Genomic DNA, 72,089 nt, shown 5'->3' with positions numbered 1-72,089 from the left:
AGAAATACCGCCACTACCTACTCGGAGGACACTTTAAGATGTATACTGATCACTCTGTGCTAAAGTACCTAGTGAATAAGCCTATGTTGGGGGGGCACATTTGTAGGTGGTTGTTATTGTTTCAGGAACATGATTTTGAAGTCATCGTAAAGCCAGGGTGTCTAAACGCAGGCCCAGATCACCTGTGCCAAATTGAGAATGGTGAAGAACCCACGAACCTGGAGGAGGGACTACCTGATGCACAACTCTATGCAGTGTGTGTCGCGGATGGCCACTTTGATGATATAATCCACTTCTTAACCATAGGACCGTACCACAAGGGTATTCGGTTCAATAGAAGAAATGAACTGGTGATACGCTCAACAGACTTTACTGTTATTGTTGGACACCTCTACAAAATGGGCAATGATGAAATATTACACAGATATGTACTAGAATTTGAGCGAGGACAGATCCTTGCCGAAGCACATCGGGGGGTTGCAGGAGGACATTATGCAGGATGCACCACAGCACAAAATATTCTTCATGTAGGACTCTGGTGTCCAACCCTACATCAAAACTCAAAAGCGTACTATCGGGCTTGCGACGTATGTCAACAGATAGGGAAACCATTGCAGAGGGATGAGATGCCACTCAAGCCATAGATGACACTACAACCGTTCGAGAAATGGGCAATCGACTTTGTGGGGCATATCACACCTACCGGAAAGACAAGGGTGCGCTATATCATCACTGCAATAGAGTACTTGACTCGATGGGCAGAAGCACAGCCAGTTAAGGACTGTATGGCCACTACAACTGCGAAATTTTTGTTTGAGAATTTGTTAACACGGCTTGGATGTCCAAAAATTCTAATGAATGACTACGGAACGCACTTCATGAATGAGACTATTAGCACGCTCACTGAGGAGTTCTAGATATCATCAACAAAGCACACCGTACTATCCACAGGCAAATGGGACCGTTGAAGCTTTCAACAAAATCTTGGAGACCGAGTTGACAAAGGTATGTAATGCGTAGCAGAATGATTGGGATTTGCACATACTTGCTATGCTATGGGAATATCGAACAACGTGTAAGAAGTTGATGGGTCAAATGCCTTTCCGATTAGTCTATGGAAAAGAAGCCATCATGCCAATGGAATACTTGTACCCAGTTTGCGCATGGCAGCAATGACTGGCATGGCAGACTGCACGGCTTTGGAAGAGAGGATCACACAACTGGAAGAACTTGAGGAGGAATGGTTTCTGGTAGGATTCCATCAGCAGGTACATGAGTAGCGGGAAAAAGCTTGGCATGATCGCCATATCAAGATGTGCATGTTCAAAGAAAATGATATAGTATGATTCTACGATAGCAAGTTCGAGAAATTCCCTGGAAAAATCCAAATGCATTGGTTGGGACCCTATGTAGTACAAGAAGTCATAGATGGGGGCACAGTCCAGCTTGCCAAGCTGAATGGAGAATTTTTCCCAGGCAGAGTAAATGGCAGACGCCTGAAGCTCTACATGGGTGGGCCGACTGCATGACTAACTGACTAAAGGATAGTCTCACCACTCCAGGCAGTTGAAAGAGAGCGCGGTATGTTAAAGCAGTCTGTGGGGAATCTGCGCGACAATCAGGGGGCATGTAGAATTGGTATGTCACTAGGGTCGCGGTTGCACAGAAGGGGTTGCGTTGCTGCATGGACAAGTAGAAAGGTGACCATTGCTGACACTATTCATGACAAGATGTCTAAGATGTACGAGCCAGATCTGGAATGATCTGCTGCAGGCTTAACGTTATGACACAAAAAAAGGAGGGAACCAACGAATTTGAATTTTGAAACGCTTATAAATCACAGGGGAGCATCCACCTAACGATCTGCGATTTTGAGGAAATTAAGCTATTGTGTCTCCCCGCCAAGATGGAGCTCTTCATGATTTACGCTCAAGGAGTAATCCCAAGGGTTGTGATATGGCCAATGGAGATACAAGACTTTTTGGATAGTATGGTGTCGACGGTCGTGAGCACCGTGCAGAGTTCAGCACCAACAGTAGGGGATGTGCCAGAAATTCTTAGACACGAAGCAAAACTAGTTCGGATGTCGCTGCCTAACCCATGGGCTGGCTGGCGAACCATAAAAGATAAGGGAAAGACTATAAATATGGAGACAAAATGGAATTGTAGTTAATAGTTCATCTCTAAGGCACCTTGAATATTGGGATCTCGTGGATAACAACAATCGTCTTGCAAAATTGCAACACAAGCTGTAGCAGACAATGCCTATAAGAGACCAGAAATTGGAAACTTGCTGCATTGGCACGAAGAATTCCTGTATGCGGCACCCTAGCTTGAGCTAAAATCCTATAAGGGGGTGCTCTATGTTAACCGAGCAGAGAATAATGAGCATCATCAGTTGCGCGAATTAGTGGAGGCAATAGAGTAGGAGCTAGAAGAAGAGTTGTAGGAGACAAAGAGGGAGCAATAGAATGAAGTGCATCACTCACAGGGATGGTGGATCACGAAGCCTAGGCAACGTGTATTGCCGCATCAACAAGTGACTTGGGACGAGTCACGCTAATTGTGTTGGGGGCGTGTTGGGTAGCGGAGGCCCCGCGTAACGGTTTTGGGGCTTAAAGCCTAGAAGTTAGGGTAATAATATTGTAAAGCTCCGAAATACGCAGAGCGCGAAATGTAATAGGTTGAGTCAAGGGGTTGTCCGCCCAAAAATAATATAGAATAATAGAAATTAAGTTAGTCTGCCCATGGTCCGTGGACCATGGGAATGTATAAATAAAGTGAGGCTCTGAGGGTAGAAGACAATTTTTGTTCTGGACTAGATCTGATGTATTATGGGTTTGTAATCAGAGTTCTGCGTCTGTAAGTTCGATTCAAGGGTGTTAGTGGGTAGATAGAGGCTCCGCAACTGTGTGCGCAGAGACCTGATAGAGTCCACAGTTGTGTGCATGGACCCCTACAACTGTGTGCGTAGGGCAGAAAGAAGATTGTACTAGAAAGAAGATATTAATAAAGATAAGTTAATTCTGAAATATCGCAGATCTGCTATATTTGGTTTATGCATCTATTATATGAGTTTATATCTTTTTATAATCTTGCACAATGGGTTTTATTATTAAATGTTTGCTTAAAGATTGTAACAAGAAGATCAGATCTGTAGTAATTTCATTAATAAGAAGGTACACCCGTGCAGAAGCTCGATAATAGTACAGAGTGGCGCGAGGCCACAGAATGATTCGCGACCCCTCCAAACCACATCGAAACATCCCAAGGGTGTGGAAACCTGGTTCCAGCACCCTCCCCTGCTACCTCGGGTGAGACCTCAGTCCGTGCTCCACGGGCTATTGCCGAAAGGGCCAGTAGTTGCAGGATTTGTTTGGCTAATAACTCTTCTGAACCTATGTCAGGGCCCAATAAGCCAACACTAAGATATATATATGTGTATATATATATATAGATTGCTTCCTTCACTACTTTTACCTCAACCCACTTAGTCAAATAGTCAATACACACAATTATGTACCTATTTTATCTAGATGGAGGATCAATAGGGCCTATGAGTTCCTTCCCCACTTCTCAAACCCCACTTCTCAAATGGATAAAAAGTCACTGGAGGCTGTAGAGGCATCTCATCCTTCAGAGTAGGTTTCCCTATCCTCCTGCATGTCTCACATTATGTTGTGTATCTTTGGGCATATTTGTGAAGGTTTGGACAATAGTATCATGCTTGTAGGATCTTATATGATTTCATCTTAATAGAAAAATGGCCTCCATAGGGTCCATCATGACATGGTGAGAGGATGTAAAAAACCTCATCCTCCTTCACACATTTTCTCAAGATTTGATCAGGCCCCAACTTGAAGAGGTCACTCGAAATCCATGTGTAAGAGGAACTTTTTCTTATGATTTTGATTTTCTTCCTTGAAGATAATTGAGGAGGAAGCTGACCAACCCCTAAGAAATTGGTTATGTTAACAAACCATGTAGATAAGAGTGACATGAAAAATAAATTCTCGTTACGGAGCCTATCATCCATTGTTTCTTCATCTTCTGCAGACAAGGTTAGCCTTGAAAGAAAATAGGCAACAATGTTTTCCTTTCTAGTTTTAACAACAATAGTTAGATCAATTTTTTACAGTAACAGTAACCACTTGATTATGCGAGCATCCACATTTGGTTTGTTCATTAAATATTTGATTGCCATGTGATCAATATGTACAAAGACCTGATAGCTAGCAATGTAAGGCCTAACTTTGTTCAAAGAATGTACAACAAGTAAGATATATATATATATATATATTTATATTTATTATATATTATATATTATTATTTATATTTTTGTTTTTTGTTTTGTTTTGTTTTGTTTTTGTTTTTGTTTTTGCTTTTTTGTTTTTGTTTTGTTTTGTTTTTTTGTCTTTTTTGTTTTTGTTTTTGTTTTTTTGTTTTTTTTTTTTGTTTTTGTTATTTTTTTTTTGTTTTTTGTTATTTTTTTCGTTTTTTGTTTTTGTTTTTGTTTTTGTTTTTGTTTTTGTTTTGTTTTTTTTTTTTTTTATGTTTTGTTTTTATTTATGTTTTTGTTTTGTGTTTGTTTTGTTTTGTTTATGTTTTGTGTTTGTTTTGTTTTTGTTTTTGTTTTTTGTTTTTGTTTTTGTTTTGTTTTTTTAGTTACGCCGTAAGGCGTTTCCTTGTGAAGCGAACTCCCCTACTACCCACCTGTCCTCGCTGTACACCATTCGATCTTTAGTTAGACGATTGAATTATAATCATCTGTTGATTTACATGTGCTAGTTGTGACTAGCTAGAAACTTGCGTAAACTAGACATTGGCGGTTGTAACTGGCAGTGCTCGTTTCTTAATAGAATGTGATGGAGCACTAAGTTATGAAACTGATTTCAAGCTGGATCAGTGGCAAGATTATCAGTAGCTGAAACCCTCAAACTGAGCACTCCTGCTCGAAAAATTGAAATGTGTGGGATGAAAAGACTACCACGAGGGTGTTCTTTTGGCATTACGATCTTCTTTCTTGATTTTCTTGGTATTGGACATCGACATCTCTGGTATTTTCAGAGATGGTTGCCTTCACCGTACTTGTTACTTTACTGATGTTCTTTGTTGCATTCTTGGTAATGAATCTCTTTGCACCTTATGCCAATGCATAGGCTCTCGCCCCTGATCTTATGTCTGACAGTAAGATCCTACCTTTCCATTTTATTTAAACAATGTGGGTCTTTATGGGATATATGAATACTTGATCGGAAAATGATAAGGGAAAACAACCCTCAGAAAATTCGTGGGAAAATCTTGCAGCATCGGCAGAGCAAAACAATATCACAGGTACTATTCGATTCTACTCAATGGCATTTTAAAGAAAATTTGTTTCCCAAATTTAGTAGCCAAAGGATAACTCCACACCTATTAGATTTTGGAATCTGCAGTCACCTGTAAGTTTGATATTTGATGCGCATATGTATAAAATTCAATTTCGTTATAATTGAATTTGAGTATCTAAACTCATTGTTCAATTATTAACTCACCCCTTATCACACTCTAATAGAGGGAGAGCTTCTTGGTTTAGGATTTGATTTATCATAATCATAATAAATTAAATCTTCTTGCCCTCTTCTGTTTTTAAATTACATCAAATATAAAGTTTTCCCCTCAAATCAGTGGCAGAATTTATGTTGAGCATGATTTTATTATGTAGAGCCCAACGAGAGTCCCCTTTCTCCCTTCTCACAAATTTCTGTGCGGGGAAAGTAAATGTTTACCATGTATCGACAGATAAAGTGCGTAGCATTCTTGCACAAGAACGATTTTATGCTTATCTTGTGGACTTTATTATATTTTATTGGAGTACTTGCAATATCAAATTTGCTGAGATTTTTTTTGTAATTTGTAAAGAAAGATTTGGATTGAAATATTTTTTGTGTTGTGGTGGTGGTGTAGACAAAGGCCATAATGCCAGTGGCTAGAAAAATAAATAGGAATCTCTCATCTTCTACTTTGACTCCCTTCACGCCTTCAACCCACATTTCTATATCTCTAGTCCTACACATTATTTTTATCTAGCTACAAAAAAACCCTTCACCTTAATTGGTGGTTTATTGGCAGTATTTTTAAAGTGACAAGTTTAGACGTTGGAAATTGTCATATGAAACACATCACCTGTAGCCAATGACAGGAGAACCCAAATTACTTAGATGATAAAAAGATGATAAAAAGCGATAAGAGGAACTGTAACTAAATAGTAGAAGCCAATCAAATTCACTTGAAAATGCTTTCCAATTAATAGAAAATGTAAATTTGAGAGCAGTTTACATTGTTTTTACAGTGGCACTTCCAACCACTCCAAAATCTTCTATTCAACGGTTTTTAGAGAAGACAAATGAGAGGCTCTATAGAGGAAAGGCTTTTTACTCTACCCGCTGCAAAATTGATTGATTAATGTTGAAACTCCATGTTGCCATATCAAAAATATCATATATCTCTAGTCCTACACATTCTTTTTATCTAGCTACAAAAAAAACCCTTCACCTTAATTGGTGGGTTATTGGCAGAATTTTTAAAGTGACAAGTTTTGACGTTGGAAATTGTCATATGAAATTAATTTTATTTGATTACGATAGCAGAATGTTAAATGGTTTGAATCAAGAAGGAAAGAAAGCAAGCTTTGATTGGGAACAAAAGCTTTGTGAACTAGGTAATATTTAATAATTAATTTAATAATAAGAAACAAATTTAAAAATTATAAATTTTTTATAATTTCCCATGTTTTTTATTTTGTTATCGACCATTAGTATTAATATGTGAAAAATTAACTATAAAATTTTTAAATTTAATAAAAAATAAAAAATTATCATTTATAAGTAAATATATATATATATATATATATATATATATTACTAATATTCATAATTACTTCTATGTACCATTATATGATTTTATTATAAAATAATTAATTTCATTTTTTTTCAATGTTATATAATATAATACTTTAACCAATCAATTTCTTTACTTATATTTATATATATGTATAAATATTAATTTGTATACATCATATCATATATATATATATTCATAGTTACTTCTATGTACCATTATATGATTTTATTATAATATAATTAATTTCATTTTTTTCAATGTTATTTAATATAATACTTTAACCAATCAATTTCTTTACTTATATTTTTATATATAAATAAACATTAATTTGTATACATCGAAAATAATTAATATATATATATATATATATATATAACTTAAAAAAAAAAAACATTATTTTACATATAATGTGGCTATCACTAATTGATCAGTGCTATAAAATAATGTATTAACACACAAAATATGATTCACCAGAAGAACCATTCATGGTTACTTCTATGTACCATTATCAGATTTTATTATAATATAATTAATTTCATTATTTTATTTTTTTCAATGTTATTTAATATAGTACCCTCACCAATGCTATTGTAGTGATATGTCTTTCTTTATTTATATTTATATATATAAATATTAATTCATATATATATATATATATATTTTTGCTTATGGCTTATGGTGAAATTTTTTTAATTTGTAAAATAAACTTTGTTATAATATCATAAATCAATATTATTCTAAAAAATCATAAGTCATCTTTAACTTTTTTTATTAATTAATTTAATTAAAAAAGTAAAAAATGGCACTTTCGATTAGTTATTATTACTACATATATTCTAATTTATAATGCATAGCTTAAATCCCTACTATCAACATAATAATTATCAAATATACCTATTCCAAAATAGAAATGAAATAATTAAATTACTTAAGATTATTTAAGTATATTGTATTTGTTTCCTTCCAAAACAACATGTAACCAAACTTTATATATATAGTCAAATGAGTTTAGTTTGGGTGGTTGTGCTTAATAGTTCTTATCTTCCCCATCCAAGTAGATATTTTTAAAAACTTGAGTTTAAGGTGTTTAATGTATATAATTTAAGTATCCCATGAGGTTTTTAGGGTGTTGAAAATTACAAATGTTTAAAATTGTACCACTAGGGCATTGAATCCATTTATGCATTCAAAACTAAAAATGTGTTTTAAACAATTGAAAATCACAAATTTGTTTAAAATTATACCCCTAGGGTGCTGAATCCATTTATGCATTCAAAAATGTGTTTTAAAAAATCATAAATTTGTTTAAGATTGTACCAATAATTCCATGAAAAAGACTTCTATAAGTTAGACTAGTCATATAACTTGAGCCTATAACATATTAAACCATTCATTTTTAGTCACTAGATTTGATTATGTTAAATAGCTTTTGAGAAAAGTGTCACCCATGGGGTTTTGCACTTTATATTTATTTAATCTATAAGTTTTTTACCATGGTTTTTTACTTTATATTTATCCAATTTACTAATTTTTGTTTGTTAACTTTCCCTTTATAAATTAAGATGACTGAGATAGTTGTTAGTTAGGTGAAATTATTTTTCATTCCACATTTTATATTTATATATATTTTAACTTAAATTAAAACACACACACACACACACATATAAATAAACTTTCTTACATTACACCTAACACATATATCCTATATTGGGCTATCTACACAAAAAATACAATTTATTATTTAAAAATTAGATCATAATATGATATAATTTTTTTTTATAAGTAGTGTGAGTCCTACGAAGATTTCACGTTTAATATTTTCCTTAAGAAACTATGATCGAGGGGGTCTAAATTTTCAAAATCACTTGGGATCAGGTCTAAGTTGTCAAAATCACCCTAGGACCACACCAATCTTTAACATAGTTGGATTTTTTTCCACATGATTTCAAAACAGTGACCATCACAATTCTATAAATTTATTGCAAGAATATTCTATTAATTGTAATGGTAATTTTACAGATTTATTGCATAAATATTCTATTCATTATTATAGAGTAATATGAGATGTTAATATTTTGGAAAGTGAAAATCATTTACTATATATAGTGATTGTTGTACATTTTTCTGAATTTCATTATAAATGCCAACCAATCTGGAAATAGATACACCGAAATGTGGAAATTATGATTATGATTATATAATTTTACATTTGTACAACCACATAAAGAATTCCACCCAAGACGAAAATCAGATATTGTTTGATATTTTGGAAAATGAAAATCATTAATTTTATTATATATAGTGATTGTTGCACATTTTCTCAATTTCATTATAAATGTGAATCAATAAATTTATTACAAGAATATTCTATTAATTGTTATCGTAATTTTATAAATTTATTGCATTAATAATATTCATTGTTATAAAGTAATGATGTTTGATATTTTGGTAAGTAGAACTCATTTACTATAAATAATGATTGTTGTACTTTTTTTGATTGGGATAGTTGTTAGCTAAGTGAAATTATTTTTCATTCCACATTATATATATATTTTAACTTAAATTAAAACAGATGAAGTCAACATACATACATACATACATACATACATATATAAACTTTCTTACATTACACCTAACACATATATCCCATATTATTTAAAAATTAGATCATAATATGATATAAAAAAAATTATAAGTAGCGTGAGTCCTAAAATGATTGCACATTTAATATTTTCCTTAAGAAACTATGATCGAGGGGGTCTAAGTTGTCAAAATCACCCCAGGATCTGGTCTAAGTTGTCAAAATCAACCCGGGATCGCAGGTCTAAGTTGTCAAAATCACACCGGGATGGCACGCCACACCAATCTTTAACATGGTTGGATTTTTTCCACATGATTTCAAAACAGTGACCATCACAATTCTGTAAATTTATTGCAAGAATATTCTATTAATTGTAATGATAATTTTACAAATTTACTGCATAAATATTCTGTTCATTATTATAGAGTAATATGAGATGTTGATATTTTGGAAAGTGGAAATCATTTACTATATATAGTGATTGTTGTACATTTTTTCGAATTTCATTATAAATGCCAACCAATCCGTAAATAGATACAGCGAAATGTGGAAATTATGATTATGATTATATAATTTTACATTTATACCGGTCGACCACATAAAGAATTCCACGCAAGATGGAAATAAGATATTGTTTGATGTTTTGGAAATTGAAATCCATTAATTTTATTATATATAGTGATTGTTGCACATTTTCTCAATTTCATTATAAATGTGAATCAATAAATTTATTGCAAGAATATTCTATTAATTGTTATCATAATTTTATAAATTTATTGCATTAATAATATTCATTATTATAAAGTAATGATGTTTAATATTTTGTTAAGTAGAACTCATTTAGTATAAATAATGATTGTTGTACTTTTTTTTTTTTTTTAATTTCATTATAAATTCCAACCAATCAGAAGAGATAGTTACACCTAGTATGGAAATGAAGATTTCAATCATATGATTTTACATTTATACCTTTCTTCCACATAGAGAATTGCAAACATTTACTATATAGTGATAGTTGTACCTTTTCCTGAATTTCATTATAAATGCTAATCAATCAAGAGATACTTACACCCAATATGGAAATGAACATTACAATCATATGATTTTACATTTATACCCTTCCACATATAGAATTTCACCAAAGATGGAAATGGGATATTGTTTGATATTTTGGAAAATGAAAATAATTAATTTTATTATATAGTGTGAGTGTTGCACCAATTTTCCACATCCTTGAGTTCAAAAGATGCATATTTTGGCTTCAACTTGATCTTTTTATAATCTATCCAAAATCATTGGATGCACATCACTATGATCCTATCCATAGAGTGATCAAAAATAGAATAATACAAATGTTTGTTAGAGTTTGAAATAGAGGAACAATGTAAATGGATTGGAATGAAACCCACGAGAACTATATCAATTGCAACAAAATCTTGAATCCCAAATAAAGTTGGCATATTCAAATAGGGTTTGGATAATTCCAACCATTCAAGTAAGAAAATACTTCAAACAAAAATGTTACTAATGCAAATACATATGGATGTTTAACTAAAAGACCAAAACAAGGTCTTCTAGTCAATAATGGCTAAGGATAGAGATCTTTACTATCTCTACTGTGCATTCTTTGGCAACTATGCTAAATAACCAAAAAGAGAGAGCTTGATACTCTGGATACTACCCCTTTTTAACTAAGATACAAAATTCTACTTACACCCTTTGGCAACATCTCATGACACTTTCATTGTCATTATGAAAGAGTAACACTTTAGTGCTACTCTTTCCTATACTACTGCCTTACAACATTTCCTTTGCAACATCTAGTGCAAATGCTAGTTATTGTATAGTTAAGCTCAACTTTGGACAAATTATTGCTAATGAAAAAAATGACAAGGAAATTTACCTTCAAGCTACCCCATTGCTCCCCCAACCACTTTATTTGATGTATTTGTATGGATATGGAAGGGAAATTTCCAAATTGGACCTCTAAGGACTGGTGCAATAACCAATTTCCCTTTGATTTCCTCAAATTCATTTTGACATAGGTTTTTCCAACAAAACTATGAATATTTTGTTAACAAAGAAAATAAAGACGGAGCAATTTTGCTAAAATCCTCAATGAATCATTTGTATACCCTACCAAACCTAGAAAACTCCTAAGATCTTTTAGTTTTTGATGAATGATAACCTTTTTAATGATGGCTATTGTATTAGGATCTACCTTAATTCTTTTTCCAGAAATAAAGTTCCCTAAAACAACCCCTAATTCATAAAAAATAGGCACTTTTTAGAGCTTGAGGAGAGATTCATCTCTGTGCACTTGTGTAAAACTTTGGATAGGTTAGAGAGAGCTTCTTGTAAACCATCCCTGTAGGGTGTACAATCATCAATATTTATTTCCACTAAATGATATACAAGGTCAGAGATAATACTAAATACAACCCTCTGGAATGTAGTAGGGGCATTACACAAGCAAAATGGAAGAACTCTGTAAGAAAAGGTTCCTCATGGGCATGTGAAAGTGGTTTTATCATGATCTTCAGGGCTGATATGGATATGATAATACCTACTAAATTCATCCAAAAATGAGAACAACTTTTTCCCTGCATGAACATCCAAAAATTGGTCAATAAAGGGGAAAGGAAATGATCCTTTATGGTGGCTTTATTGAGTTCTCCGTAATCATCATAAATTATCCATTTTAGATTATTTTTTGGGACAATAACTAAGGGATATATCCTTTCACTTTCCAATATTGGATAGATGAGTCCTACATCTTACAATTTCTACAATTCTTGTTTTATAATGTCTTTCAATGGATAGTTCCTTCATCTTTATGGATGCTAAATAGGTTTGTGGCCTTCGTTTATGTACATATGATGACTGCACATAGAAGGATGGAATATCCTCTTTTATTTATAATCCCATGCAAAGGCATCGATATTCTACCTCAAAATAGTGGGCACTTTATCCTCTTGATCAACTTGAAGAAGGGGGATAATTTTCAGAGTTTTGGAGGGGACAATTTCTATGTTTTTTACATTATTTTGGTATGAACCAACAATTATCAAATATTCCCACGAACTATCGTGAGAATAGCCAAGATTTCCTATAGATTCATCTTTCATGCCATAAATATTCATGGCAATGCAACAGGGTATTTATTTTGTAGAAAATTGACATTTAAATTATCTTCATCTAATTGTCTGCTACCAATGGTGGTTTATAATGTACAAATAGGGTAGGGTGATGATAGATAAAGGTAATATTCTTCTTCTTCTTCCTCTACCCAAATAGGAAAATCATGCTCAATGACGAGTTGAGTAGGGGGATATAATACAAGATGTTCTTAGAATGACCATTGATGATTGTCATATTTCCAACACTACAACTAATATAGGCATCAACAGTGGCCAACCAAGGTTTTCTTAAGATAAGAGGGTATCCATTAATTTTTTTTTTTAGCTAAAGGAAAAGGAAATATGTGGGATATTACCAAGAATTGATGGATAACATGACATCTTCAATGATGCCTTTAGGTGCTACTATGGATTTATCAACAAGATGTAACATTGTGGTGGTCTTCCTTAGGGATTCTTGGAGATTTCATTTAAGCATAATCTCCTTGGTCATGAAATTTATTTCAAATCCCAAGTTAATGAGAGTGTTACGAAATACAATATCATTGATGTGGACATGTGTTACTTGGATTCTAGGATCCAAATACTTTGGGATGATGACTTTCCCAAGCATAAGATATGCTAACTGCCCTATGACATTGATAGGAGGGGCATACTTTTTCCTCCTTCCTGGACTTATAAAACATTCCTCTTTGATAAAATTATTATATATAGGAAAATACTTGATGGCCTATAGGACATGAATCTTAACACATATTTTTCAATTCTCCCAGAAGTTCAATTTCTTCTAGGTGTGTGCTTTGTGATTGGTCAACCTTTCAGGATAAGGAGGTTTGTTGAGTTGAGGTGCATCATATTCATTCTTTTCTTCTATATTTTCTGTTGGAGAAGGTGGGTGAGCATCCAGAAGGACCTTCCCAGACCTAAGGTTGATATCTTTGATTTATACATCACAAGTTGGATAAGAGGTTTCTCCATTATAGACTAATTGAGCTTACTTGCTGTTAAGATTTTAGTTTGGTTGAGTAGGAATCTAGGGTTTTTTTGGAGGATTATTTTGGGATTTTTATGGTTGAGAAGGAGGGGGCATTAGGGTAGGTGGATGTGATTCCTTAGGCCTCCATACTGAAGGTGGATTTCCCCATTGAGGAGGCTGGTGCTGATATGGATGAAAATAGGGAATGACATTTTGGGGAGGATAAGGCCATGGAGTGCTAGGTGAATACCAAGGTTGAAAATGTGCATTATATTTTTTATTGAAAGAAGAGGGCTAGTTAATACATTGTTGATACTATTTAGGGCCTTGTAGCCTATTTTAATTGACAAAGCAAAGTTACTCCATGCTCCCTTTTTCTCCTTGGTACACAAAATTTTTTAAACCTTGAAAAGATAGACATTTGTCAGTGCAACAATTTTCTTCACACATAAAATATTTATCCATGACATCTAAGGGACATTCATTCCTAGGGTGTCTTTTGGTGCATCCAGGGAAAAATATAGCTAATGTACTTTCTACTTCTTCTTGTTTTCTCTTGATTTGTAGTATATACATCTGCATAGAAAAAGTGTGTAAGAACTTGGTTTGTAGGTCCTCTAACATACCTCCTATCTCATTCTTAGTAATTGTGGTGGAGGAAGAGGGACTTACCAAACCCTTGTTTGTTCTACCTCTTTTTCTAGCAGCTCTAGAATGCTTTTTAAATACTATTTTGATGTCATCATAACTGAGCTGATAAATATATCCATTGGATAACATGTTGAGTGTCTCCATTAATTCTTCTTTGACTCCTCGTAGCAAGACTAATTTCAAGGAATCTAGATATAGAGTGTAGTTGTTTGCTCTTCTATAACTTAACTAAAATATTTCCTTGAAATATTCTAAGGATTAATCTACTCCTTGGGTCATTAATGATCTAGATTTAAACAAGAACACAACAAATTACAAATATAACCATAAATATAGAGATGCAACAAAAATAATACTTCATTTCATTAATGTAAAGTACTGAAATATGCTTACAAACAGAAATGGAAATAAACTAGCTCGGGCGATGGTAGCTTATCTCTGAGGAGAGATGTGGTGGCTACATCCCTCTGAACTATGTTACAATGAGGCTCGAAGGCCTATTTATTGTTGAGAAACAATGGAAAACCCTAAACATCCAAAACCTAACACTAGGAGATGAAGTGCCAAACTATGGGCTCTGTTTGGGTAAATTGGTACATCAACTCCCCTGGGTCGTAACTTTGGCATACGATCTATGTTTGACACACACAATACCTTGTTAGAAAGCTCTATCCGAGGACTACAACTTTTTCATGACCAACATCAATCTAAGACCCATGTTGGTCTGATTTTTCCCAAAAAACGTCGTTTAGGGCCTCAAAATGGCTTCGAAAGTTCAGGACCTGAAAAACTACCCAAAATAGTAAGTTTTTCTACAAATAAGGAAACTGAAAAACTGAAAGAAACAATGGTGGGGGTCCAAATGGAATAGGCAAGTGGCCACCAATATCCACTTGGATTAATTAAATTATATATAATCCCTTGTGTCTCTTTCTCTATAATAGTCCTTGTACACAAAGTTGAAGGCTTGTTGCATTTATCCCCATGAAGTGATGCTACCCGCTTCTAGGCTTATGAACCAACGAAGGGTTATATCCTTGGCAATAGAAGGGAATAGTTTGAGCTTCTACTCATATGTTGTGTAATCATATGTCCTAAAAAATACAAAAGAAATTTAACATAAAAATGTTAGGGTCTTTAGTAGCTAAACCATAGAAGTGTGGGGGAGCAGATGGACTGATGTTTTTCATTTTGGCTTCTCCATTTGTTTCGTTCATAGGAAAAAATTCAGGTTTCTCATTTCTATCCATGGTATCAGTGGGTTTTGAAGGTACTTATCCTTTTACAAGTTCCTTAGAAATACTCGCTTGTTGTTGGCCTCCCAACAAATCCAATTTCATTTTATTCAGATCAAATGCCCCCCACATGTCTGTATGAGATTCCTAGTGTTAATCGATTGGATTGTTGACTTTGAACATAAATTATATTATTTCATATTGGTACATTTTTTGATAATGAAACATGTATTCAATTTTATGATTGTCAACTATAAATGATGTGGTAATATCATGTTTGAACTTTATGCTTACCAACTCCCTATCCCTTTAAATTAATGATTAACATTTGTATCATATAATGAACTACTTGTGATCGAAAATCTTGATATAAATGTTTGATGGGTCATTTATGATTTTCTGGCAATATCGAGTTCTATGGCGCACTGTGTATCCAACACCTGGACTGTGGTTATGAGTGGAATAGTCCTGAGGGCTAACTATAATCATTATTCATTAACACCCTCCATCAATCTCACCTTGGACAATTGGTACCTGAGTTGTAGTGTCATTTCGTACTTGTTTCATGCTCTTGACATCAACTATACCCATAATGTATTGAAACTCACAATTACCCAAAACCTAGGTTCGAGATACGATGTCAATTGATGTCGATTAGAAGCCAAATATAACTATTATTATGAAATATTTCGATATTTGCAGAGGTATTAGGTTTTTTCTTTGTTATAACACACCACCACATGTTATTCATCTCTTTTGTGTAAAACCACCTATGCATTGAGATATTCACCCTGTTTATGGCTCCCGTGGTGATGATAAAACCCCTAGGCCTAACAATTGTTGAAGCATATAAGGAATATATACCTTTGTTCTAGAAGGTAGGATGGTGGGATTTCAGTATGTCATCCTTTCACAACCATAATGTAGAGGTTTCTATGGATTTTTCTTAGTCCTTTAATGGCAAGAATGCTCGAGTTGGTGAGATTGAAGTCCTTGTAAATGGGGCCTTTTTATTCTGAGGTATCCACTTACCAACCAAGGATGAACATTGGTCCAAAAAATTCTTGCGAAGGACATACCATGGGACAAGTTTTGGTATCAAAGAATGCATCTTATAATATAAAAGGTATTCCCAAATACTTGCTCAAAAGTAAATGACACGTTTTGGTTATTACATTAGGCATTATATAACTTGAAAAGGCCACTATGGCCTGGTATTTTACTATCATATTCATCTCCTTATGGTGTTGCTTGGGAATCAACTGAATTTTTCCTATTATCTATTTAAAATCCTCATTAAAATGGAAAAAATCTACCAAAGAGGGTTTAAAAACCCCAATAGGAGCCTGTTTCACTATGACCTGATCTTAATTCTAGTTGAATTTTGGTTATTTCTTGGGAAGCATTCCTCCATAGAAATAAGTTTAATGAATTTTCGGCCAACAATAACCAGGAAATTACTCCATAGGTTGATAATATTCCTAGGGATTTTTATGAAGATTCTTCTCAAACCCAAGGCTCATGTTGGCTTGAGGGGGCCTGACCCGGGTTCAGAGTTAATTAGACAAACAAATCCCTACACTAATGGCCCTTTTGGCAACAGCCCATGTAGCGCAGACTGAGGTCTCACCTGAAGCAGTATGGGGGGATGATGGAACCAAGTTTCCGCACCCTTGAGATGTCTGAGGGGTCGATTTAGCCAACTATGGATACGTTCACGCACTGCCCTGACCTGCGAGACCTTTGTGATTTGTTATAATCAACTTCACGCAGCCCTAACTAGGGGCTGAGATGCTTTTGCACTGCTAAGGCAATGATCTGCGCCATTTCCCCAAGTTACACCTTGGATCTTAGTTATCTTCTTATAACTATTAGTTAACTTCATGTAAACATATACTTTATCTTATATTCACTTAATCAACACAATCATATGAGTTCGCACATCATATAAATAGCAGAAATGTAATTTATACCCAATACATTCAATGCAGAAAATAGTAAATAAATACACGGAATGGTATAAAACTTCTCTTTATTAATGCTTCAATCAGTTATAGACTCAAACTGCCCTACGCACTCAGATGCAGGTGTCCGCGCACTCAGCTGTGGACTACTAGGCCTCTGCGCACTCAGCTGCAGAGCCTTCTCCTACTCTACAACCCAAGACTCGACTCTACACTTAGATAAGACTCAATTCTTCATCCTTCATTCATCAATTGATTCCTTCATTTACAACTTAGAGCCTCGCTCTATTTATACAATCCCATGGTCCGCGGACCATGGGTAGATCTCTAAAGCCGACATTAAATTTACAAAAATGAGGGCGGACAACCCTATGACTCATTTACAAATTCACACTCCACGCCCACAAAATGCAGAGCCTTTACATCAGATTTAGTCAAAATCTGGGCTTTAAGCCCCAAAATTTACCTTGGGGGATCCCACACTCAACAGGCCCCCAACAAGTCCCCAACAAGCCCCCAACACAAACATCGTGACTCACCCTCGAGTCACTTTGTCGGTGCAGAGATCTTCATGTGGAGACCTCCCAACTCTGCTCGAACTACTGCAAGATCAGAAATGCATTGAGCAACTGCCTGCTGTACCTCCTTCATGGGTTGTTTAGAGACCGTGGTATCTGAACTGCTTCCTTACACCTGGTTATAGTCCCGTGCCTCCTTGCAGCTTCCTGGAGTGCTAAGATTGTGCTTCGGTCAGCTAGTCAAATAGTCGGGCCACCTGTGTATGGCTTCAACTGACTGCCATTCACTTTTCATGGGAAAGGTTCTCCATTTAACTTTACCAACTATGTTGCGCCTCCGTCTGTGACCTCCTTAATAACATATGGTCCTAGCCAATGCATTCTGAATTTTCCTGGGAATTTATCAAACTTACTATCATACAGTAACACCAAATCGTTCACCTTGAAGGTGCACAACTTAATATGTCAATCATGCCAGACCTTTTCACACTACTTTTGTACTTGTTGGTGAAAGCCAGCTAAAAATTGTTCTTCCTTGAGTTCCTCCAACTGTGCGAGCCTCTCCTCCAAGGCTCCACGGTCTATCATACCTGTGAGCATTACTATGCGTAGACTAGGCACAATTTATTCCATCGGCATTACGACTTCCACTCCATAGATTAGCCGGAAAGGTGTCTGCCCCGTTAGTTTCTTGCATGTCATCCTATAAGCCCATAATACTAGAGGTATGCACAAGTCCCAATCACTTCGCTACGCATTGCATACTTTGGTCAGCACAGTCTCCAGTACTTTGTTAAATGCTTCTACTCTCCCGTTAGCTTGTGGGTGATACGGTGTGCTTTTCTGATGATTGATCTGAAACTCTTCTATCAGCGTGCTAATCGTCTCGTTCAGGAAATGTGTGCCACGGTCACTCATTAAGATCTTCAGACATCCAAATCGTGTCTGTTAGAGTCAGTCTGGTCAGTCCTCCGTCAGAGATCAAAACTCTTTATGCATTTCATTTTTAGGTGTCCTGCTCCATTCACTCAGCTGCATTCCGGTAGGGGCATGCCATAATCTGACGGAAAAGGTCATGCTAGTCATTTCCCCTCATGTCTGGCACCTGTTGGCTTTGGTCTTTTGTCAATGATCACCAAAGTCCATGACAGTCAAGGTCTGGTCCCTTAATGGACAAAAGTCATTTTTGATCATTAGGTCAAGGGATTAATCAATTTGGTCTTTAAATATGTCCAGTAAAGCCATGCAGGCCGGAGTGATGCCCTTACAAAGTAATGATGCAGAGAGTTTCATCGTCATACTGATAAACTGCGACTATTCTTCAAAACTCTGTTTTGAGGAAAATTCAAACAGTGTCATTGGTGATAAAATTTCCAAAAAAATTCTTCAGTTCATTTCTTCAGGTGTAATCATGGTTTCCATGGCCAAATGCCCTGTCATGCAATCCCTACAAAGAGTGCCGAAAATTTAATCATTTGAGCTAAAATTTCAAAGGGAAAGTGAAAACCAGTGTTGCTTTAAATCAGGGAAAAAGTGTCAAAACATAACATTAGAAAAATGGGTTTTTGAAAAGCAAAGATTTAACCCATGACTTTCAAGTCTTTAAATATAATTTTCCACCAAAATTGAAGTCATTGTGCAAACCAAGTGCTTGGGGAAACATTTCAAACTGTTTGAGTGTGCATTGTGCGTTTTAGAGCAAGATTGGAGGCGATTTCAGGGCGCGGCGCATATAGACAGGGGTGTGGCGCACACAGAGGGCGCGGTGAACACAGAGCTAGCCCACAGTGTATTTTTCTAACTGGCATGGCGCACACCTAGGGCGCGGCACACTGGGTTTTGCGCACGGCGCACACAGACAAAGCGCTCAAAACCTTGCCAAACTTCCTCAAATCTTTTGTGAAGCCCACCACATTATAAGGTAGGCTCTATAACATCACTTGTTTATCAAAGTTCATAAATGATATGGTGGTTTTATGCCTATGATTGAATGCAACAAAAACTCATAAAACCAACCACAAGAAAATACCAAAAAGTCATTATTGCTAGGGTTGTATAAGTGTGGTGTTGATGCCAAGGTTCCATTTTCCTTCCTTACCATTTTTCGTTATCCCCCTATGCTATTGTTTCCTATTCCCACTACCCTAAAATACTACCAAACTCATATTCCTTATCCCTCCACTATTTTGTCAATACAAACACCAAACCCTACCTCATTAAAACCCCAAGAAACCTACCCTATCAAATGCCCAAACCCCCTACATATCCCTAAACACATTTCTCCCCATAACCCCTATTCCCATCACATTACTCCCCTCCTAATACTCCCTTTGTTTCATTGTCCCCCTTGGTGGTAGATATCACAAAAACAACACCCAGCTTCACCATCATCAAAGGGCAGCCTAAGTACAGTACATAAACAACAGTCATGGCATCTGAGGGTTCATCAAAGTATGAGGTGGAAACTCACAGTGATACAGCTTCAGGAGAACAGGCTCCCAGGAGACATCACAAGAGTGGCAAACATTCTAGGAATGAGCCAAACACCCTCACTGAATCGCAGGCACGCCCTCTTGCTATGTCATGTTTCCAGCACCTAGCATGTTTTGAATTTTGTCAAAGGGTGGCTAATGTTAGAGTTCATCATGAGTTGGCCCATCTTTTTGTGCTTCATCTACATGGAGGTCAGTCTATCTTGGCTGGGGTCACCTTCACATTGACACCCGAAACTATCTCAGTGGCAACAGGCATACCAAATGTTGGAGAACAGTGGCATAAGAAGAAGAAGGTGGGTAGGCAATACTATGAGCCTTACATTAAGGCTAGTTGTTTGAGGTAGCTTACAAGAGTCTTCCCATTCAGATATTTGAAAGATGAGTATGCTCCGCTCATGAAATTGATCATGAAGAACTTTAGTTGTGAGGGGAGGTTCTCTCGCCTATATGCCTATCACATCAGGTTGCTCATGCACTTTACCAGGGTGCAGATGATGAATCTCCCATTTTTCATTTGCAGGAACATAGAGAGGATAAACAATTTCATGCAACATAACACCCTTCAGCAGCAGCTTAACAGTGTTTATCACTTTGCTCTTATCTGGATTTTGGTGGATCATCAGTTGGGATTGCAGGGAATTTCTTGGGAGGAATTCATCTCCCGTGACTTCTTCAGCACTCCACAGGTAGTATCAGAGGCAGAGCATGAGATAGGTGGTCCTTCTCATCAGTATGAGCGCCACGAGACCGCTACTATGCCAGTATTCATCACCTATCAGAGAGGCAGTAGACATTTGTTTGCAGCAGCAAAGCGAGTGTTATCTCCACTCGGGGTGGAAGGGGCCTTGCTTCCTACATCGATGACACAAGAATAGGATAGAGGTAAGGAGCCAATGCATGATGAGGGGCCTTCAAGTGAGCCATCAAGTGAACGAGAGACAAAATTCGTTCTCCTTCATGATGATGAGACAGATACAGAACCGACAAATACAAAGCTTAGAGAGATCATCCAGGAGCAGCAATCAGAGATTGAGGCCTTATGCCTTGACTTGTAGAGGGCTAAGTGGAACATGAAATACTTGGAGCAGAGGAACAAATAGCTGGAGGACCAACAGGAGATTATGGAGCTACAAAACATTCATGAGCATCGCCAAGCTGCACAAAGGAGAAGAGTTGAGCTCACATCATTGGAGCAAGAGATCAATGAGGATCGGGAGGCCAATCTCGAGAGAGTTAACATGCACTTGGAGAGGCTGCTGGACAAGGCCGACAAGGACCATGCCTTACTGAGACACATGGCCTTCCATTACAGGGCACGAAATATGAGTGCAAAGGCCCGGATAAAGAGCTTGAAGGCAAAATTGAGCAAAGCAACAAAAGAGGCAAAAGAGGCAAAAGAGCAAGATCGGCTTCGAATCTTGGCTGAAGCTTCCTTGGCATAGCATAGCACTTCATAGAGGACCTCCAGCCCAAATTTCAAGAAATTTGGGGAAATTTTGGTCACATGACAAATTTTTGGGCAAAACATAGGTTTTTTCTCCCAGTGGCGCGGCGCTAAAAATTGGGAGCTCCAAATGAAGAATGGTTTGCATTTTTGGATTCAGCATGAAAAATCATGACTACTAGTGCTTGGAAAAGAAATTTTGGCAAGATCTGAGTAGGGAAAATTTTAAGAACCCCCCCTAAATTTATAAATATAACAAATGGGCGAATCTCCATGGTATATAGGAAAAATGGAAGGTGATTTTATCAATAATATAATATGTATATATAATTTTTTGACGAATCTCTCACCAGGCATGACGAATATTTTACTCAATTATAAAATCTTGTAAGATGTTGGCGAGTCTTTCACTAAATAATAAAACTTTGTAAAGTCCTAGTGAATCTTAGCATAGGCTACATGCTGGTTTAATTCCCCCATTTAAATAGGCTACATTCCAGGGGAATACCATGGGTCAATACCATGTGCCATTTTGGTGAATACCATGGGTCAATACCATGTGCCATTTTTATTTTTATTAGAATATTTTACTCAATTATAAAATCTTGTAAGATCTTGGCGAGTCTTTCACTAAATAATAAAACTTTGTAAAGTCCTAGTGAATCTTAGCATAGGCTACATGCTAGTTTAATTCCCCCATTTAAATAGGCTACATTCGAGGTCAATACCATGGGTCAATACCATGTTCCATTTTGGTGAATACCATGGGTCAATACCATGTGCCATTTTTATTTTTATTAATTCTAATATTAGGGTTAATAATGGTTTTTTGCATGGTATTAATAACAATCTAGTCCATGGTATTTGTCCCATAGTATTTTGGCCATAGGTTTTACCTAAATATAACCCATTTTTTGAGTGTTCTTAAATATAAGGTGACTTATGGAGTAAATATAAAAAAAATGTTTTATTTGTTTACCATACCTCTTGTTTATTTATATTTTTATTAATTTACCATACCTATTTTACAAATATGGTATTTGGCCCATAGGATTCACTTAAATAAAACCTCTTTTTTGAGCCTTCATAAATAGAATGAGGGTTATGGACTAAATATAAAAAGAGGTTTCATTTATTTACGATACGTCTAGTTTATTTATATTTTTATTTATTTACCATACCTTTTGAGTAAGTATAAAAAGACGTTTTATTTATTTACCATACCTCCACTTTACTTATATTTTTATTTGTTTACACCCTTACATGTATATAAGGTGACTTATGGAGTAAATATAAAAAATGTTTTATTTATTTACCATACCTCTCATTTATTTATATTTTTATTAATTTACCTTGCCTCTTTTATAAATATGGTATTTGGCCCATAGGATTCACTTAAATAAAACCTATTCTTGAAAATGGGCGAATGGATTCACTTAAATAAAACCTATTCTTGAAAATGGGCGAATGGAAGGTTGTAAGTCCTAATTTCAAGGGCTAAATTTACCTTTTTTACCCTCTCCCTTAAAATAAGGTGGGCTATTTGAGGTGATTTGTAAAAATGTACTATGATACAAAATATTCGCCCACTAAAAATTTAAAACCCCTTAATTTCGCCAAAGGGCGAACATTCGCCCCTAAAATTATCCTTGGATTTGAGTCTCTAGGAGGTCAAAAACACCCAAAAAATGACCTCTCTGCCCCTATTTTGACACATAGGAAGCCGTCTTGGGAGAATGAAGATTTGGAGGGGCAAATGAGCACCAAATTCAGAAATTCCACTTGGGTTAGAAAGTAGACAGGACAGGCTTTCCAACAAGCACACTTGGGAACATTTTTGACTCCCAAAAGTGCCTCAAAAAAGGCTTCAAAGTGGCGCAGCGTACACAGAAAATGGCGCGGCGCATACAGGAAAAAAAACCCAATTTTACCTCCGTTTCGTGAAATTTCGATTCGCGACTTCTCCAAGTGGGCCCACTCATCTACATTTCAGTCTTTTGGCACCTAAGATGGCATTTAAAGTATTTTCACTCCAGATTGGCTTCTATCAAAGTGGCAAAGGAAGGCAAATGGCCACCCAAGCCATTTGTCATGTTTGTAATGCTGCACCTGTAGCTAATGGTTGGCTTTCCACTTCCATTTTGTAATGATTCGAGTAACTCCCTAACCCCTGGGGATTCTATCTCTTCATGGAACATTCTATATATTGTATGCAAACTATTTGCAAAGGGTTGGATGGCTTGTAACTTCTAGGAGACTGTGGGAAAGAAACTCTGTTTCTTCACTGTATATTTTTGACAGAGAATTAATGAGAGGCAACGGCTCTGTTTCATGAGATTCATGTGGTTGTGAGTGTAGAAAATGTATCTCTTATGTTTCATATGTATTTTGTAATGTTCATAGTTCAATTCATATTCATTTTCAGTGAAATTTTCTGAGTTAGATAAGGTAGAATTCAATTTTATTTCTTTGCCTGTGGGAAAATTTCATGTTCAGTGTTCTTCTTCTGTTGAAAAGGATTCATGTACTTATGCCCTTTTCACTCTCCTAAGCAATCTCTCCATTCCACGTTATTTCGAACTAAATCGCTACACTTTCCACCTGTCTTGCCTCACGGAGTAATTTGTGCCTTTGTATTAAATTCTCTGTTCATTGTTGTCCGTTGGTCCCATAACATCCCAGAAGCTCAGTCATTCATAAAAATTGTTTCATGTATCCATATTCACTTACTAGCCTAAGATCAATATTTCATTGTAAGTCATCTCAGACCGTTTCGTTTATCTATTCACTGAGCGTGACTCAGAGAGAGCCCTCTCCTGTTCTGGTAGGGCTAGCTACCAGACTGAGCATGGTTTGTGGTTACCCTGAATTTTGCCTTCCTTCAGCCTAGGGCAGATTTAGGTGCTAACATAGTGGTGACCATACTGGGGAAACTGAAATCAAATCCCCTTACTTCTTAATAATTCTAAGCTTCTGGATGATAAGTTTAGGATTGGATAGGCTGAGTAAGTTGGTTGTGTCCTGTGATTTTTCTCAATAGCATGCTGGCTTCGAGACGATATACCAGAGCCAATCCAGACCCGGATCCTCCTCATATCTACGAAAACCCCAACTTGATTCCAAGACTCCTTCGTCAAGAGAGCTCTATAACTCCCGTGTTCAAATCCCATTCATGTCCTGACATTTTTGAGTATCTTGAAGAGCTTGAGTTTGACGAACGGTTTGAAATATCATTGTTCGAGACCAAATCCGAAAGGGTTGTTGACTATACTATCCCCAATCCACAGTTTCTTGTAGACCTAGAAACCGAAAGAGCTAACTGGTTAATTGATAATTATATTGCGACACAACCTCAAACTCCAATTGCTAGCCCCTTACAAACTGTGCACACTCCTCCAACACCTCCAAGGCCAAATCCACCAAGAGTGATGGCTGCCCATTTTGCACCCCTCGTTTTGCCTCAAGTTCTAGATGACATGCCCGCAGATTATCAAAGAAAAATCTCGTTTTTGATGGCACTCCTAATAGCATTACTGCTCAACAACATGTGGACAAAATGGCAGATTTCTATGAACTTCATGAGATCGATGCGGAGAATGTGGCAATGAGACTCTTTGTACAAACATTTGCGAGTGAAGTGAGGAAATGGTTCAAAGGTTTGCCGGCGGAAAGTATTGCTACCTTGGCTGACCTACAAAGACAATTTTTAAACCGATGGGAAGTGAAAAAGAATCCTCTTCAAATTCTGGCTGAATATGAGCAAATCAAACGAAGCGCTGGTGAGTCGGTCCAAGACTATTGCGTTAGATTCAGTTCAGTTTATAACAAAATTCCAGATCATCTAAGGCCACCTGTGGGACTAGCCATGGTGAAGTTCCCGGATGGTTTTGATGCTGACATGGCTTATCAATTAAGAGAGAGCGAACTAGCCACAATGGAAGACATGCAGAAAATCGCGGTCAGCGTTGAAGCAAATCTACTGTCCAAAAGAGCTAGAGCGAAAGCAGAAAAGAAGGTGACAGTCAAGGAAGAGTCTTCCTCGATGGATCAATTACTCAAGAAGGTAGAGCAGATGCTTGAAAGGGTGAAACTTGACAAACCAGAGCCACAAGTTAGAAATCCTAACTTTCGTGGTCAACAATAACCACAATATAGAATAAGACAGAGGGATCAACGAGGCCAAGAGTAGACAGCACAACAGCCAGTACAAACACCTTTGCAGCAAAATTTTGTCCATGGACCAGAGTCAGATGAGGACGGGAATATAATAGGTGAAGAAAACCACCTCTTTACTCCTGATGATTTGCCTATTTATCTCACTGAGGAGGAGGAGTATGTAGAAAGTTCGGCTGTACACAAATATGTAGATTTCATTCTAGCAAACGACACCATCTTGGAGGAAGAATTAGATGAGTACCAAAGAGGCTACATGAATGCTCTGTCCGCCCAGTAGCAGCGATATTCACTTAGAAATAGAGATGTGCCAGTCAAACCAATTCAGAAAAGGAAGGATGTTGAGGCATCAAAGAATGATTCATCAGTTACACAAAGGAAAGGAAAGGAGGCGGTTGGTTCGGAGAGGAGAAAATCACCATCAGCAAAACAATCACATCAACAAGTTGCATCGAAAGAAAAGGAAAAGAAAGAAATCCTAGTCAAAGAGGTAGAAAAGATTCCCGCTTTTAGTTTAGAGAACGAGATTTCTAAATTGAAAGTATCCATTCCCTTGACTGAAATAATGAGGAACAACAGTTATAGAGGGAAAGTATCTAAAATTTTTAATTTGGACCCAATGTCCAACATGGTGAATGTCAAAGACGATCAACCTGAAATGATTTTTGGGCTAGCATCGAATGGTGAGTCTCCTGATAGTGATGTGCCACCCTTTTATATCAGTTTAAGATTGCATGATTTTGTGTTACATAATGCCATGTTCGATTCTAGAGCTTCTCACAATCTCATGCCCAAGGCTATCACGGATAAACTTGGTCTGGACATCACCCGGCAATACCACGATCTCTATTCATTTGATTCCGGCAGAGTAAGATGTATAGGACTCATCAAATACTTGGTTGTGAGTCTGGATCAGCTCCCAATGAAGAATGTTTTGATGGATGTGGTTGTAACAGATATTCCTCCCAGGTTTGGCATGCTTCTTTCCAGGTCTTGGGTAGCGAAATTGAAAGGGACACTATAGCTGGATTTCTCCTATGCAACGATTCCGGTGTTTGGACAAATGAGGAAATTGTATCAGGAACAAAAAATGAAATACATGATCACAAGCAAGGAGAAACCAATAAATCATCCAATTAAATATGTACATATAGATTTAGAGTCTTTTGTTTTGTATTCAGATAGTTTTAATGATATAGATAGTCAGTTAGTTGAAGCAGATGATATTCCGGAAATAACAGAAAATTTCAGAGAAATTTTAAAGAAAGAAGGACAAGAACAACAGAACAATGTTGGGCAATCGGCTGAAAGTAATGGACAACAAGCAGACAAGGCACAACAAACAGATTTCTAGCACTTGCAAGAGGAGGAAGAAGGTTTGTGGACCATGGATTTCGATGGAGCAGTAGGAAATGATGGCACTGGAATTGGAATTTGGGTATGCAGTCCTCTCTCCGCCCCAAACAAAGTGCCTAGTAACGTGCGGGTATGCTCTTACAAGTTGGCTTTTGAGTGTTCAAACAATGAAGCCGAGTATGAAGCTCTGATTGCTAGCCTAAAGATTCTAAGAAAGCTGAATGCTAAGAGGATTTCAGTATATGGAAACTCCGAATTGGTAATTAAGTAGGTCGGAGGTGAGTATCAAGCAAAGCATCCTAGGATGCGGGCCTACCGTAATGCAGTTCTAGACATTCTAAAATTATTTTCAGAATACATCTTGACATGCGTGCCTCGTATACAAAATAACATTGCTGACGCTCTTGCCAAGGCAGAAAGTAGTTTGAAGATCCCAATGAACTCTAGCAATAAATTCGAAATCCATGTCAAGCATCGTCCAACTGTTCCAGACAATCAGAGATATTGGAAAGTGTTTCAAGATGATGAGGAAATTAATGATTTTCTGCAAAACAAAGGCAAGTTCAAAGAGACCTCAATCGATATAGAAAATGATGATGGTAAAGGGAATGGTACAGATGAGGTGCAGATCAATTAAATGGACGTGTTGCAGCTGAAGAATAACGTTATACCTAAAGGCTTGATACCTTTAGAATAACTTTTTGATCAAGATGATGTAGCCCACTGTTGTGGGGAAAAGTATCCGACTCGGATGACCCTATCCCTACTCTAAAGGTGACAGTCTTTAGCAACAACTGAAAGTAAAGCTTTGATGTTTTCCTTTATGAAAGTACAGAGAGAAGGAAGAAGAGATTAACCAACCTGGTGTCTTTCGCTTAGTCGATCCTTATCCTCTCTCTTTGTCTCTTGTTCCCAGCTCCTTGCTCTCTTTGCCGGTCCAGCTACACACAGATCCTGCACAAACAAGAGAGGAAACTACAAGATACAAGTACTCATAAATGATGCATGGATTAGAGTGAATCAAATATACATGTAAATACAATACATCAATGCAATACAAGTATATAGGAGAACATGCAAAACTTTATTGATAGAAGTAACAGGGTTCTGAGAAGGTTACAACCAATGATGGCTCCAATCCAGCAGCACCTCCCCAGCAGCAAGAAATCTCCTCTTCACCTCTAGTAAAACAATCACCCAATAGCTCTAACTGTAAACCAACAGCACCTCCTTGCTTTACACAAAATTCCAGCCTCCTTAGACCTCATAGAAGAGCTCTATATATAGGAGAGAAGAAGAAAGGATGAGTCAGCTTGAGACTGACATGAAGCTGCCTTGTGTCCTCTCCCTCTTCAGTTAATCTTCAGTTCTTGAGTCCACTTGGAGATCCTTGCTTACACATGGTGATCAAGTACCTCTTACTCATCACAGGGCGAATCTCATGAACCAAGTGTCAGTTTGGAAGCTTCCTGGGCAGTTGACACCTTGCAGAATGACTGTGCCACTTGGCCAATCTCGCCCAGCGCAGGTAGCCTTCATTAGATTTGACTTCCAGCGCAGGTACAAGGAGGAGCAGTTGCATTCCAGCGCAGATGCTCAGTGGAGCAGCTGACATGATCCAAAATTAGCCTGTTTTGAAGTGTTTTCAGGTGGAGAACTGATTGGAAGTGCTGTTGTTTGATGACCTTGTTCTTTTAGGGGTAAGAAACAACAAGTTTAGGGACTGAGGATCCCTGTAATTATTGACATTTCATGCTCCATGTCGCGAGGCACAAAAATGTCTATAACAGTTGCCCCCTAAAGTATGAGGCCGTTTATCGGGTGAAATGCTTTATCTAGAGGGTCCGAAGTTCATTCCAGTGCTGAGGAGGCGCCCTGTAATACAATACAATACAATACATTATTTTTCATTCTATTTTCATGATCTAGCTGAGGCGGGCATTCCCATGCTCAGCTTTTATAAATACATTTTGGTACATATGACAGACGATCGTCTGAAGGTAGACTGATAATTTTCTGCTGAAATTATCATCCTTTGAATAGGATGATCATCTGCTGCAATGATGTACATGGCAAATGCTTTTATATTTCCTGAATATATATCGCAGCCCGGATGGATGAAACTAGATCCGGGGTCTTCAAACTCGTTCGATCTTCACTCTAAGTACAAGTCGATCCATGTGAGAATTTTGCTGAAGTCGAACATGGAAAGACATCGCTTGATTACCGGTCAATAATGAAAACCGTTAACAAGCGCGAGAGGAATCACCAATAATGACGATGACCCTCAAGGTACTGCAGTACAATTCACGTGGCGTGAATAAAGGACTTGGCGTCGAACGCCACGCAAAATCTTCTGGTCGAAGGTCATTGATGTATACCTGTCGCCGGAAGTGAGAAACTTGCCATTGAGGCATGCAAGCTTCAAAGTACTGATGGGGGTGTTCCTAGATCAACTTCTTGGATAATGAGCTGAAGTCGACAAGAAGCGATCCGTCAAAGGAGGGCCTTAATGAATCCCACATCAATGACACGGAACGGAGCTAATGATTTTAGTGGAGGTGAAAACAAACTGTGACATATGATTCAGGGTGGCGATCATGAATGGACGAAGGATAATGTATGGCAGTGGATGGGACACGGTTGACACTTTCAGAATGACCCCTCTTGAACATATAACGACACTGATGCGATGGATCGGTAGCATTACCCCAAATGTGGATGGTTTGGCGAGGACCATGGTGATGAGACCGGTGAATGAAACAACCCAACCCGATGTGGTACGGAGGAAAAGTGTCATGTTCAAGAGTGACTTGCTACCATTAAACTTTGATGTTCTCCCAATTTTTCCCCAGTCATTTCTGACCAGTACCTCTTTATTTTTGTCAAGCTTGAGGAGGATAACATATGCTTGTTCTATAACCTGCCCTTCGGGCAAGCCCATCGCTATGATTTAACGAGCTTAGCGATAGGGAAACTCGTTCTCGTCTAAAGACAAGTTTGTCGCTATTTAATCATTTTAACGAGTCTAACGACAAAGAAAACTCGGTCCTTTTCATCTTTAGAGAGTCTGAAAAGGTACAGAAAGTTAACTCCATAATTCCTTTTTCGTCAGCTAATCCCTTAAGTCCGAAAAAGTATAAAACAATACAGAAGGGATGGCTGTTCGGTACTTTTAACGAGCCGAACAAGACAAGCGCTCGATCCTTTTGTGCAATAATCCCTCAGGTCCAAAAAGATTAAAATTTAGAGGAGGGATAGCGTTCCGGTCATTTAACGAGCTGGAAGGCCAAAACTCGGCAAACTTTTCATATTTTACGAGTCAGTGAAAAGAGCTCAAAGAAGACTCGTCTTTTGAGGAACGAGTGATAAACAGGGATAGCAGCAGATTCCAGGTACAAATTGGAATTTTCCAATCACGGCAGTGTCACAAGGATGGCTAGATGAAATCACTCTTCGCAGCTGTTTCTCAAAAGAGGTAAACACACAAATGGAAGTGAATGATCGGCCAAATGAACAGTGGAGGTGATGGATGAAAACACGATCAAGGTTCTTATGGCTGATGAATTTACAATCTCAAAAGGTTATTTACCGGGATAGGTTCATTTTTTCCATGAGCTTGAACTCTGGGGGAAACTTTTGCTCACACTTTTCTATTTTTTAACGAGCATAAATTCAGTCATAAAACTGCTCGAATTTTGCGTTTATTTTTTAACGAGCATGAACTATATGCTAAAACTGCTCGATATACCAGTCATAAAAAGAACGCCTCCTATGAGATAACTATTTTTTAAGGAGCTTTATCTCACAAAGCTATGCTCCAATTTTGGCAAATTTTACTTTTGCCCCACAGGCTTTCTTCATGCAAGGTCGGAAACGGCTAATCCTACGAGTTTAAAGGGTTAGACCTACAGGTTTAAAGGGAGGACCTAAAAATTTAAAAAAATAAATAGTCGTCCCTTGCTTGCATTCCAAAAGTTTGCATGCCCCCAGGTATAGGATAGAATCTCGAGGCTGCCCCTCCTCTCCCCTACCTCTGCTTTTCTTTGGGTGTTCACAGTTATTTGTCATCTTGCTAATCTAATGTTAACGATACTAGTCTTCTCGTTATTTTAAGGGGTCTTACGCAGTACTCAGGCTTCCCGTCGGCCCACTTTTATCAAACAGCTATTTGTGACAATAGAAGAACACTACTCAAAGATAAAACATTGGTATTATTGAGGGAGGCTTGCCTCTTTCTTATTATCCGAAGAGGGTTCTATTCGCTGCCGCAAATCAATCTCTTTCTTCGGCGGTGTCTATCATTGGGTTGTCCAAAATGGTTACCCTCTGTCACAACAATATAGTCCCCTTCTTTGTAGGCTGCCCCTGCTTATCCTTCAAAACATATGTTTTAATGGGCGAGGCTTGAATTCAAAGATGTTTACTACTTGTCGCAATAAGGGAATTCCTACTTGGGCATTGCCCACTTTTTTAGACAAAGGTGAATGACTCTTTTGTCAAACACATAACTTTAACAAAAGATTATTATTCCAGAACAACCCCACTTCCTTCCACGGACGGGGTACGGACTAGTCATATTCTTCTGCGGAAATTCTTCCTTACACCCGGGGTTTCTTCTGCCCGAAGCAGACCAGGGTGCATGCCCCCTGGGTCCTAGTCTTTCTTTCCGAATCACTCGCACTCATCGGGAAGGAGGACTGGGGGTGGAGGCGAATCTTGAGTGAACAGACCATTTAGGAATGGTATTTGACTATTTGCGATGCGAGATCCCGGAAACGAAAGTTGGTCTACGAGCTTGACCACCCTTCCTTCGTGTGGAAAACACATTACTCTAAAGAGTGAGGAGACTATCGCTCCCATGCAATAAATATAGTCGCGTCCAAGGAGTAGGTTATAATCCAAGGGTCCTTGGATGACCATCACGTTCATATTAACGGTCTTCCCTTTCAATGTAACAGGCACATTGGGGAGGATTCCTAATGGTCGACTGGTTCCTTTATCAAAACCCGAGAGATTTCTCAACTCAGGTAAAAGCGCTGGGGAACCCAGTGCTTTCCAAGCAACAGAGGAAAGGATACTCACAGACGCCCCTTCATCAATGATAGTACCAGCCATAATCATTCTATAGATCTGGACAATGATTCTGAATGGTATACTGGCTGGTAACCGGGGTCTGCCTAGTTGATTCCAATCAAAGGATACAACCAGGTTGCTTGGTGGTGGGACCGAATATACGGCCGGATATGACTCTGATGATGTTCCTTCCTGCGATAAAGGAATGGGCGCATTGCCTTGACGCTCATCGGAGTCGGTGCTGATGAAAAGAACCTGGATGGTGTCATCCTTATTCTCTTCAGTGAGGGTGTCGCATGAAGATGACTCTTCGGCGACGGTGTCATTTGAAGACGGGTCTTCAATGACGGAGTCATTGGACGATAGAACCTCTGAAGGAAGAACCGGGTCAACTGCCGTTTCGACCTTTAGACTTTCGTCTGGTCTGGATTCAGTAGGTTCATTCTCAATGACCGACACTTCAGCTGACCACTTGAGCGGGCCAGCTGGATTTTCAACTATTGAGGGATTAGGCACGAGTTTTTGGTATCCAGGAGGAAGTCGTAACGGTGAAACCGGGCGATCTTCCAAAACTCTCTTTGCCTCATCTAAGAATGGACATTTGTGGATGGCATGATTGCCTTCACACAATAGACAGGGTGATCTTGGTCCCCTTCTTCGTCCTTCACTCTCATTAGTTGACGGATTGCAATCAACATGACAACCAGAGGTTGATGCTACCGGATTGTGCAACCTCGGGGACCAGTCCCTTAGTATCCGGGGAATACAAGGACAATCACGATGGAAGTGGGTCCCTTTGCAAATGACACATGGCGATTTAGGCCCGGTCGGTGCAGTGTGTGGGTTTTTGTCAGCTTTCTTCTGCTTGCCCCCAGTTGCCTTCGCCAGAGGCTCCTTCTGCTTCTTTTCTCTCTTCTTCTTTTCCTTCTTCTCCTTGGGAGGCTGACTTTTGCCAGCTCTACCTTGCGAAGATGAAGGATCAGAGGAAGTATCATAAGAAGTGGAAGGCTGGTGGGTAGTTCTAGATTGTTCTGACTGTTGATTCGACTGCTCAGGATTAGTGGCGATCTGGACTACATTAGTTGAAAAGAGCCATACAGGTAGGCCAATTGTCAATCCTGGAAGTGACAATGTTGCCATATGAGGCGCACCAACATCTCCCCAAGAGGAGAAGGGATTTGGACTTCCGCCAAGGTTACCTCCTTGGTTGGTGGGCTCCATACTTTTCAACTGAAAGATCAACGTGGGAATAACAGGTGATTATGTTCCGCTTAAAATAAATTTTATTAACGACGCTTTTAGACACAAACTTGCTTTTTCATGTTTTAAGAGTCGAGAAAAAGCTAAAGATGACTCTAGTCGCCTTCGATGTTTTAACGAGCCCGAAGTGACAAATGCTCGGTTGGACTTTTTCAGTTATAGAGTTTGAAAAAGGCCAAAAGAAACTGCTCTGGAGATCTAGGCAGAGGGTGTGCCAAACCTTTCGCGAAACCACAGAATACGTTTTACGGTACGGGTGGTCGATCTTCGTGAATGCTGTGTTCACTGCATCGCGATCAGTAGGGCGGCCGACACGGTTTCCTAAGGATAAAGGATAAAAGCCTATAGGGGTCTCCCAATATACGCGACGGTACGCGGGAGCACAAGTCCGTGTTAGTGCCACCGACTCTCAGGAGGAATCACCCACCTTCGTAGAGATCGACAGTCACTATGTTTAACGACGCCGGAACACGTCTCTACCTAGACCTCTAGATGTTTGCGTTATGTTACAAAGCGTTGTTATGTAAATTGGGTTTATTTTAATGTTGATCTTGCTTAACAGTTTGCCTTTCAGGGTCGCCACGAGATGTATATATACAACTTCCTATATGCAATCTAAGATGAGAAGCAAATCTTTTCAATCTTTCAACTTTGAAAACCTTAATCTACTGAGGGAAAAGAAAGACACAACTTTTTCCACAGATCATAGAACACACACTAAAATGCACATTTTCCTAAATCGTCAAACACACAGTCAAATGCAAAATGCACAATGCATGTATTTCTTTTCGTTATCCTTAATGTTGATGTAAGACAGAAAGGAAACTGTTGTATAATTTTGAATCTAATTTCAAGTAGAAATAAACAAGCTTGTCCAAAATCAAAAAGACACCTTATGATCGACTTGTTTAAACACAGGAAATGTATAGATCCAAACCATAAAAATGAAAAACAAACAAACTCAAACAGCCATGAACAGTAATAAAACTAGCTCTTAAGATCACAAAGACACTTCTACAGTTCAGGATCTAAGAGGCCACAGCTATACTGGTTCGCTTTTCACAATGGGAAACTGTAACTGAAACAAGAAATACTGAAAGAACATTCACAGTTTCATCACACAACTGAGGCGGAATAATGTCAAGGAGAATGGTTTACAGCAAATACAATGACCAGCAAGCAATCAGCAAAAAATCAGTGAAAACAGGGCCAAGACACAATGGGAAAACTAAGCAAGACAATGGCTAACTGGACCAGCGCAGGCTCTGGTCTGTCAGTTTGACTCTCAGCGCAGTTCCCGAAGGGAGTACCTGCGCTGTAATGCAGACTGCCCGTGGACAGCCTGCTCTGGGACACGAGAGTTACGTCTACAAAGTTTTCCGGGTCATAAAAAGCTCAAAAATGCACTGTTTTTGCTGAAATAAAAAGCTATAGGTCAAGTACAGGCTAAGGGATGATCAAGAGGATGAAGATCTATCACAAAGAGTAAAGAGTCTTTTGTAGATAAGCTCTTCAAATCTTGAATTTGCTCAGCAAATGAGCAAGAGTAACAGTCCCTCTACTTCGCTTTTGATATAGTCAAAAGCTTTTCGATTTGGTACTCTTTTCTTCAAGAAATGAATAGCAAAATACTACAAACACCAACAAGATACTAGGCTCCCCAGCGGAGTCGCCAGTTTGTTGTGGGGAAAAGTATCCGACTCGGATGACCCTATCCCTACTCTAAAGGTGACAGTCTTTAGCAACAACTGAAAGTAAAGCTTTGATGTTTTCCTTTATGAAAGTACAGAGAGAAGGAAGAAGAGATTAACCAACCTGGTGTCTTTCGCTTAGTCGATCCTTATCCTCTCTCTTTGTCTCTTGTTCCCAGCTCCTTGCTCTCTTTGCCGGTCCAGCTACACACAGATCCTGCACAAACAAGAGAGGAAACTACAAGATACAAGTACTCATAAATGATGCATGGATTAGAGTGAATCAAATATACATGTAAATACAATACATCAATGCAATACAAGTATATAGGAGAACATGCAAAACTTTATTGATAGAAGTAACAGGGTTCTGAGAAGGTTACAACCAATGATGGCTCCAATCCAGCAGCATCCAGCAGCAAGAACTCTCCTCTTCACCTCTAGTAAAACAATCACCCAATAGCTCTAACTGTAAACCAACAGCACCTCCTTGCTTTACACAAAATTCCAGCCTCCTTAGACCTCATAGAAGAGCTCTATATATAGGAGAGAAGAAGAAAGGATGAGTCAGCTTGAGACTGACATGAAGCTGCCTTGTGTCCTCTCCCTCTTCAGTTAATCTTCAGTTCTTGAGTCCACTTGGAGATCCTTGCTTACACATGGTGATCAAGTACCTCTTACTCATCACAGGGCGAATCTCATGAACCAAGTGTCAGTTTGGAAGCTTCCTGGGCAGTTGACACCTTGCAGAATGACTGTGCCACTTGGCCAATCTCGCCCAGCGCAGGTAGCCTTCATTAGATTTGACTTCCAGCGCAGGTACAAGGAGGAGCAGTTGCATTCCAGCGCAGATGCTCAGTGGAGCAGCTGACATGATCCAAAATTAGCCTGTTTTGAAGTGTTTTCAGGTGGAGAACTGATTGGAAGTGCTGTTGTTTGATGACCTTGTTCTTTTAGGGGTAAGAACAACAAGTTTAGGGACTGAGGATCCCTGTAATTATTGACATTTCATGCTCCATGTCGCGAGGCACAAAAATGTCTATAACACCCGCAAGCCAACATTGCAGCCAACAGATAAGGGTGTAGAAGAGGTCAACATCGGAATAGATACTAATCCTAAGTTGGTGAAATTGTCCAAAGAATTGCCGCCAAAGATTAAGGACAAATACATCAGTTTGCTGGCTTCATTTGCAGATGTGTTTGCTTGGGACTATTCTGACTTAAAGACATATGATACCAATATAATTCAGCACACTATACCCATCAAGCCCAATCAAAAACCATTCAGACAGAAGTTGAGAAGGATAAATCCAAAGTTGCTGCCATCTATTGAAAAGGAGGCAAACAGGTTGTAAAAATCAGGGATCATTGTACCCATCAGATTTTTGGATTGGATCTCTAACTTGGTGCCCGTACGAAAGAAGACCGATGAGATCCACTTATGCATTGATTTTAGAAATCTCAACAAAGGTTCATTGAAGGACAACTATCCACTGCCCAAAATGGACCATATACTTCAGTGAGTAGTGGGAGCATCTCGTATGTCACTACTTGATGGTTATTCTGGATATAACCAAATTTCTATCCATGAAGATGACCGAGACAAGACAACATTCACCACTCCATGGGGAACCTTTCATTATGCCAAAATGCCTTTCGGTTTGAAGAATGCAGGTGGCACTTTTCAGCGTGCAATGGACTTGGCTTTTGCAAATGAGAAGGATGTCTTTTTGGTGGTGTACCTGGATGATTTGACAGTGTTTTCCAAATCTGATGAAGAGCACATGTACCATCTAAAAACTGTCTTCCAAAAGTGCAGAAAATATGGTTTGTCGCTGAATCCGAAGAAGAGTTTGTTCGCCATGGAGGAAGGAAAACTACTCGGGCACATTATCTCAAAAGATGGCATTCGTATTGACCCAGCACATGTGCAAGCAATTCAGCAAATCGATTTGCCCCAGAATAAAAAAGAGATACAATCATTCAATGGTAAGATGAATTTCCTACGTCGCTTTGTGCCTAATCTCGCTGAACACCTAAGAGAGATGACAAACATGCTTAAGAAGGACAGCCAAGTGAAATGGACGGAGGAGGCTGTAAAATCTTTCAATTTGGTCAAATTGGCTCTTTCTTCAGCCCCAGTTCTAGTCAGCCCGGACTACACTCAGGATTTCATATTGTTTTCATTTGCTTCGGAGCACACTATGGCAGCTGTATTATTGCAGAAAAGAGATAATCATGAAAGACCCATTGCATTCTTCAGCAGAGCTATAAGAGATGCAGCCTTAAAGTATAACATCATTGAGAAGCAAGCCCTGGCACTTGTGAAGGCATTGAAAGATTTCCGGGTATATATTCTACATTCTCATATTGTGGCCTATGTTCCTAACGCTGCTGTAAAAGATGTTTTAGTGCAGACCGATCCAGAAGGAAGACGAGGAAAATGGATTGCAACCTTGCTGGAATATGATGTGGAAATAAAGCCTACAAAGCTGGTTAAAGGACAGGGATTGGCGAAGTTAATGGCCGAATCAAACTTGCACGCCTTGGACATAAATTTGATCGCTGCTATGTCTGATGAGAATGAGGAAGGGTCTTCAATTCAGGTATCTAAAATGTTTTCTCTCTCTCCATGGTATTCAGATATCATATATGTGCTTAAAAATTTGTCACCACCGCCCGGCATGCCTAAAAACAAAGCGAGAACACTCAAATTGAAAGCTGCCAAGTTTTGCATTCTAAATTCTGCACTGTATTGGAAAGATCCCGGTGGCGTTCTTTTGAATTGTTTGGTGGAAGAAGAAGCACAGAAAGTTATGGAGGATTGCCACGGAGGAGAATGTGGTGGTCACCTTTTTTGGAAATCAACAACAAATAAAATTCTGAGAGCAGGGTACTATTGGCCGACATTGTTTGCTGATGTATATAAGATGGTCAAGCACTGTCATAAATGTCAGATTTTCGAAGGGAAGCAGAAGTTACAGCCTTTGCCACTTAAGCCTATCGAGGTGAGCGCTCCTTTCCAACAATGGGGGTTGGATTTCATTGGTGAAATTCATCCCGCTTCTTCCGGTCAGCATAGGTGGATCCTCACAGCGACAAATTATTTCATGAAATGGATCGAGGAAATCCCACCAGACAAGCTATAGATGCAGTAATAATTTCATTCCTTGAAAATAACATCTTGTCTCGTTTTGGTTGCCCAAATAATTTAATCACCGATAACGCAACAGCTTTCAAATAAAAAAGGATGGTAGAGTTTTGTCATAAATATCACATCATTTTGGGTCACTCAACTGCCTATCATCCGCAAGGCAATGGATTAGTGGAGTCTTCGAACAAATAATTGCTCAACATCATCAAGAAGCTACTGGAAATAAATAAGAAGAGCTGGCATAAGAGGTTGGTCCATGCACTTTGGGCAAATCGGGTCAGTCGGAAAAAATCCATTGATATGTCACCATTTGAGCTTGTTTATGGAGTTGATACAGTATTCCCTACCTCTCTTGCTGCCCCGATAGTCAGACTTCTTCAGGAGGCCGGCAGTGAAGAAGATCCCATGCAGAGAAGGTTGAATCAAATGGTCCACTTGCAGCAGAAAAGAGAAGAAGTTTTCAAGAACACATCCAAATTGTAGGAGAAGATCAAGAAAATTTATGACAGAAAAGCAAAGGCAGATAAATTTCAGTTGGATGATGTGGTGCTGAAGTGGGATGCAAGGAATGAGGAGAAAGGTAAGCACGGTAAGTTCGAGAATCTTTGGAAAGGTCCTTTCAATATTGCAGCATATAGGGGTCAAAATGCCTTTCTTCTGAAGGAAATGAACGACGAAGATTGTCTAGGAGGGCCGATCAATGGTCAGCTACTCAAGTGGTACCATTTCTGAGTTATTAACACTGCTTCCACTGTCATTGTAAATACCATTTTTATTTCAGTTTGGTTTGAGTTTGTCAAGTTTGTCTTCAAGTCATTTCAATGTCAAGTTTGAGTTAATTTTTTGGTCATTTTAGTTTCAAAAATGAGTCAGATTCCTATGTTGTTAGTCGAAAAAATGACTCCATAGCCCAATGGACGAAGGCATTGTCTAGCTCTTCCAGAGATCTGCTGTTCTTGGCACCTCCAAGGAGCTACCATCCCCCATTGGAGCCAATGTCAGAGTCGGTTTGGTCAGTCCTTCGTCAGAGATAAAAACTCTTTATGCATTTCATTTTTAGGTGTCCCACTCCATTCACTCAGCTGCGTTCCGCTAGGGGCATGCCATAATCTGATGGAAAAGGTCATGCTAGTCATTTACCCTCATGTCTGGCTCCTGCTGGCTTTGGTCTTTTGTCAATGATCACCAAAGTCCATGACAGTCAAGGTCTGGTCCTTTAGTGGACAAAAGTCATTTTTGATCATTAGGTCTAGAGATTAATCAATTTGGTCTTTAAATATGTCCAGTAATGCCATGCAGGCCAGAGTGATGCCCTTACAAAGTAATGATGCAGAGAGTTTCATTGTCATACTGATAAACTGCGACTGTTCTTCAAAACTCTGTTTTGAGGAAAAGTCAAACAGTGTCATTGGTGATAAAATTTCCAAAAAAAATCTTCAGTTGATTTCTTCAGGTGCAATCATGGTTTCCATGGCCAAATTCCCTATCATGCAATCCCTGCAAAGAGTGCCAAAAATTTCATCACTTGAGCTAAAATTTCAAAGGGAAAGTGAAAATCAGTGTTGCTTTAAATCAGGGAAAAAGTGTCAAAACATAACATTAGAAAAATGGGTTTTTGAAAAGAAAAGATTTAACCCATGACTTTCAAGTCTTTAAATATAATTTTCCACCAAAATCGAAATCATTGTGCAAACCAAGTGCTTAGGGAAACATTTCAAACTGTTTGAGGTGATTTCAGGGCGCGGCGCATATAGACAGGGGTGCGGCGCACACAGAGGGCACGACGCACATAGAGCCGACCCACAGTGTATTTTTCTAACTGGCGCGGCACACACGCAGGGCGCGGTGCACACAGAAAAAGCGCTCAGAACCTTGCCAAACTTCCTCAAATCTTTTGTGAAGCCCACCAAATTGCAAGGTACGCTCTATAACATCACTTGTTTATCAAAGTTCATAAATGATATGGTGGTTTTATGCCTATGATTGAATGCAACAAAAACTCATAAAACCAACCACAAGAAAATACCAAAAAGTCGTTGTTGCTAGGGTTGTATAAGTGTGGTAGTGATGCCAACGTTCCATTTTCCTTCCTTACCATTTTTCCTTATCCCCCTATGCTATTGTTTCCTATTCCCACTACCCTAAAATACTACCAAACTCATATTCCTTATCCCTCCACTATTTGGTCAATACAAACACCAAACCCTAACTCATTAAAACCCTAAAAAACCTACCCTATCAATACCTAAACCCCCTACATATCCCTAAACAAATTTCTCCCCATAACCCCTATTCCCATCACATTACTCCCCTCCTAATACTCCCTTTGTTTCATTGTTCCCCTTGGTGGCAGATATAAAAAAAACAACACCTAGCTTCACCATTGTTATCACCTAGAATTGCAGTCACATGTATTTAAGTTTTGTCCAAAGTTTCATTGTCAAAAATGAGTGTCAAATGATTGTTATCCTATGTTTACCACTTAGGGGTTATGTTTTTCAATGATATTAATGAGAATCATTTTCAAAACCGTTAGTCTTCCTTCATCGTGATTGAATAAGACATCTCTTATCTCGTATATGTCATGTGTACTTTTCGCATTTTCGCAGCGCAGTTTGATTGGTTGATTTTGCAGCGCAATGATGTTTTAGCCTTTTCGTAGCGTCAGCCATTTCGCAGCGCATGTCGCTAAATTATAACTGTCTGCGCTACGAAATCGCGGATTCGGGGATTTTCGCAGCGCAGATTCGTAAAATGTCATGTCCAGGGATGAGTCATTGTGTCCGTTCGGTTGTTGTCAGTTGGTGTACCCTCCAAGCACTTACGAGCCATCATTCCACCAATAGGTTCATAGTCATGCACATTAAGTTCATTTAAATGGTTTTGTCATATATGGTTGTGTCATGATGTTTGTTAATATTGCATGGAGTGGCCAGCTTATATGATAAGACATTTGAATTGAAAATGAACCCGAGTTTCTTCTTCAAGAGAGCCTGATTGCAAGCGAGCCTGCGTTCTAAAATTTGAATTTGCTTTTCGAGTTGAGGCTGGTGGTGTCTTGCTGTGCGAAAGATTTCAAAGCATAATGGAAAAGAAGGAGCATCGGTCTGGAAGGTGTCAAAGGGCAGAACCTGAAGGATTGGACCTTGCATTGAAGGATGAAGGTGTTAAAAGGGCCTTCAAGGACGCTGGTTGCTGGAGTTTCTGTGAAAAGCTGAAGGGAGGACACACTCAGGTAACAAAAGATTTTGCCTTGAATTCTACAGGCTTAAATTCCAAGGTATCTATGTTAGAATTCCCAGTATCTCCAGAGGCTATTGCTAGTGTGACTGAGATTCCCAAAGGGGGGCAGGAGTGGTTTAAAAATTTCAAATTTGATATGAGCCCCTGTAAAGAATTCTTGAAGGAAGCCTATGTGAATGAAGATTTAACCAAGGCTATGCCTAGAAGTTATGTTAAAGAACACTATGCTATGCTTCTTATCTGTATTCAAAAGTATTTAACTTGTGAGGGTAGATATAACAAAGTTTATTCCTATCATTTTAAGTTGTTGCTGCATTTTACGGGTAAAACATCTATATACATCCCATTTTACCTATTTCGAAGCCTCAGCAAGATGTGTGACAAGGTTCAATTGAGAAAGGATGATTGTGAGACCTCACTATTTCATCATGGTCTAGTCAAACTGTTAGTGCTGGATGCTCTGCAAAAAATTGGTAGGGATTGGAATTCTTTCCTCTATATGGCCGGTTTCCAGAATAAGATAGGCCTCACCCCACAGCCTGTTAGGGAAAGAGAAGAATCAATGGAAGAACCTACAATAGCTGATCTTAGGAAGGAGGCTAAGGAGAAAAAGAAAGTTAAATCTCGGTTAAACAAACCAGTCAAGCCCTTGGTTATTAAAGAGCCACCTCAGCCACCTCAGTCATCATCAAAGGAAAAGGTCAAGCACAAGAAAGATGTACATGGATCAGCTGTGTCCGAAAGAGCATCAAGAGTTAAAACAAGGGGTCAATTAAGCAAGGAGAAAGGTAAATCAGTAGCTGTTGAGGAAAGTCCAATTTCGAAAGCCAGCTTAAGTGATTTACTTGAGGCAATTGAATTTGAGCAGGAAGAACCAGTGCATCTTGAACCTATGCATATTGACTTGACTCAATCATCTCCTGAGAGCACTAAGAAATCAAAAGCTTCAAAGAGATTAAGGTTTGATGAGCCTAGTGAGGAGTTTATGTTCAAGCCAAGAAGGCCAGTTACAAGGAAACAAATTAGAGAAGCTGAGAAAGTGCATAAAGGAGAAGAAGCTGTAAAGAAGAAAGTGCATAAAGGAGAGAAAGCTGTAAAGTCACCCAGTACAGAGGTAATTGAAGTGCTGACCAAAACAGTGGAGGCAGTCAAGCATAAAGATAAGAACAGAAAAGTTATCATTACCCAAGGAGGAAATGTCATAGCTATAAAGAATCAAGCAAGAACAGCAAAAGATGAAGTTTCCCCAGCAGAGAATGTTACTAAGGAACGTGCAGTTAGGTATGCCAACTATCGAAGAGCTGTGTTAAAGGGTAGCAAAAGCCTAGTGAGGCAGGTAGATTCAGTGGCTGATATATATACATGGACGGTTCCAGCCCTCAAACAAGCTAAACATGTCAGAAAGATCAACCTGACCCTGAGAGCTAAAAACAAAGCTTTGAAGAAGGAGATTGCAAATTTGAAGACAAAGCTAGGTCAACTAGCTCACTGATTTGAGGAAAAGGTGATATTCTTAGTTTTGCTCAATTTTGTTTAAGCTCCCCTATTTTGAAGTCACCTAAGTCTTTGACACCTGTAGAAGAAGTTTGAAGAGTCACAAGTTCAAGCATAAGAGGCTTTAGTTCAAGTATACTCTGTTTTAGCAAAAACAGCAGTTTCGTAGCGCACTATGAAACTGCTGTAGGTGTTGTTTTATAAGAAAACAAAGAGTTTAATGATGAGGTCAACAAATTTTTGAAGGAAATGCCTCAAGAACATAATGGAGACCATAAAAGACTCTCCTAGCTATTCAGAGAATGACAGATGTACATTTTGGGAAAGGTGAAATATTTTGTTTTTAGCTAAAGCTTCGTTAAAGGTACTTTATGACCGAATTGTTAGGGTTCTGGCTAAGATTACCGGAGATTTTGGTTTGTACACCTGTTCAGTCCACAAGGCTTCCAGCTCATTGGGGAGTATGGTGATATGCATTGTTTTTGAAGAATTAAAGAGAGGGGAACATGTTCTTTAAGTAGTGAAGAATGATGGGAGACAAGGACCGTGAAAACAGGGCACTTATCTTAATTGATTAATGAGCCATCTACGCAGCCAGTATCCAAAGCCAGCTCGTTCAGTGTATTCTCCTCCAACATATCTCGGCCAAAACAGAAAATATACAGGTGTCAAGGATCAGAAAGTCATCATGCTACGAGGAGGACAGATTTGAGTTTTGATTTAATTAGGATCTTTTGTAATTACAGTTCAGCACTTATGTAATTAATGAATTAGTTAAACAACAGATAGGAGTAGTTAATAGCAGCCTTCGAGCTCGCTCTAGGTGGTTAATAGTGTATTCCTATATATGGATCAGACTTGGATGTAATTGGGGTTGGAGATTTTGATAAAGAACAAGTCTATTTTGGTTTATGTAAAAAAGCAGATTTCAGTAATACAAACAGCTGTTGTTTCTTCTCAAGATTCTCAATAGACCTTATTGTTCAAATGTATGGTGGTTTATTCTCTTAGTGTTCTTTTACAGTCTTGTTACAGCATAATCACTCAGAATTCATGTTTCATGCTCTGACTTCCTGTATGCTTTGCAAGCTGTGTTTTATGTAAAGTATGTTTGAACATCTGATGTAAAGAGCCTTGATTTCCATGAAAAGATAGTGTTTTTGTTTGCTGAGATGTGTGAGACTCCATAAGCCCAATGGAGATTAATTTGATATTTGTCCAACCAACTTATTTTTCATGTGTTGTTTAAAGAGTTAGCCATCTTTCCTTGTCATTAATCCATATTCACAATCTGTGAGAGAGCCCTCTCTGACTAAGGAGGCTAAGCCTTAGTCTAAAGCCTGGTTTGAAATAGTTACATAAGATCTTGCTAAGTGGCAGCCCTTAGTACCTGATTTTGTGATAACAACCATCATCAAAGGCAGCCTAAGTACAGTACATAAACAATAGTCATGGCATCTGAGGGTTCATCAGAGTATGAGGTGGAAACTCACAGTGATACAGCTTCAGGAGAATAGGCTCCTAGGAGACATCACAAGAGTGGCAAACATGTTAGGGATGAGCCAAACACCCTCACTGAATTACAGGCATGCCCTCTTGCTATGTCATGTTTCCAGCACCTAGAATGTTTTGAATTTTGTCAAAGGGTGGCTAATGTTAGAGTTCATCATGAGTTGGCCCGTCTTTTTGTGCTTCATCTACATGGAGGTCAGTCTATCTTGGTCAGGGTCACCTTCACATTGACACCTGAAACTATCTCAGTGGCAACAGGCATACCAATTGTTGGGGAACAGTGGCATAAGAAGAAGAAGGTGGATAGGCAATACTATGAGCCTTACATTAAGGCCAGTTGTTTGAGGCAGCTCACAAGAGTCTTCCCATTCAGATATTTGAAAGATGAGTATGCTCCGCTCATGAAATTGATCATGAAGTACTTCAGTTGTGAGGGGAGGTTCTCTCGCCTATATGCCTATCACACCAGGTTGCTCATGCACTTTACTAGGGTGCGGATGATGAACCTCCCATTTTTCATTTGCAGGAACATAGAGAGGATGAACAATTTCATGCAGCATAAGACCCCTCAGTAGCATCTTAACAGTGTTTATCACTTTGCTCTTATCCGGATTTTGGTGGATCATCAGTTGGGATTGTAGGGCATTGCTTGGGAGGACTTCATCTCCTGTGACTTCTTCAGCACTCCACAGGTAGTATCATAGGCAGAGCATGAGATAGGTGGTCCTTCTCATCAGTATGAGCACCATGAGACTGCTACTATGCCAGTATTCATCACCTATCAGAGAGGCAGTAGACATTTGTTTGCAGCAGCAAAGCGAGTGTTATCTCCACCTGGGATGGAAGGGACCTCGCTTCCTACATCGACAACACAGGAACAGGACAGAGGTAAGGAGCCAATGCATGATGAGGGGCCTTCAGGTGAACGAGAGACAAAATTCGTTCTCCTTCATGATGATGAGACATATACATAACCGACAAATGCAGAGCTTAGAGAGATCATCCAGGAGAAGCAATCAGATATTGAGGCCTTATCCCTTGACTTGTAGAGGGCCAAGTGGAACATGAAATACCTGGAGCAGAGGAACAAATAGCTGGAGGATCAGCAGGCGATTATGGAGCTACAAAACATTCGTGAGCATCGCCAAGCTGCATAAAGGAGAAGAGTTGAGCTCACATCATTGGAGCAAGAGATCAATGAGGATCGGGAGGCCAATCTCGAGAGAGTTAACATGCAATTGGAGAGGCTTCTAGACAAGGCCGATAAGGACCATGCCTTACTGAGACACATGTCTTCCATTACAGGGCACGAAATATGAGTGCAAAGGCCCGGATAAAGAGCTTGAAGGCAAAATTGAGCAAAGCAACAAAAGAGGCAAAAGAGGCAAAAGTGAAAGATCGGCTTCGAATCTTGGTTGAAGCTTCCTTGGCATAGCATAGCACTTCATAGAGGACCTCCAGCCCAAATTTCAAGAAATTTGGGGAAATTTTGGTCACATGACAAATTTTTGGGCAAAACACAGGTTTTTTCTCCTAGTGGCGCCGCGCTAAAAATTGGGAGCTCCAAATGAAGAATGGTTTGCATTTTTGGATTCAACATGAAAAATCACGACTACTGGTTCTTGGAAAAGAAATTTGGGCAAGATCTGAGTCTCCAGGAGGTCAAAAACACCCAAAAATGACCTCTCTGCCCCTATTTTGACACACAGGAAGCAATCTTGGGAGAATGAAGATTTGGAGGGGAAAATGAGCACCAAATTCAGAAATTCCACTTGGGTTAGAAAGCAGACAGGATAGGATTTCCAAAAAGCACACTTGGGCACATTTTGGACTCCTAAAAGTGCCTAAAAACAGGCTGCAAAGTGGCCCGGCGCACACAGAAAATGGCGCGTCGCATACAGGAAAAAAGCCCAATTTTAGCTCTGTTTCATGAAATTTCGATTCGCGACTTCTCCAAGTGGGCCCACTCATCTACATTTCAGTTTTTTGGCACCTAAGGTGACATTTAAAGTATTTTCACTCCAGATTGGCTTCTATCCAAGTGGCAAAGGAAGGTAAACGGTCACCCAAGCCATTTGTCATGTTTGTAACGCTGCACCTGTAGCTAATGGTTGGCTTTCCACTTCCATTTTGTAATGATCCGAGTAACTCCTCAACCCCTGGGCATTCTATCTCTTCATGGCACATTCTATATATTGTATGCAAACTATTTGCAAAGGGTTAGTTGGCTTGTAACTTTTGGGAGACTGTGGGAAAGAAACTCTGTTTCTTCACTGTATATTTTTGACAGAGAATTAATGAAAGGCAATGACTCTGTTTCATGAGATTCATGTGGTTGTGAGTGTAGAAAATGTGTCTCTTATGTTTCATATGTATTTTGCAATGTTCATAGTTCAATTCATATTCATTTCCAGTGATATTTTCCGAGTTAGATAAGGTAGAATTCAATTTTATTGCTCTGCCTGTGGGAAAATTTCATGTTCAATGTTATTCTTCTGTTGAAAAGGATTCATGTACTTATGCCCTTTTCACTCTCCTAAGAAAACTCTCCATTCCGCGTTATTTCGAATAAATCGATACACTTTCCACATGTCTTGCCTCACGGAGTAATTTGTGCCTTTGTATTAAATTCTCTATTCATTGCTGTCCTTTGGTCCCATAAAATCCCAGAAGCTCAGTCATTCATAAAAATTGTTTCGTGTATCCATATTCACTTACTAGCCTAAGATCAATATTTCACTGTAAGTCATCTCAGACCGTTTTGTTTATCTATTCACTGAGCGTGACTCGGAGAGAGCCCTCTCCTGTTCTGGTAGGGCTAGCTACCAGACTGAGCGTGGTTTGTGGTTACCCTGAATTTTGCCTTCCTTTAGCCTAGGGCAGATTTAGGTGATAACAGTGTCAATACGTGTTCAAATAGAAACTTCGTGGCCGTCGTGGCTGTGCAATCTTTTACCGGCTGCGCTTCTACCCAATGAGTTAGGTACTCTGTCGCAGTGATAATATATCTCATGCCCATTTTTCCTTGAGGTTTGATAGGTCCTACGAAGTGGATTTCTGACTTTTCAAAGGGTTGTAGCATCATTTTTAGATTCAAAGGCATCTCGTCCCTCTGCGATGGTTTACCTGTTCTTTGACATACATCACAAGCCTTGTAATGTGCTTTTGAATCCTAATGAAGGGTCGACCACCACAACCTTGCGCGAAGAATCTTCTGCACGGTCGCTCTCCCTGCATAATGTCATCCCGCAGCACCCCCATGAGCATCTGCGAGGATATTTCTTCGTTCAAATTTAGGTACATACCTTCACAATATCTCATCATTCCCCATCTTATATAGGTGCCCCGCAATGACAGAGAAATTTGCTGCGCGCACCACTAGTTCCTTCTTCTTTTGGACGGAGTACTCTTTTGGTGCAGTTCCAATCGTGAGAAAGTGGATTATATCTTCCAAATGTCCATCCGCTACGTGGACATAAAAGAGTTGTGTGTCAAGTAATCCTTCCTCCAAACAAGTAGGTTCCTCTCCTGTCTCAATGTGTGACAGGTGATCTGGTCCTGCGTTCAACCATCTAGGTTTCAAAACAACTTCAAAATCATATTCTGGGAACAATAAAAGCCATATGCATATGCACCCCCCCAACACAGGCTTATTGACCAAGTATTTCAGTGCGGAATGATTTGTATACTTTTTGAAGTGTCCCCCTAGCAAGTAGTGCCAATATTTCTAGAGCACATACACCATAACCAGTCCCTCATGTTTAGTGGTGGAATAATTCTTTTCTGCTTTAGATAACCTACAACTTGCGAACACTATGGGGTGGTCCAAGCCCTCTTCACCCTCCTGTGTTAATACTGCCCCCAACACTATACTTGATGTGTCAAGATGGACATGAAACTGTTCCTCCTAGTTTGGGAAGACCAGAATCGGTGTAGTGACCATCTTTTCTTTCAATACATCCAAACTTTTCTCACAGTCATCGTTCCAGCAGAACGTGACATCTTTTTTCAACAAATTTTCCATTGGCGCGGTGATCTGGGCATAGCTTTTGATGAACTTGCTATAGTACCCCGTATGTCCCAAAGTAGCGCACAACTGTTTCACAGTTCTTGGCGCTTCCAAACTCAGAATTACTACAATCTTCGCGAGATCTACCATAAGTCCCTGTCTACATACCACATGTCCCAATAGGTTCCCAAAAGGTTCCCAAAAGGAAGGAGGAACATACACTTCTTAAGGTTAAGCATGATTTGGTATCTTTGGCAGGTATCCAGCATCAAGTGTAGGCTTGCTACATGGTGCTTAACCAGCCCAAATACAGTTCAATCATCAAAATAAACCTCCAAGAACTTGTGAATATATTCCTTGAATGCTGCAACAACCACGCGTGAAAAGATGGTTGGCGCGTTTTTCAACCCAAATGGCATGACTGTGTATTGAAAGCAACCCCACTCAATCACGAGGGTTGTCTTGCTCCTCTCTTTCGACACGATTTTGATCTAGTGGTACCTGAGAACCCATCAGTGAAAGAATATGCTTCCTACCCACTGACATTGTCCAACACCTCATCTGTGAACGAAGTTGGGAATGGATCATGCACACAAGCGTCATTCAATTTTCTAAGATCCACACATATTTGTATCTCATCCTTCTACTTATTTTCCTGCACGACCATTGGACTTACCCAATTGGATTCTTCCACCAGCTCAATGATTCCTTCTATGAGCATTTTGTCTAGTTCTATGCAGACCTTCTCCTTGTATTTCCAATTTAAGCAGTAAGGCCTCTACTTAAATGGCTTTGCGTCAAGTTTTAACGTGATCCTCATCATTCCTAAATCTCCGATGATTCCCTTTAACTCCATAAACTTGGTCGGGAATAGGTCGTGGTACATGCAGAGTAACTCAGTGACCTTATCCACCATTGCGTCGTCCCAGTAGTTTCCAAGTGCTGCAAACTTAGGTTCAGCCTTCGTGCCAATGTTTGCCTGCTTCGTTTTTATCGGTGCGGTTATGTCAGGGTTCTCAATCTGTGGTCCTTGAACTTCGCGATGGCCTTATGTTTTTGGAATGTTAATTTTTCACGAATCTTCCTCTTGTTCTTCAACAATTACATTATAGCATTCCAACACGCAGCTCAACTGAGTATCCCATTCAGGCTGAATCGATTCTACCAGCTCCTGTGGTATCCTGAAGATAACTGCTTTTACCTCTTGTAGCACTTCATCAACAGTGTCCCACCATCTATCCTCAAAACCGAAGGTCATCATGAACCATTCATGCAGGATATCCCATTCACTTGCCCCATGGTGGAGCTTCGTCTCTATATACCAATTCATGGGTATAACATCTAGGGTATGACAGAACAGGTGCACCCACTCAGATTGTGGCTTTTCTCCATAGACCTTCATCCACTTGGCCAGGTGTGCGCGTGGATCATCCCGTCCATCATACTTATTTGTTAGTCGCATCTTAGGCTTCTCGAACCATGTGCGCATCATCCTTCTACATTCATGTTAGTCCTCAAAGCTTCCTTTGTGCATACCCCACCATCTCATAGGCGTAGTGCATAATACCAATTTCAAGTCCTGGAAACATTGCTTTTCAGGTACCTCCCTTTCAAATTTATCCAAGAAGGCATCTACCTCACTTAACCCATCATAAGTAGGCATATTTGTCACTTCTGTCGATATGTAGCGCAATGATCTTATCATCATATTTCAATTAAGTGTGGTTACCTCGTGTAACCGGTTCTTCCATCGCTTTATCTCCTCATCTGAATCTGATGTACAGGAGCTTTTGCACTCCCATGAGATTCATCCGTCCGCGGTGGGATTTACCCAATCTTTCTCTTGCTCGATTATTTTCTAGATGCACTCCAAATCATCGTCACTTACATAGTTGCACACTGGCTCTGTATAGCGCGATCCTTCAGTAGGGTCCAAGGGTATAACTACGCGTAGGGACTTCTTCTCAAAAATCATCTTTTGCTTCTTTACATTAATCACCCTGTTCATGTTAGTGGCCCAAACAATTCCTAAGAGTGCGGGGTAGGGATTGCTATCATCAACAATCTCTATCACTTCAAAGTCTGCTAATGCGCTCGCTCCCTCAATATCCATAGTGATTCCCTGAAATCTTCCCATAGGTATTATCTTCTACTAGTTCGCCATTTGCAGCTGAATAGGAGACCATTGCAATGTAGGCCTCCCCATGCATTCCCATGTCTACTTCGGCAGAACGTTCGCATCTAATCCTAAATCTAGAATTACTTGGTCCATCTCATGTTCTCCAATCTGCGTAGTTAGCCTCATTTCTCTTCCCATTCTCACCATATTCTTTCTAATCTTCCGAACTACGTGTGGTTCTTCTGGCGCGGTCCCAACACATCTGTTAATGAGTTCCTGTAGTCCCTTTACAGCCTTACTGTCGTGTGGTAGCTTCATGCATGTTTCCAGGAATGTTGTAAGCATAGATGGGTCCATTTCTGGCTCCAGTCTATCTTTGCTTCCTGAAGTTGAGGCATCAGCAAAGCTCTTCTTAGCTTCCATTAAGGTTTCCTTAGCATGCTCCAAATCAAACTCTGCTTCTTTCATCGGAGCCTTGCGAACCCAAGTACTGTCTTTAGGCTGTTTACCTTTGTCATCTCCCATTGCAATTCCACTTTGGAGCACAATGTTCATATTTGGATCTTCCTCGCACGGCTCAAACCTCATCATCTGTAGGTTTTGAGTCGGAGGAGGTTGTAGCGCTCCCTTGTCACGTATCCTAACTATCAGTGTAGGACAATATTTCATCTCATGATCAAACAAGGTACAATACAAACATAATGGACATGTTGGGTATGTACAATCATGGGCATAATGTCCTAGCCCTCCGAAATTGTAGCATATCAACTGTCCGCAACCTCTTCTAGGTAATCCTCCACCTCGGCCTCGTCTGCGCCCCTGAAATCCTATTCACGCCATTCCTGCATTCAGGTCTAGGGGCCGTGATTCGGCCTGAACTCTATAGGTGGGATTTCTATCCATCATTAACTCATAGCTTCTACAAGTGCACTCATCATGTCCTACTGATCTACAAAAGTTACAAAAAAATTGCTGCGAATTTTGAGTATACTTCTATAACAAATGGCATTTGTCCGTAGCGTGTTTCCCTCCTATTTGACAAATCGCACACCACAAAGTAGGCATCGCGCTAGGTCCTATTTGTGCCTATGGTCTTAATGGCATCGGTCCTCCTCCCGTGAGGTAATTCACGAACACTGGGCAGTGGTCCTTATCATGATCCTGACCCTTGAATTTTATGCACCACACTTCTTCATGCACTTCTGGTTGAGTTGTTCTATCCTGTTTCAGACTGTGCATCTCAAGGCATAAGTTTTTCAACTGTGTGTGGATCTACTGAACTACCAAGTTAGGATCTTACATTGGGGACTCATGCAGTCTCATTGCAATCTCCAAGGCTTCTACCTAAGTCGTTAACCTCTGCTGCGACAACGCATTCCTCAAATGCGGCGTTAGCGATGCTACAAACCATTCGTGGTGCTGTCCATCTGTCAAGGTCATATTAGCTTCGCGAATTGTACACTTCAGCCTCTGATCCAACGTGCAAGGAGTCTCACCTAGTAGCATTGTGATCTCTTTGAACCCAATGATCAATTTCACTTTGACTTCGGCCTGCTAAATTCCTTATTTAGTGCAGTTTGGATATCTGTGATCCCTGCATTTGGATTGTCACTAGAATGCTTAATATACCAGGTCAGTGCGCAATCCTATAGGGTGCTAACCACTGTCGCTTTCTTTATATTGTCATCTATTGCTCCCTGTGCTTCCCATATGGATCTTATCGTGAACCAAAACTGGTTCGGATCCTCATTTCCTACTCCCTTGAACACATGCAACTTTATCGTGCTTGCCATATTGACTCGTGGTGGTGGCGGAGGTGGTACAGGTGAATATGGAGGTGAAGGCGGTGAAGTTGGCGGCGGTGTGGGTGGGGGTGGTATGCGCGGGATCCTTTGCCTTATCAGATGGATCACACTTCATGGAGAGACCTTCGCGAGCTCTTCCTCGTCCCTTCGTGGAGGTGAAATCAAAGGGCTATTCTCTGGTCCCTTACTTCCTTCGTTTCTGTAGGTTTTTCCACTTTGCGTAGCTCTGAACATCAAGGTAATGGCATAACCATGTTTTCACACAATAGAATTTTAATCCAAGTACCCAGAGACTTTACGTACTTACCTCATGGTCCTTTGAGAAAGCGTCGCTCTGCTTTGCTATAGATGGATGAAGTATCTACCGCGAACTCAGTAATGAATCCTCCTATAATCTGATCGAGCCAGTGATCAACAACGCATGTGATCTTATCCTCTTATTTTTCCAATCTATGCACCAACTCCGGGGTCCACATAATAGGATTGTCGAGTTTCCACCTTCCTTGGCTATCTGCTAGCTTCACGATCCACTCGTATAGCTTAGTAGGGAAAGATGCGAAGAAGATTTCATGGATTTCTATGTACAGGTAGTAGTCTAACCAGTATTCTTTTGTCAGTTGCATATTCCTATTTTCCTGCGCCGTGAACTCATGAATTATCCTATCCAACCAACCTTCAATTTCATTCTTAGTTGGATTCCAATGATATGACATCAGACATCTCTATACAGATTCCGGTCCCGACAATAGAACCATTTGTTGGATTGAGGGGGCTTGACCTAGGTTCAAAGTTAATTGGCCAAACAAATCCCTACACTACTGGCAGCAGTATGGGGGGATGCCGGAACCAAGTTTCCGCACCCTTGAGATGTCTAAAGGGTCGATTTAGTCCAGCTGTGGATACCTTCGTGCACTGCCCTGACCTGCGAGGCCTTCATGATCTGTTATAATTTCCTTCACGCATCCCTAACCAGGTGCTGAGATGCTTTCACGCTATTAAGGCAACGATATGCGCTATTTCCCTAAGTTACACCTTAGATCTTACTTATCTTCTTATAGCTATTAGTTAACTTCACGTAAATAGATACTTTATCTTATATTCAGTTAATCAACACAATCATATGAGTTCACGCATCATATAAATAGTAGAAATGTAATTTATACCCAATACATTCAATGCATAAAACAATAAATAAATACACGGAATGGTATAAAAATTCTCTTTATTAATGCTTCAATTAGTTACTGACTCAACCTGCACTGCGCACTCAGCTGCAAGGGTCTGCACACTCAGCTGCAAGGGTCCGCACACTCAGCTGTGGACTACTAGGCCTTTGCACACTCAGCTGTAGAGCCTTCTCCTACTCTACAACCCAAGACTCAACTCTACACTTAGATAAGACTCAATTATTCATCCTTCATTCATCAATTGATTCCTTCATTTACAACTTAGAGCCTTGCTCTATTTATACAATCCCATGGTATGCGGACCATGGGTAGATCTCTAAAGCCGACATTACATTTACAAAAATGAGGGTGAACAACCATATGACTCATTTACAAGTTCGTGCTCTGCGCCCACAAAACGTGGAGCCTTTACATCAGCTTTAGTTAAAATCTGGGCTTTACACCCCAAAACTTCCCTTGGGGGATCCCGCGCCCAACACCTCATAAGTTCATTCATAAAATCCCTAACGAACCTTCTGGGTTGAACCTGCCAAATAACACAGATGATGAGTTGTAGTCCTAGATTTTATGTGCATTAGAAGAAATTCAACTGAAAGGTTTAACGTTGGTATGTGGGGAAAAAATTCTAGCCCTATACTACCCGAGAGTTCAAATCATGAGCCTAGCTAGTCTTTGCATCATGTCCAACATTACCTTGTCACAATGAAACAATTAAACATGAGGAAAATTTAATTGAATATAATTGAGTCAAAATCAAACAATTGGCATGAAAGATATCTAGGGAAAAGAGAAATAAATCTATAGTGTTTGGGTTCTACCATTGTTCAGATTGATATTCCTAAACAACCAAGGCCTGAAAAGAAAGTGCTCTACCCAAATATGATAGATATTTAAGGCATTCAATTTTTGGTAAGTCACTGATACCGTGACTAGGTTTAAATACCACTGTCAACCTTAAAATGAATCCCATCAATGTTTACAAAGATGGTTATGGTAGGATATATATAGTGCTATAGTACCTTATCTTAAGCATAAAATAAATTAACTACAATAGGAAAACCAACAACTTAAGCTTCAAATTCAATCTATGGCTTGACAACATGATAAGCAAATCACTGAATTGAAAGAAAAATTATAGTTGGATGAAAAGTAAGTAATAATTAAGTCTTCAGGGGTTAATGTTATCATCACTTCTGATTTACAAAGTTTCTCTAGGGTTAAGTAGTTAATTTTTAAATATTTTTATTTAAATTTTCATATCTTTATGAAGATACAAATACTTGTTAATTTGTTTTCTTTTATTATTAGTAGTTATAGAATCTAAGATTCTATAGCCACTCCTTTAGATAGATATTGCTGGTTAATTTAATGTGTTTTATATGCTAGATGTGTCCAATGCACATATGTAACTAGGGTTTGGTTTCCATATATGATTAGTCTAACCCATTCATGTAGTATCTCTTTCTAATATGATATCTTTTGTTATTATTGGTTGTTAGTACTTGTTTATTCTTAACAAAACTTTGATATGACCGATATGGTCAAACCTATTAAATAAACTAAGATTCCTGGTTTTGGGAAACCATATTATTATTTTAGATATTTGAGAATTTTATATTTTCGTACTTCTATCCAATATAAATAAGGTATGAAATATTGAGAAAAGGGGGATGGAAAGATTTCTATTTTGATGAACATATGGTAGTGAAATATTGTGTTGAAACACTTTTGTAAGTTTTTTTTGTTTTTAATGATTTTAATGCCAAGACAATAGTTGTTTATATTTCAAGTATCGCGTTATCATATATTTTATACTTTGAGATTTCTTTGACTTTGTTTCAAGAATATTTGGAGGTGGTACTACCCTTAAGTTCCTTAACTTTGTATTAGGAATTAATGGTTCAATATTAATTTATCTTTCCAACCTTTTTCATTAATTTTTTTCCCTGAAATAGAGATTAGATTAGTTCCTAACAACTATTACTTAAAGGGAATTAGCTTACATATATGCAATATGTGCATGTTGGTTTATGAAATGTCTTTCATAAATTAGTGTTGTCTCATATACATATCTTTTGCAAAAAGAGTTAACCTTATGCTTGTTTCGCTTCTTGAATGATATGTTATAATATTTCATTTGCATGGAATATATTTCTTTGTTCATAGTTTATGAACGATTATTTTCGCTTCTTGAATGATATGTTATAATATTTCATTTGCATGGAATATATTTCTTTGTTCATAGTTTATGAACGATTATTCCATCATAATGAAGTGAAATAAGTCATTTTATTTGTTTTAAAAGCTCTTGGCTAAGATAATTAGCTAGGAATTCTGTACCTATTTTATTATGAAATAAGTTATTTTATTTGTTTTAAAAGCTCTTGGCTAAGATAATTAGCTAGGAATTCTGTACCTATTTTATTTTTGCTTTTTAATGTGAATCAAATATAAGCAATCTAAATTTTTTGTTTTATATTGATTAGAGGATTAATAAGTTAACTGCGTTTTACCTTGTTACCTCTCATTTTATTGTTTACATTCGAAATCATATTTTCTTTTGGTAGTTTAGAATAATTATTTTTATTTAGAATTTAACTTTTCTAAAAATTCTTTTACAACCTATATCATATATCATTTCCCAGCAATTTATGTTTACTTCTAGTGATTTTATTTTGTACATTTGTATATTGTTGTAAATGTTATCATAGGACCTAAACGAGAGATTTAATTATTTATTTCTCATTAGGGAAGGAAATTATTTGGATAACAATACCATTAAACCCTTCAAGGACAACCATACCAAATGGCTTGGGTTAATTTAAAGAACCTCAGAGCAGGTTGTTCCCTCTTGTTGACATATGGTTGATTATGTCCGTCAACAAATGGTGCTAAAAGGATGGCCTAATTAGACTTTAAAGGATAAAGGGAGCCACAATATACCTCCGAGCACTCACTCCCCAATTTTCATCCGCAGTCATTCAATTCCTCCTACGAGTGAAATTGATTCCACCTCTCAACCTAATCTTCTTTTCGCATCACCTTCTCACTATGTTCACACTGCCAACAAACTCTCTACTCTTGCTCATTCCTAAGTTCAATTTGAGATTGCAATCTGATTCATAAGTCCTAGGAGGTACTATAAAAAAATCAAATCAGGTTAGAAAGAGCTAGGACTATTGAGGAAGAAATTTCTATTGCCTTGCCTCACACATTGATTTATAGCTAGACAACCCTTTAGTGTTTGATCCATAGTTGAAAGATTCCCAAACTGCCAGTATATTCAACAAAATATTGCGTGATATTTTGACTAGCCAAGTTGACCTAATTAGGAGACTGACCCTAATCAACAAGACGATCCTAATAAAAAAGAGACAAAATTACCTGCTAGTGAACCTCTACCACCTACAAAAGAACACCCTAAACTAGCATAAGGAGGATCCAGTCCACCATCTTCATCACCTAGTTCATCTTCCTCATCTTCTAGTGAGGATTCTTCCAAAGAAGAAAGCTATAGTAATTATTCATCAACTCAATCAAGAATGTCACAAAATTCCCAAGGTCCACACACATGGAAAATAACTAAGGAAATAACCTAGGAAATAAATTTGCCATACCTTGGCTTGAACTCAATGTAGTTTTTATACCAAGTTTCCAACATTCCTTGCCTAAAAATCCTAAAATGTTTTTTCCAATATTTGACCCCAATACTAAGAAACCTGCAAATCACCATATCAAAAAATTCATGTTAGCTATTAGGCTAAGAATTGTGCAACATAAACATGTTGTTTTCCAATTATTTCCCTATAACTTTGAGGGTAAATCATCCAATTGGTACTTTTCCCAGCAAACTCAAATTATTACGTCCTGGAGTCAATTTGAATTTTTTTTTTTTTTTAAATTGGTGAAGAAAAACCCCTCAAGTCCTGGTAATGGAACTGCCCAATATGAAAATGGACCAAAAGAAAGGATCAAAGATTTTAATGTGAGGTTCCTTGCTTAAAGAATAAGATCCCTGCTGAATCCATGCCTGCTAAAAATATCATTGTGGAATATTATGTTAAAGCCTTAACTGTTACCATTGCCATGCGGGTCAAAGAGCTCAAAAGGAAACACTTCAAGAATCCTTTGACAAATCTATTTCTGTTGAGAAAGATATTCTCAATCTTAAGAACAATCTTGATATTGAAGATGATCATGCTTCTTCCTCTCGAGAAAAACCTAAGCCACCATGTAAGCCACCTACTGCCAAGAAAGAAAAAGAATCCTTGGACCTTGAAAGTTTGCAAAATTTCCATAACAAATTTTCCAATGAAATGATTGATCTTAAAAATAATTTAGGCAAAGGGCCATCTAATAGAGGGAATTTTAAACCCACTTTTAAGAATAATTTTCCACCCAAACCAACCCCTCTTAGTGAAGGATTCAATGTTGAAGGTTGGGAAACATTCTTTAGGCTTTAATGTCGGAAATTGACTCATCTTCTAATGATAAAATCAATGAACATGATGAAAATGAAGGTGAAGAAGGAGAAGATTTGGATAATGATAAAAACCAACCTCCTCCCGCCATCAACCATTTTTCATATGTAACTCATAACTTGACTGAGCATGATTTTAAAACTATTTTTGTAAATCAAAATCCTTATAACACCCACAACAAAAGAAAATCTGATGATCATAATTCCTCCACCTTAACGAAATCTAAGAATACGAAGAAAGCAAGTAGAAACACCTAATTTTTTTGTTGTTGTGGTTTTGGAATATGATCCCATAGAAGATATTAAAAATTTGAAAACCAATATTTCAATTTGATCCCATAGAAGATATTAAAAATTTGAAAGCCAATATTTCAATTTATGAGATACTAAAATTTCCTCCCATACAATAGAAAATTTAGCAGAATTTGGCTGAAATTTTAGGTAAGAAAAATATTGCTCCTAATGAGGAAACAACTAATTTTGACAAACCTACAACATGTCCAATCTCTATTATGAAGCACTCTTTATATAATCATTCCACACAAACAAAGAAACCTAATTTTCCATCCTTCTTGTTGACTTTTCAAATTTATAATAAAAATGTGCATAATTGTATGGTTGAATCTAGAGCTTCCTCCAATGTCATGCCCCTCTTTGTTTGTAAGAAACTTAATGTATATATCAAGCCATTTGAAATTAAAATAATTCAACTTGTTTGTACCAATATTAAAATTGTGGGATAGCTAATTGATGTGCTCATTATACTGTCTTCTGATCATAGGGTTCTTTAGGTGATAAATATTGTTGTTATAAACATATCTGAAGCTTATGGTATATTTCTAAGTAGCGATTGGTCACAAAATTTGAATGGTTGCTTCACTACAGATTGGTACCATTTATGGCCACCTTAGAAAGGTCAACATAACAAAATAAAGACCAATAGGGAGCACTATATGCAACAAAATGTTATTGGCCTAAATGATCCTAATGAACATATCTTAGTAAATGACTCTTTGTTGGGAAATTTTAACATTGAATCATTTTTTGGGAACACTTTTGCTGATATTTCTCCTTATTCAAATATACAACAACAATATGAACTCACATCTTGTACCACATTGATAACACTATATAATACTTTAATTGATATTAATGATGTTAGAAATGATACAAATGATGAACTATGGGCTTTATATATGATGAATCTAAATCAAAAGAAGGTGCCGATGCTGGTTTTTTTTTTCTTGATCCTAAGGGAAATAATATTTTTATTGCATGTAGATTAGAATTTGATTGTACAGATATTATTTTTGAGTATGAAGCTCTTATTCAAGGACTCAAGAAGGGTATTAATCTCAAAGTAAAATTGTTAACTATTTTTAGCAATTCTAAAATTATAATTAAGCAAGTACGAAATTTCAACCATTGTGTTTCTCATCTCACTTAAAATATTATCAAACTGAGGCATGGAATTTTTTGTATAGCTTTTTAGATTTCAATATCGATCCCATTCCTAGATCTAGTAATTGGGAAGAATATTTGTTAGAAAATGTTGTATCTAGATTAATACCTGCTGAAGGCTTTGGACTGGGTTCATTTTCTATTGAGTTAATTTTTAGACCATCTATTCTTGACAATGTTACTAATTGGCGTGTTTTTGATGATGACCACTAGATTATTAACTTTCTTAACATGGAAGACAATTTTAAATATGTAGTAATAGATGAGATTACCCATGAATACAATCTCAAGAAATTTTCAGAAATACACAACAATCGGTTAGTGGATGATACTTTCAATTTGGTAAAATCTATCCCAAAATTTGTTGTTAGATTAGAGAAGTTTTAAGATATCTATGAAAAGTTTAAAGGGGTTGTGAATTGTAAAAAAAATAGTTACCCTATACAGTATGAAACCATTAATCTAGGAACTAAATCCAATCCACAAAACATATATTTAGGAAATATTTGTACTGAAAAAGAAAGATCATATTTCATCCGAATGTTCAACAAATACAAAGATGTATTCGCTTGGACATACAACGATTTAAAGAGTTTTGGCCCTAGTGTAATGCAATATGATATTCTAATGAAACCCCAAACAAAACATTTTCAATAGAAGCTTAGAAAAATGCATCCTAGCCTTGAACCCTCTATTAAAAGTGAGTTAAATAAACTTCTAGCTACTAGGATAATCTTCCTTGTTCGACACACTCAGTGGGTTGAAAATCTAGTTGATGCGAGAAAGAAAAATGGGGATATTTAACTTTGTGTTGATTTCCACAATCTTAATAAAGCCTTGGATAAAGACAACTATCTTGTTTCACACATGGAGCATATTTTAAAGCGTGTCTCTGGTTTTGAGATGTTGTCCTCATTGGATAGTTTTTCAGGTTACAACCAGGTTATGGTATTGTTGACCGTGTTTGAAGTTGCCAACACAAGGGGGTCTCCCTGGTATGAAGTCCCAATAAGACCTCACAAAATTTGAGATAAGAGCCCCATCCAGGAAATAGGACCGACTGCCATTATAATGATCTTAAAGATTTTCCTTGGCTACAATTTACAACATAAGAGAGCATGCATATATTTTTGAGATAAGAAAGTAAGTGAACCTTGTGAAGAAAACAATTGCAATGTGTACAGAGTAATTTGATGGAAGAGAAAGAAAGAGTGAGCCTTTAGAAGAAAAGTAATATTACTATTCTAATAGAGACACACACACATACATAGGAAGAATCATTGACTAATTTGCAAAATAGTTCACAAAGTAACAATGATCATGGAAGCATTAAGGATGCATATTCAATAAGATAAATACCAAAGCCAACGAAATAGCTCATTTTCTTTAGTACAAACATACATTGCAAACATAAAAAATAGTCTTACAACATTCATGATACATGCATGAAAGTGCATTGACTTTGATACATTCAAAACATTAAGTGAAAGTTCCAAGATACACAATTACAATGTTGCATCACTAGCCCCAATAGTGGAACATGAAGCCACCTCTTTCTCCTCAAAAGAACTATCTTCTCTCCTATGCCTAGCTTGATAATCCAAGGTGAAAATTCCTTTTCTTGAGTTATTAGGGTTTATTTATAACAAATGGAGTGACTCTTCACATCTAATATGACTCTTGACCTCCATCATGACTCTTGAGATCCCATATGATTTTTGAGCTCCTATTTGACCTTTGGAATTCCTAGTGACCCTTAACATTGCATATGTGACCTTTGGGCTTCCACACATTTTACATTTTCCTATTTTCTGTTGGGGCCTTCATTTTGAATTTCGAAATTTTTGAAGATACGAAGAGGGAAAAACATGGTGGGAGCAATGGTCAAGTTCCAGCGAAGACAACTGGGAAATGGAGCAAGACCATGTAGTTGTGGGACAATTGCGGAAAGGTGTTAGGAACAAGCATAAGCAACCAAGTGGAAAAGGAGGAGGATGAGAAACAGCCAAGGGGATAGACAACCAAATGGAACTGACAATTCGAGCAGTGAAGGAATAGATTAAAAGGAGAAAACATAATGAAGAAGGGTTGTTGATATCTGAGGGAGCCTGGAGCATAGAGGAGCCTAAGGAGAAGATAGAGCAGTGGTGGAAAGACCAGAGTGGGGCTCGGTCTAAGGTCTGGAGCATTCTGTCATTATATTTTATGTATTTACCCGTGACTTCATGCCGAAGATGTATTTTAATGGATCTTCTATTGAATTAATATGAATGAGTACTTGGAACAGTTCCATAGTATTATCTGTGTGTAATTTCGTGATTGATAGGCCTGCTCAAAAGTTTTGAAAGTTGAAGGTATTTCCTCATATGAATGTGGTTTCTATAATGACATAATTCCATGATGAATGTATGCTTTAAGCTGTACAAAGAATAATGGTTGCAACATCCTTGATATCCTTCTTAACCCTTCTTAGTTTCTGTCATGAAATGCCTCGGGTGAGACTCCTTCCCCCTTGGGGTAGGGTGAAAATGCCAGCGTTGTCCTAGACTACAATGGTCCCTTGTTGGCTCCTTGTGCCTGAACCAAGGGTCTTTCCCTAATGTCATTTTTGTGCCAACAAATGGTTCTGTTACTGGGACCTGAAATCTCAAGAACCGATTTGGAGTATGGTGTCAAGGATATTTAAGAAGGAGTTTTGAGATTGGTGGGATAATAGGGTAGATTGGTTTATATCAGAGCAAGATACTTGTTGAGGTAAACCTATCGCTAAAGTGAGCGGAGAGATTTTGTACTCAAAGGCTGCAAATGATCAGTACAAGATCTTTTGGTGTAAGTTTCTAGAAGACTTGTATAACTAGTTGAGGAGGCTAAAAGTAAAGAGTCGATCAGAAGGAGTTACGCCATCTCATCGCGACTGGGTTCTTACATACCTAAAAACACTTTGACACTTGGATAGTGAGCTGACAAGGGCAGTATACTTTTGGGTACAAACTACTATAGAAGGGTACATAGTCGAATTTGCTGTAGAAAACTGTCAGTCCTTTTCAAAGGTGGACACAGTGTTTAGATCAGGGTTAAGAGGGAAACTAGTGAAAAAGTGCCTTTCTAGATTAAGATGCTGATGGTGGAAAAAGGGTTGTTACCTTTAACCAAAGAAACTATGGCAACGTAAAACCCCAGTACTGGGGGAAGGGCTTAAGGGGAGAATGCTACCATTTGGGGAAATGTAGATGCTGTTGAAGGAATGGACATAGAAGGATTGTAGAGAGCTAGAGACATTAGGGTGCAAAGGAGAGAATTACTAGCAGAAAAGTGGCAAGAAAGAGCAGTACGAGCACTGAAGAAAAGACATATGGGAACCCACCAAGTAGGAGTGGTGTCAAGGAACTGGAAAGAGTGAAAGAGTATGGAGAAGGACACAGAACAAGAAAGGGATGTCGACTGGATAGATAGGAGGCAAGAGAATGACAAGGACTCTCCCTTACGGGTTGCGGGGAAGATGCTAGAAGGAAGCTCTTGCCACAACTACGAGAAGGAGACAAAAGGTGAAATGTGTGATGCGATGAGAAGATTGTTCACTGAAGATGATACGTCAACTAGAGTTCAATAGCAGAGCCCCCAAACCTTAGGAAATGTTTGCCCCAACCTTCCCCTGGTGCTTTACAAAAACCCTCACAAAATTGTTGCCAAGTTGATTAAAGTAATACGAGTACACAGTGTGCATGAAAAATACAAAGCGAGTTGTAAAACATATAATAGTAGTGTTAGTAATTTGGGGTTACAAGGATCTCAAAAACCCAGAAGCCAAGGACTTTTTCTCCTAGCACACTCCTAAATCAACATGCTAGGTGTTATAGCATTTTTGGGTTTTGATAAGTTAGATTCAATTAGTAAAAAAAAATGAAAATATATTGAAAAAATATTAAGTTGGGATATGGACAAAAAGAATATTGATTTAAAAATGTTAAGGATTTTTAATAAACAAGTCTATATCAAATAAAATGTTAGAATAGATGCCCTAAAAAATGAAGGAAAAAAACAAAATGTTAGGTTAGAAAGAAAAGAAAAAAACAAATAAACTCTGAAAGTGTTGCAAATCTAAATGCCACTACTCTTAGTCTAGTTCAGTTTTGCAAATAGTAGTTGTGTGCAATTTGTTTAGATGCCACACTAGTTTATTTGATCCAATTATACAGTGTAATAATGATTGTATTTGATTCGAATTTGACTGTAAATAGGTAGAAAATAAAATTGGCTCAACAGTTTAATCCGAGCTAATGGAGGAAATAAGGGATAGAGGTAGATTAGTCATAAAAAGGAAATATTGAGTTTCCGGGATAAATAAATGAAAATGTTAGGAGTAAAATGGTAGGTAGACATCTGAAATGTAATTGGAGCATCAAATTGATTTTATCCTAAGTTGTAACATAGGAAATCTATCCATTCAACAATGGGTTTTAATTAACCGTAAGTTTTAAAAGCATTCATGTTGTTTCATAAATTTATCCATTTATTCATTTGTTCACCATAACCCGCAACTGTCACATCTGCCCTTAAATTCGTGACCTCCACCATCACTTTCGCCTCACTGTTAAACACCCCTTAACTTACCTTTCATCTCACATATCCACACAAGATTTGATGGCCAACATCCCTCCTCGACCCTCATTCACCACCTGAACTTTATTTGTTTGGGGGGGGGGGGGGGGGGGGTCTGAAATGGGCAGTTTCCTAAACCACCATCGTAAACAGCCTTTTCCACGTTCTAGCGTTTTGGGACTTAAAATCCTGAAACTACTTACCACCTCACCTTAGTCCTGAATGTGGTATATAAGCGACCGTTTACCACCGGTCCATGTCATGCTCCATGTCACACTCCATCTTGTGTCTACCATCCAATCAACTATCACCTATCCATTGTCCATTCAATTCTGCTCCCGCAAATTTATGATTCAAAGACCCGTTAATTAATCCCGTTGGATAATTAATCCAAAGTTTAACCATTCATTGCCACCTTCGCTCCAATTTTTCCATTATAAACCCTGTTAATTCGTAAAAATGGTTACACAATCTATTTCTATAACCAAAGATGGCCATTGGAGGTTTCTTCCTTGAGCTTGACCATTATTCAACATTAACCAATTATTTTTCCTGTTGAGGAAACTGACATCTAGGTCCACTTGCTCCTTTTACAATTATACTGTTTGACTGTGATCACTCTGTTTCATGCCTATTTCCATCATTCTGAGTCTGCAATTCATTTGAAAAAATGCCTCTTAAGGGAAAATAAATTTCAAAAGTCCCAAATCCCCTGATTCATCCACAGGTCGACTTCCATCATACCCCACTGGTTGACAGAGATTGTAAAATCGTTGAGACTTCTTCTCAATTTGATTTATATGAAATCTATTGCTGGATGGAAGATCAACTAATTGATCAGACAGATGAGATAGGGCTCTCAGACTCCCAACTCCCTCACTATATTTTTCCTCAGATACACAAAGCACCTGAATTTGTGAGGAAATGTCGTGAATATTATGATCCCAGTCAGAGAGCAATTATTTTAGCCACGGGAGAAATCCTTTGTTTAATAAATTCTAAGTCCATTGAGAGTATGTTGCAGGCCCCTTCTACTACACCAACTCATCGTTTTCCCCATAAGAACCTGATAGAAGCCTATCAAAAACTAGACTTTACTAAAAGATCCCAAACCCTTGAACTTTTTCTAGTTGTTGATAGCCCTCTGCCTAAAAGAAACCCTCCTTATGATTCATCCATCTTCCCTGATAGAACCAAGCAAATCACCTCTATTTTGTCCTATTTTCTTGGTTACAACTCTAATCAAAATGTTAATGAAGCCATCCTTTGTTTCTTGTCCATCTTTTCTACTGATTCTAAACCCACTGCTATTTATGATTTCAGTCAGTTCCTAGCTAAAGCAATACATGAGAAATTTGTCAAGTTTAATACTTAAGAAGTATTCAAGTATGCTTCAGTACTTGTATAACTTTCTATATATTTTTAGGGAGACAAATTCCCATTTTCTTTATAGAAACTAGATGAGGAAGGAAAACAACAATTAGTGATATTCTGGACTTCAATGGAAATGAAGGAGAAGGATGAGTTTACATATAAACAGTTCATAGAACTATTTATTCATCCAACTATCAGTCTTATGAGTAGCACTCCAGTACCAAGGATTAGTGAGGAGATTGTCAAAGTACTACAGTTGGTTGATCAAGATGCAACAGGGGATTGGTATTGATACCAAAACTATACAAAGATCAAGGTTTATGGTTGTAAGCTTCCACCCTACAAACTGCCCAAGTACTTTCCTATCAGAATATTTGCACTGGAACATATAAGGCAAAGGTTAAATGTAGATGAAGTGCACTTTGTGGCTGCAAAGAAGAAATCACAATTCAAGCTGAAAGCCCAAGTTGGTGCATTCATCTGTAACATGAGGGCATCAGGAGAGGAAGCAAACAAATTATTGAAGGAGATTAAGTTTGGTCTCAGTTTCACATGGTTTTATGACCCAATGGGAGTGATTTCTAAACTCAGGCTAGAAAACAAGTGCACTGCGTATCACCATACAGCCAGGCCTGAAATAGAACAATATAAGAATCAATTGGAGTGGACAGAGAACACCCTCCAAGAGGCTGAAGAGAGGGCAGTTTCTACATCAAATGTGCAAACTCCACTAGCACAAGAAAAGTCAGCAAAAAGAGGAAGGGAAGAACTGTCTTCTACTACAACTGAAGCATTAAGCCAAGGCTTCAGAATAGTGTAGAGAAAGAAGAGACCAAGGATTGTTGTGATTGTTGGTGCAACAAATGAACCTCAAAATACATCATTAGATGGACTTGGAGATACTATGCTTTATACACAATCCAGTGGACAATATACATAGTCCCCAATTCATTCTACTACTTCTCATAAACAACAGGTAATTCGGACTCGTGGAGACATTCCGAAACATAAGGAGGAAGACATTTTGCATGTATTCAGGGAGATTAAAAGGAAGAATGGATAATTGAAGCTGAACACTCATGCCCAATTCTGGAAGCATTCTTCCAGCTCTCAAGCTAGGCTTCTCTCAGTGTTTGACTCTGAGAAGGGAAAGATGCAAATGGATTTCTTACAAGGCCAAATTCGACAGCCTAGGACTGTTGCTCACTATCAAAAGCATACTTCTTTTGATTTCAATGTGAAGGATGTGCATCTAATTGATCAAATTGAGATGCACAAACAAATTGGGTAGATGATTTCTTCCACTTTGACTAACACTGCCATGAGTTTTTCAAAGATGTAGGTTACCTTGGCCAACACTTAGTCACAACTTAAGCTGGAGAAAGTCTCCTCATTAGCAAAGGACACCAAGATTCAATCCTTGGAAAAGCTAGTGCTGAAGGTGGGATACGATCCCTCCAACATAAACGTTGTAGAAGAGCTTATTAAGAAGAAGAATGTTGAAGTTCTAGCATTAAAGAAGCAACTCAAATTTCTGGCCTTTGAGGATCCAATGGCTAAAGAAATTTAAGAAACAAAAAATCTAAAGTCTGACATGATGAAGCTCATCATAGAGCAAAATCTGCAGATCAAACAAATGGAGGAGCAGATGAAGAAACTGGTCAAGGAAAAAGAGGAAGCTGTTAACAAGGCTCAAACTCCAATGGATATAGTCCCCCTTACAACAATTCCCACCACCAAATTTTCCAGTTCAGCTACAACATCGACTACAGGTACAACAGAAGGAGCTAAACATCTCGCTGAAGCTGTTCAAAACCTGTCTATCTAGACAGGAGAAATTAAGACACTGAAGGATGAACTCAAGGAGTTACATCTTATGAAGTCAGTAGTAGACACTTCACATGCAACTGAGTTGAATAGAGTCAAAGGTTAGATTGAAGTACTACAAAGGGAACTCAAGGAATCTTTCATTGGAAACAAATTGGGTTTAACAAAGGAAATTGAGTGGGAAGAAATTATAGAATCAATCAAGGATATTTGGCCCTATATCAAGATAGTGTTTGATCAGAAGGATCTCTTGGAGAAAGCTTAAGAAGTAGTTGAAACTATCGCTAAGAAACTTGAAGACATGCCAGAAATTGCTTCTGATATCATCAAGTTCTTGAATTCCAAAGACAACTATGAGCTTGAGGAATTAGGCATAAGTGACAGAACAACAACTATATTGGAGGTAAAGAAGATAATCACCAAGAAAAATCTCATCCTTTAGCTGTAGGAAAAGTGCAGCAATGTCAATATCATAGTTTAGTGGGTTTTCAGCAGGATAGAACCCTTGACCAGCAAGGGTTTTACCCTCCATGCTTGTGATTAATTACAAATTGATGCCAATTGAGGATTATGTTTAGAAGCTGACAGAGGTGGGAAACACATGCAACTTCAGTTTCAAACATAAGAGGTTCAGCGACACCACTTATAGTAAATACACTCAAGGATACTTTCTTTATTTTTAATGAAATCAGACACATATTTTTAGTAAAACCCACTTTTACTAAATATACATAGATGGATGAAATCTATAGAAGAGTAATTAAGATATCTATCCCAGAAAATAAATGTTGGGAAGAGTTGATAGATTTACTTGACTGAAGGGTGATCTAACAACATTCAAATTTTAAAGGAACAGTCAGCATAGCTTCAACAATTTTCAATATTTCCAGCAACAGTCATCAACAACTCAGCAACAAAATAGTGCCACATTAGCTAGCAATTTATATTTTTGATTTTGTAATCATCTATTTTTGTAAAACAGTTTGAGCTATTTACTTAAGTTCTATAATTCTATTATTGTATAAATAACTCTCTTTTACGAGTTAATAAGGGTTGCACCCTTGAAGAAGCATTTCTAGACATTAAATGTACTTGACTTTTCTGAAACATTAATACAAAGCTGAGGATTCTGAATTCTGGTTCATACAGTTTCATTTTTCCTGTAAGTTTTTCTAGTTATATTCATAGTGTTTTTCTTCATATTCTTATGTTTTACAGAGATAACTAGGTAGGAATAATTGAATTTCAATTTATTCCTATAAGCTTTTGAAGTGATCATCTATAAAGAGAATGAATTATATTAACTGTCTGTTTAATTAATTCCCTCTTAATTATTAAATCATCAACATCTTTTGTAAACTTAAGTATATTCTATTAAACCTTCTGAACATGGTTTAAAGGTTTTCAAACTTATGTTTGTTTGATGTTCAATTTGAATATTGTAAAATCATATCATTTCTATGTTTCTTCTCACCAACATACAATCTATATCACTGTGTGAATTTTAATAGCAACCCTTTGTTTTAATATTAATATTATTCAAAAGGTTAGGCATCACTGTTTTATATCTGTTTCATACATTGGTCCTCCAAATTAAAACAAAACTCCCAAAACAATTATCTTAGATGCACTGGCATGATAGCTGACCATTATCATCTCAGAGATACAACATTTATTTGGCGCCATTGCTGGGGACTCAAATTTCATTAAGTTTTCCTAGGGCAACGATAAATATCCTATTTCTTTAAGGTGACTAAAGGTCTAGATAGGTCAAAGTCTTTCACTTGGCGACTCCCCGCTATCAAATTGGCACCTTTTAAGCACACTAGATCCCGTTCTGAATCTAGCACAGTTATTCTTCTGTTAGATCCAGATATCTAGAGAAATTCCTGAGAAATGCTAGTTCCAAAAGAAGACATCAATCATTTTCTTCCACTTCAGCCTTACACATTGAATATATAATCCAATTTGATCCCTATAGTAACATTCCATCCCATCCAGATTACTCTCACTTAACACCTAGGGTTGCTGAACTCTTAGATAGGGGAGTTGACTTCAAATCAACTTTCCTTATTCATTCACTTGAATCTCATCTAGAACCCCCACTTCCACCAGGATCACCTAAATCAGAGTCTGACCTGGGTATACATTTACTTGAATACAAACCTACAGACTTTATATCGCCCACTACTTAATCATTTCATTCCACCTCTGAGCAAACTGAATCTTCTACCTCTAAACAACCTGAAGGGACCTTTTACATATATTCTAATCCACTTTTTGAATCAAAAGAAGATATTCATCCTCAGGACTACAAGTTGGTTATTAAGACTCCTCTAAAATCATTCAGGACTTCTCCACCTTCTTTATCTCCTCATTCACCCCCACATAGTAGTTCACCCCCTCTTTCACCATCTTCCTCTTCTTTATCATCATCCTCGCAAACATCTCATATATCATCTTTTACTATGGCATTCCAACCCATTATACAGGCAAGATATGTAGCTTTAGTTTTACCTCCAATCCTTGATGCTTTTCCAAATGGATATTTGAAACACCTTCCTAGGTATAATGGAGAAACAGGTCCCTCAGCTGAGGACCATCTTCAAGCATTTCTAGACTTTGTAGACAACATGAACATAGAACAAGAGAATGTTTACATGAGGTTGTTTGTTAAGTCTCTTGAGGGAAATGTAAGAACTTGGTTTAGGCAGTTACCTGCAAATTCCACTAGAAATTGGGAAGAACTAACAAATATATTTAAAAATCAATGGGGAGTGAAGAAATATGCTCTTTACTTTTTAACTGAGTTTGAGGAACTTAAAAGAAATTTTGGTGAACTTGTCTCTGATTTTATCAAAAGGTTCAACAAAATTTATCATAAGATGCCCCCTGATTACAAACCTCCTGTAGCAGCATCCAAATCTAGGATTTCAAAAGATTTTGAAGATGATTTTGCTGTAATGTTAAGAGAAAGAACTTCAAGGGCTATTGAAGACATGAAAAATAATGCTATATAGGTGGAAGCAAATAGGGCTACCTTAGCCACCTTAAAGGCTAAAGAGGAAAAAGCACAAAGAAAACTTAAAACTAGTGAAGAGACCTCAACCTCTTCTAAAATTAAAACTGAAGATTCTAAAATAGATGAAATAACTTCTCTTCTTAGAAATATATCCAATAGAATTTCCAAGATTGAGACTCAACCTAGAATAGTTTAACAAACAATTACTAGCTAGACCCGAAAATCAAAATCAAGGTCAATACAAAAGAAATCCACAATTGAAAATTCTTCAAAGACCTAGTAATGATCAACAGGTCCCAACTCCTCTATTGATTGATGATCAACAACCTGATGATAGTACTATGGCTATCGCTGAAGACATTAATAATGTGGACACTTCTCCTGATTAGATTTCTATTATTCCCCTCTCACAACAAAAACAGGTTCAGGAAGATCAAGAATCCTCATAGATTTCCAAATACCATGCCTTCTCTGAATTCCTAATTGCAGAGTTGAACAAAAGATATGATATTAGGCCTAGAACTGGCCTTGGAAGACCTCCTAAGGAACCTCCAATAATTGAACCCTGTACCAAAGTTGTTGAAACTCAAACAACTATTATTTGACCATTAAATCAGTCAATTGATACTACTCAAAATGAAAAGAATGTTTTGACTACATTTAATGTTGAAAAGGAGTTAGAAAGAGTTAAAATCCCAATTCCACTTTCAGAACTTTCCAAAAACCCTGGGTATAAAAATCAAGTCTCCAAATGGATACAAAACACCTTGGTTGATGCTAAAAGTGACATCATTAGTTTTCAAGATGAAAAAATAGCAGTTGTCTTTGGTCCTAGTTCAGATATGATTGATTAAATAGTGCCCCCTTTCTATGCAACTCTTAAGACAAATGATTCCATGTTATACAATTGTATGCTTGATTCTGGAGCCTCACATAACCTAATTCCAAAAAACTATCATGGACCATTTAAAACTTGACATAACTAGATTTGTACACTTTTGATTCCAAAAGGGTGCCTTTCTTAGGATTGATTAAGGATTTAGTAGTCACCCTTGCCAAAATTCCAGTGAAAAGTGTGGTGCTTGATATAGTTGTCACAGATATCCCTCCCAAATTTAGAATGCTCCTTTCTAGGTCTTGCTGTGCCAAATTAGGGGGAACTCTTTAGATGGACATGTCTTATGCCATTATTCCTATTTATGGGGAGAGCAACTAAGGTTATAAAGAGAGATAAGGTTTGTGCACACTATTTGCAAAACAGATCAACCAAGGAACCATCCCATTTGTGCGATTGATCAATATTTTGGTTGTTTTCAACTCTCTTCAAACCAAACACATTAAACTCAAGTAAAAATTGAAGA

Source organism: Pinus tabuliformis, chromosome 9 (assembly GCF_031772625.1).
Source record: "Pinus tabuliformis cultivar Carrire ecotype Pingquan chromosome 9, CPIR1, whole genome shotgun sequence".
Lineage (NCBI taxonomy): Eukaryota > Viridiplantae > Streptophyta > Pinopsida > Pinales > Pinaceae > Pinus > Pinus tabuliformis.
The sequence above is the reverse complement of the archived record's forward strand: the minus strand, read 5'-3'. Positions refer to the sequence as shown.